This window comes from Populus alba, chromosome 19, assembly GCF_005239225.2.
Source record: "Populus alba chromosome 19, ASM523922v2, whole genome shotgun sequence".
Taxonomy (NCBI): Eukaryota; Viridiplantae; Streptophyta; class Magnoliopsida; order Malpighiales; family Salicaceae; genus Populus; species Populus alba.
Window position 1 is genome coordinate 14,859,357 of NC_133302.1, and position 72,089 is coordinate 14,931,445.

Here is a 72,089-nt window from a genome sequence, read left to right on the forward strand (position 1 = left end):
ACAACAGTGATGCTAAACAGCAGCTTTCAAGTACATTTTAGCAAGTGTGGAAGACGAGATATAACATGGATAGTTTCGATGAAACTTGCTTCCAAAAGTTTCTATATTTTCTCCCCTGGCTGTGGATTGTCTCTCTTCCCCTTCAAAAGAACTTTGTTTGTCCATTTCGCCATGAATAAAATGTCTATGAAGAGATGTGGTATGGGGATTTTAGACTGACCATTTTGTTTTGCTGAAAGCATACCAAGGATGAGTTGATGAAAAAAAAAGGCGAGAAAGAAAAGAGAAATTGGCGCAATTTCTTGGGAATGGAGAAAGATGAAAACTATGATGAGGGGTTATTTAATTAATAAGCTAATATTAGGCAAGGAAAAATAATTAAAGCCACGCTGTCATAGTGTTTTTCTTTTTTAATTGTGGATGTCCACCCGCTAGACTAATTTTTCGAGGTACTGAAGTTAACTGACTTTACTGTCATAGTGTTGTTGCTATTTTCAACCCATGATAAGACTAACAGTATTTAAAAAAAAACATTCTTCTGAATTATTTAGATTATATTGTTTTTTAAAATATTTTTTAAAATAATTTTAGACATGATATGAGTCCGTTACTGCCTTAATGTAAAAATAAATTGGCTTTAAAGTCACGCTGTCATGGTGTTGTTTTTCTTTTTATATAAAAAAAAAATTATGAATATCTGTTTCAGTTTATGCTTATTTTAATTAAATTTTTAAGGTTTTAAAATTAACAATTAGGTAAACCTTCAACAACCGATCTTACCAGTATTTTAAAACTTGGACCGGCCTGGCGGGTCGACTCGGGCCTGGGACCGGTTCAGGTGGAGGCAAAAACCTGCTTGGGAATTGGCCCGGGGAAACCAGGTCAAACCCGAGTGAGACCTGGTCAATTTTTTTTTTTTTTTTTATATTGCTAGTCATTAAACGACGTCGATTTGGTTCGAAGGAGTTTTCTTGTATTCTGTATTAGCTCCTTCCACGAATGAATAAGGTAAGGCTTTGATCTTTCGCTTTTGAGTTCGTCCGATTCTCTCACTTGCCCAGATAGCCATTGATCGGAGAGAGGGACAAATAGATTTTGCTTCTGGCCTCTAGGCACGTCTACACCGGAGGGGGAAGGCGACGACTTCCCTCTACCTTCCATCGGCTTAGAAGTGAAAAGGTGCTTGTGTAAAGACATTAGCTGTTTCAGATATCTTCTGGTTGTAGGGATATTCATACCTTTATCAAGTCTCCTTTGAAGTAGACGCCGAAACAAAGGCTCCAAAATCGCTTGAGCCTCTGAACAACCTGATGAACCGCGTTAAATGTGCTTTTCTGGCGTCTTTGAGTTTATGTTATGAGCTGATCCTAGTTCATAGTAAGTAGAAGCTGTTACGAATAAGAAGCACTTTTTTCTCCGTATTAGGAGCTAAAACGGGTTAGGGATTCTTATAGGTACGGGCTCTTTTGGTAGAATTCATGGATAAGCCCTAATTTCACTCAGTTTAGCCGATGAATCTGATGTCTTTCCCTTTGTTGAGATCAGTAAAGAGCGAAATAAAAAAATAGAGAGAGAGCGCGGATATGAAGTTCTCTTAATCTTTCCTAAATAAACTCCATTTAGAAAAATTTATGCCAGTTAATCCAATAGTATGTATAAGAAGAGTGTCAGACCAGAAGAGGTTTCACATTCATCTCGGGTTTTAAAAGGCCAAAACACTAAAATCTAAAGACTGAAGAAGAACGAAGCAATATCAGTTACAATTTGCAAACCTAATTGAAAGCCAGCTGATCGCAGAGGACGTCTTGACAGAGGAGCAGAGGACTTCCCACCACTTCTTGCCGCTGCCTCTTCTCTTCCTTCGACCTCTGCGTCCTGGCCTATTGCACCTGCTGCCTCTTCCGGTTTGTATTGCAAATACTCTTTCTTTCATTCTTTTTATCTCATATCACTGTTAGACTTGGAAATTTTGAAGCATAAAAGAGTGTGTGTGAGTGCAAGGACTGTGAACTAACCCATATCTAGTCAAAGGCATGTGCTGTATTTCGTGGACATAAGGATCATTAAATGGAAAACACAATCAAGGTTTTGCTCGTTTGATCAAAAGCAATTATTTGCGTGGTTAAAGCTTGAATCTTGATCTTTATAGATTAGTTTTTGTCCATGGTTTTTAGCTCACATGATTTAGTATATTACTAGCTATTTTTAGCCATTTTCATATAAAAGAAAACCCCTAAAAAATTAAATACATGTTATGTGGAGTTTTTTTTTTTTTTTGGTCAACCCATCTAACCCGTGACCCGATCACTTGACCGGGTCAATGACCGGATCGGGTTTCAAAACTATGGACCTTACTGTTATAGTGTTTTCTATTATCAAATGAAGAGTATTTTAAAAAAACATTCTTTGTGAATTATTAAGATTATATTATTTTTTAAAATATTTTTATTTTTAAAAATGTATTGAATTAATATTTGTTTTATTTTTAATATTATTATATCAAATCAAACATTATAAAAATATTTTTTTAAAAAATTGCTTTACATTACATTCTTGATTCAAAATCAAAATAACTTGGTCAATGATTACATGCAATTTGCAAGAAGTACACACTTCCATTAAACCCAAATGGCTTTGGATTTAAGAATTAGGTTTACTAGGTGATTAGTACTTAAAAGTGTATATTTATCAAGGTTTTATATCATCATTTTGCACTTAAAGTATCAATAACTCATTAACTAAAGCATGCTTTATAATAACAAGTCTAATATTATAAAATGCCCTAATATATGACAAATGTTCATCTTAAATGTAGGCCTATCACATAAATCAAAGGATTGATTGATGAATTCAACTACTGAAATTTGTGAAGATAAAGAGAGGGTGAAACATAGAAAATAGATGTTGATGTAGTCCAAACTGGAACACTGTTCGTTAATTGGGTCATATCTCGAGTTCTAGATGTCTAAATGACCTCAAATGTTTACACAGATTCAGTAAGACATAGGCCTATAACTTTCATGTTTTCATCAAGATCTAAGAAGGCCATTTTCAAGTCCAAATTATAGCAATAACAGATAAGTCCAAATATGTCCTGCAGCCCAAACACTGTTCAATGTTTGACCCATATCTAGAGTTTTAGAAGTCCAAATGACCTCCATTTTTTTTTCCTGGAAAGCTGAGTCAATTGCCTACAACTTTCATCTTTTCTAGTGGATCCAGTTCAGATGGTAGCATTTTTGTTTTATTCAGACAAGAAGATAAGGATTTTCACCAAGTCAAAAGTTGGCCACCCACTCAACAATTAGTCATCAAATAAATAATTCTGAATTTTGGCCTATAAAAGGAGGCATTTGCCATGTATTTGGGAGCTTGGTTGTTCAGATCAAGTTCATGCTCTTTATTTCTCTCTTTATATTTTTTGCAATTTTAAAGTTTTGCTTTGATTAATATCTTGTTTATGCTTTTCATTTCCTTTCCTTTACTTAGTTAACTTGTATTTTCTTTATGTTCTTGTTTTGTTTATTTATGTTTCTCTTCTTCATTATGTCTAACTAAGTTTATTATGTCAAGGTGAAAAGGTTACACTAATGGTGTAAGAATAAGTATAGTGTAAACTCAACATGGACCTTAATGTTTAATATTAACATGTCTTATCTTTTTATCTTACTAATTCTTAATACCTTGCTTGTTAAATGGTTAATCTAGATTTGTGTTGTATAATACTTGGTACAACAAATGCTTGACACTCTCATAGTCCAACCGTATGGTATTATCTACACCTGCTATGAAAGGAACTTGATTTGTTGTTAACATCAGTTAACATCATGAATTCCTGACAATATTTAAAAGTTTGGTGTTATGTCAATAAGATAATTAATATGATCATGTTAATAATTTATAATGAGTTATTAATGAGAAATCATCCGATTGGAACCTCCTTTGTGTGTGGTTTCCAATTGAATAATAAGAGTTTATACTATACTTGTTTGAAATACCATTAGTGGATCCTCTAACCTTGACATTTGTTTTTATCATTGTTTAATCCTTACATTAATCTTTCATCTCAAAGTTCTCATTAATTTCTTCATCTTCTTCTTTTATTATTATTATTATTATTATTATTATTACTACTACTATTGCTATTATTATTATTATTATTATTATTATTATTATTATTATTATTATTTACATTCTATTTATATTATATAATATATCTCTTTGATCTTTTCATAAACTTAGTATATAGGCTGGAAACTTGTGACCCGATCTTTTTAAATCATTCTCAGGTATAACAACGCCACGTACTGAGTATTATTATTATTATTATTATATTATTATTATTATTATTATTACTATTACTATTATTGTTATTATTATTCTTGTTGTTATCTTGTTATTTATAATTTATACAATTAACCTCTCTGTGGTTCGACCCCGGTCTTACCGGGTTATTTATTACTTCGACACTCTTGCACTTGAGAGAAAACATCAATATTTTGGTCGTGTCACTAGGTCAAAGTCCTTTCCAATCAAATGTCTTTGATTATTATTTCTAACTATATAAAAGAAGAGATTGATATAAGGCTACGATTTAAAATCGATAATGTGTCTCCTTCCTCATTCATTTATAAGTACTTAAATTCATGTTTAGTCCCGATCCGAAAAGCATAGAGAGCTTTCTTTATTTTCTATTTTATTTTATGAAAGAGTACATAAATAAATAACCGATTACATTGAGACAAAATTGTAATTAGATTGTTCGAATATTTCAGTATGTGATTTTTAGCTTTTATTTGTAATAAAATCTTGAAAACAATGTGCTGAAATTAAGTACTTTTTTTAACAAGAACTACTCCTTTTAATTGAACCCGATTCCAAGATTTTATGGATTACGAGTTTTAGAGATTAAACTAAGTTTATGAAGTTCATGCTTGTTTTGTTTGGTTTTTTTATTTTCCTTTGTTAAGTTTTTATTTTTATTTTTTATCCTTCAACATTTATTTAATTAGAGATTGAGTTCCATTCTTTTTATTTATTTTCTTTTTGTAGAATTGTTTGTTGGTTTAGAAAATGACATCAGTTATCTTGGGTCCTTTTATTTTACGTTCTTTGTTGGGTTTTTTTTGTCTAATTCTTTAAATTTATATTTTTTTGGATTACATCCTTTACTATTTTGAATATGTTTTTTAAATTAAAAAATAATTTTTCTTTAATTTCATCCCCCTTTAATTTTTTTAAATCTTTTGAATTTAGTTCATATTTTTTTTATTGCTATTTTTTTTATTTAGGACAAATGTTTGAATTCATATTTTTTTTTATATATAATTTTATCCTCCTTAAGTTTTTTTTCCTTGACAAATTTGGTCCATGTTCTTTTTATTACTTTTTTTTTCTTTGGCATATTTTTTAAATTGATATTTTTCATGATTTTATCATTTGACATTATATTGGTTGAGAATTGAACTTTTTAACCGAGTCTAAGTCTATAATTTCATGGGCTTTGAGTTTTAGAGATTAATCCAAGTTTGGAAGGTTGTCCGGGTTGGCTCGGCTTTTTTTTCTTTAAGTTCATGTTTTTTAAGTTTTATCATTCAACATTTATTCAATTGAAGATTAGACTCTTTTATTTTTATTTATTTGCTTTCTGTAGGATTTTTAATTGATTTTGAAAATGATTTGGGTCTTTTTATTTGTTGTTCTTTGGCTAATCAACATTAAATTTTTTGAGAATTGAGTTTCTTGATTCAATTGGTGTCTAAGATTTAATGGGTTATAAGTTTAAGATTTAGCTCAGATTTAGAAGGTTCGCTTGTATTTACTTGTTTTTTGTTTTTTAAATTGATGTTTTTTTTTTTAATTTCATCGTTCAATATTTATATTATTAATATTAGACTTTTTTTAACTTATTAAGATACGGCTGTTTAATAAATGTTTTTGTTAACAATAAAAAAATTTCTGGCCATGGTGTAGCTCTTGTTTGCAGTGTGATTGCGGTTGCTTTTCAAATAATTTTTTATGTCAAAATACATGCCAATGATATTTTTTTTTATTTTAAAAAAATTATTTTTAAGATCAGAACATCAAAATAATTTGAAAACACTAAAAACATATTAATTTAAAGTAAATAAAAAAAATAAAAAAATTTTAAATTTTTTTTAAAAACACTTTTAAAATATATATATATAAAAAAATAGGTATAGAACGAAACTAAATTTAAGGGAAAGCGCACAAGTCACAAGCAACTCCAGGACTAATAGGACTAGAATGATATGGACCATAATGAAACAAAATGTAAATATGAGGACCAAATTGGGATCAATTTCTAAATACAGAGCAATCCAACGGTGTGGATATAAAGCGTGGTTACAGCGAAGAGACGCTGACAGTGAGCGAATTGACAAACAATTCCTTGTTTCCAAAACTTAATTGATTGAAGAATTAATGGCAGGAGAAAACGCAATGTTCAAGTTCTTGAGTCCCAGACTCCGCCTCCAATCCACCGATATCCAAACTGCCGCCTTTTGGGGTGTCGCCGCCGGCACCACCGCTCTATGGCTTGTCCAGGTATAGATCTATCTCAACTTCGATACGATCTCTCTCTTTTCTTTCATAAATCAACAAGGTCTGATTTTTATTTTTTATTTTTTATATTTTTGGTGGAGAAATAACAAAAAATTAATTATATTTAAGATGGATCTCTTTTATGGATTTGTAATTTGATTTTCTTTTCAAGTGGAAGATTAGAGAAATAATAATAGAAACTGGGTGTTTGGGATTATATATTATTTATAGATAGAAGAATGATTAGAATTATGATGGAGTAGTAGAGCCATGTTTTTCTTTTTGTTCATTCTGGTTGCGTTTGATTAGTTAGTGTTTGGTTATTGTCTATCTGTACTTCTCTTCTGAAAGGAAAGAGATCCATTCCAACACCTTTAGATACAATTTACTTTATGTCTTTGGAACAGTTTTGGATTGAATTTGAATCTCTGTGCTTTTAAACATGAAGTTTTTTGGAACTGTTTTGGAGTGAATTTCGGAAGCACTCTGACCCCATTGTCTGTCTCTTTACCATATGTTATGTTGTGTTCTGGCATGGCATCAGATTGCTATTAGCTGCTGTTCCTAGTGCACGCGCGTGTGTATCCATTTGATCAACATATTACACTTCGAGCAGACATTACTGCCCTTAACATCACTTAACTGACCATATTTTCTCTGTGTAGCGGTGAAAAAATATCCTTTTTTAAAGATACTATTTCACCTATGAAGTTACAGATATCTAACATATTTACACATAATAAATTTTTTCAAAGTGGTGGTGAAAGCTTGTAAAAAGTTTTCCATGTTCCAATTCAACCTGATCCATTTTTTCTTAGCTGAACTTGAGCCTGTGATAGAAGTTGCATACTCTATAAAATTGTTCTTATTCAAATAGAGAACACGCTTTAGTGTATTCTTTTCAGGCATTAGAATGACATCCTTTCTTAATCTATGCTTTTAATAATTTTGCTGTAATTTTTCATTACATGTGATTAGCTATACTATAATATACTATAGAAAGAAAAAGGATTGAGAGAAAAATGTAAAATTTACTAACAATTGGATAAACACCCCCCCCCCCAAAAAAAAAAATCTAGAAATGTTTTGTGTATGTCAATGGTGCATAGTTGTTTTTAATCTGATTGTCTGCTTGCCCATATAAAATAGAAATGCTCTTGTTTCACTTTTTTGACGATTATGGATGGAAATGTGCTTTAACTGCTGATTTAAACCTGAGAAATTGTTTATCAAACATTATTGTTGATTATGTGTGGGCTAAGTTAAATATCTCAACAGGTGATGCTTCAATTTCATAAGCAAATGTGCTTTCTCTACTCCAACAGAAAGAAAATGTTTTTGCAAACTATGTTTTGTCCATATTGTCTCTTTTCCTCAATTTATGAACATGGAACCTTAAAGTTTTAATTGTTTCTTTTCCAGCCATTTGATTGGATTAAGAAGACCTTTTTCGAGAAAGGAAACACAGAAGAGAAGTGAAGAAGAATCAACTTTCTGATTTCTTCTTTCAGGTTGCTGAGAGAAACCATGAACAAAGTCGATATGAATAATGTTGTTTAATTTTGCACTTTATTGACGAGTCCTTGTTGGCATTATTCATGACAATGATTTGAGAATTAAACGCTTTTGTTTCTTGTTATATGTACTTTGGCTTGTCCCCCCCCCCCCCCCCCCCAATGCATTGCTGTAAGTTTCTAAATTGGTGTGTGAAAGGTAAGTAGAGTTAAATCTCTCTAAATATGCCAAAAGGAAATGAGACGGCAAGTACCTCTTGAATCATGAGGTTAAGTGTGTTGGGGTGATTCACAGTGGAGAAAATTTGAGTCTCTACTTAATTATATAACCGTACAAATGGTAGATTACTTCTCCACATATTTAAATAATGCTGGTGTGAAATTTTATCACAGTATCCTTTGCCTATGTGGTAGATTAATCAATGTATTCAATTTTTGTTAAGTGGCTTCGCTTTTAGAGAAACTATAATTTGTTCTTTTTTATTAAATTTTGTTTTGTTGGTTTTAGTTCTTTAGTTGCGGAGCACAAATAATTTGTTTTGTTGGAATACCATTTTATTGATTTCAGAATACTCTTAAATAGAGATAGAATTTTACTTGGAAACAAAGACTATTCAAAATTTAAAATTTTTGACATTCTCATAAGGATCTTCTGTAAAGTCCCAGTCACAACCATTGACAGTACGTTTGCAAACCATGTAGAGAGATTCTTTTAGACCCTGATTTTTCCTTCTCTTCATGCCTCTCTCCTAGAAGTCCTAAGAAATACATAGGTATTATTGAAGCTTCAATTCTTTTTATTTTTTTATTTAAAAAATATTTTTATTTTTTATATTAATTTAATTAATTAATTTTACATTTGATTTGATTTTATATTATTTGATTTATTTTTCTACTTTTATTCAAAGTATTTTTTTTTTAAATACATTGAATGGTATTATTGAAGCTTCAATCCTGCCCATCATGGTTGAATGGTAGCCTTTATCGATAGTCTATGTCTCCTTGTATTGGGAATGAGGGCAATTTTATATAAAAGATTCCATAATGAAAGTTTCACCAACCAATAAATAACTTTATCGTGTTCTTTGGGTTTGAATTTTCTAATAAAATGATGGAAATTCATTGGATGGTAGAGTGGGTCGAGCTGCTACCTTCTTACAGTTGATTATTTTGCCTATTGAAGCTCTTGTTTTTTTTTTTTTTTTTTATTGTTTTTTTAATTGTTTGAGCGATAACTTAAAATTTCATTCGTAGCATTGATCTTCAATTTAAAATCAAAATATTCTCAAACCAAAGAAAAACAAATTCTAATGCATAAAATATTGCCAACATAATTTGAAAGAAAAAAAGTTTGAAGATGAAATTCATATTACAAAAATTTATTGTTCCAATTGATAATCGAATAGAAGTAGTTAGCTATACACTATGAGAAGAGATCTCCCACACTTATTGTGCAAAACGCCTTGGGCAGTGGAGGGCACTTAGCTGTAAGCTCGAAAGAAATTTTTTCCATTGTAGGCCGAGATTGGGGATTGGGATGCAAGCATGCAAGTGCAATTTTTATCATGTGGACAACGCCCTCTGCTGCTCCTTTTTTAGGAAGCGATATGCGGTGGTCGAACACATCCTTCAATGGTGTATGTTGAGCAATCGGTGGCATCGACGATGATGACGAAGATCCTGGTGATAAGAGTGCTGAAATGAGATCGCCTGGGTGCCTTCCTGTCATCACCTCCATTGTTACCACTCCGAAGCTATAGACATCGCATTTTTCAGTCACCTTCATTGTGTAAGCTAGCTCTGAAAAAAAAAAAAAACTGATTATGCATGGTTTTTTATCAAATAGTTGAAAGAAAATATTTTATAATAAAAGCTAAAAAAACACTTTATATTATCTTCACTATTACACATTAGTAACTTGATGTTGAAATAAAGCTACGCACCTGGAGCAGTATATCCAAAAGTACCTGCAAATGAGGTCCAATTGGATGAGTCAGGCATCAACAGTCTAGCTGTGCCAAAGTCGGAGACGTGTGCTTCATATTCCAAGTCCAGAAGGATATTATTGCTGGTAATGTCTCGATGAATGATCGGAGGAGAGCAAGAATGGTGTAGATAGGATAAAGCTCCACCCACCCCTTTCACAACATTTAACCTTCTTATCCAATTGAACTCAATTGCTTGTTCCTCATTGGTTATAATCTTTCTCAACCTTCCTCTTTCAATGAACTCATAAACCAAAAAAGAATGCTTTGCATGTGAGCAAAATCCATACATTTTCACAATATTTTGATGTCGAATATTTGCCAACACACAAACTTCCTTTTCAAAAGCTTTAAAATCGGACACCTTTTCTGTTTGTGACCCGTGAAGTTTCTTCACAGCAACTACCTGTTCTGTTGGCATCACTGCTTTATAAACAGTTCCATATCCTCCTTCGCCAATGCAGTAGTTGGAGTTGAATTCCTCTGTAGCTTCAACGATATTCTCATACAACTTCTTCCCATCATGGCCCAATATCGTGAATATGTTTCGTTCTTGTTCATTTTCTGGCTCAGCGTTTCTCTTCCTAGCTCTTTTGCAGAGAATGTATAAAGCTCCAAACACTAAAAGCAAGCTTCCTAAAAGAGGGAGTACAATCAAAATCAAAAGCTTGTTGCTCTTTCTCTTAACAGTTTTGCTGCTTTTTGGAAGATTGCATGGCTTGAGACCATTGGCGTTGCCACATATACCCATATTATCCCTTAATGCCTCAAATGAAGCGTTGTGGAAGGCTTTCATATCGGGAATGGGGCCTTGTAGCTTATTGGATGATATATCCACAGTTGTTAAGCTTAACATGTCTTTGAAAGTGCTCGGAATCCGTCCAGAAAGCATGTTGTGAGAGACATTGAGAGTTTCCAACTTTTGCAGTTGCCCAAGTTGCCTTGGTATCTCTCGAGTTAGGAAATTGAAGCTAAGATCAAGATCTTGAAGAGAAAGTAGAATGCCTATCTCACCTGGAATGCTTTCTCTAAATTTATTACTGCTGAGGTTCAGTAACAATAAATTCGAGCATTCCCCAAGTTGTTTTGGAATCAATCCACTCAGATTATTAGATGCTAAATTAAGGATTTGAAGATTGGAAAGCATCTTAATATCTAAGGGAATGGCACCTGAAAGATGGTTGTTGTTAAGGAGAAGCTCGTACAACAACTTCAAACCCCTTAAATCTTTTGGGATGGCTCCTTTTAACTGATTTGATGACAGATCAATCAAGTGTAATTGAGTAGCCTTCCCAAGCTCTGGTGGTATCTCACCAGAAACATTATTGTTTGAGATTTTAAGGCTTGTCATGTTACGACAATCTCCCCATTTTGAAGAAAGCTCACCATAAAAATTGTTGTAACTCAAATCAATAAAATCCAAATGTGGATAGACACCAAAAACCTCAGAAATATTTCCTGTTAATTGATTCCAATCAAGTCTTACTCGGTATAAACCACTACAGTTTTTCAAGCTTTTCGGGATTGAACCTGAGAAATAGTTGTGGTCAACAAGGAATCTTTCCAATACTCCTCCATGGCATAAATCTAGTGGCAAATGACCTGTGAATTCGCTGCTACTCAAAGACAAAGACTTCAAATGGGTGAGATTGTTCATCTCTAAGGGCAATGGGCCGTGAAATTTGTTCTCATGTAATCTAAAGTCCACAAGCGATTTAAGTTGTCCTATTTCTGAAGGAACAAATCCAGATAAATCATTTTGACTTAGAGAAATTTGAGTGAGCATTGTCATGTTACCAGGGATGTGACTAGAGAGTTGATTATTAAAAAGACTAAGAAAAAATAAATTTTTTAATTTTTCAATGGAATAAGGGATTCTACCGGTTAAAACATTACTTAACAAGTCAAGTACATTGAGAGAGTGTAACAATTCAATTTCTTGAGAAATGGAACCAAAGAGTTTGTTACCCCAAAGATAGAGTGTGGATAGGCTTGTCAAGTTTCCAATAGAAGAAGGGATGGGACCAGAGAGATTATTTTGTTGTAGTGATACTTCAGTGAGCATGGTCAAGTTCCCAATAGAAGAAGAAATGGAACCAGAGAGTTTGTTACCCAAAAATAGAATACAGATAGGCTTGTCAAGTTTCCAATAGAAGAAGGGATGGGACCAAAGAGTTGGTTCATAGAAAGACCAAGGAAAGATAAATTTCTTAATTTTCCAATTTCATGTGGGATAGTTCCAGAAAGAGAATTGTTCGCAAAGTCAAGCCAAAAAAGATTGGGGAAGGATGAGAAGCTTAAACCATAAAGCGTACCTCTCAAACCAAAACTTTCAAGTGTCAAATTGGTGACGCTTCCAGAATTGTCACAGGTGATTCCAATCCAGTTAATGCAAGGGCTGATGCCGACCCAAGAGGAAAGGAGAGATTGGCTTTGGTTGTGAAGACTGGCTTTCCATTGGAGAAGAGCCTCAGCTTCTGTATTATTATTACCAAATGGTGAAGTTGGGGAGGAAGTGTGTTCAGCTAAAGCAAAGAAGGAAGAAGAGGTGAATATGTGAAGGAGCAAAAACAGGATGTGGAGAAAGAAGGAGAAGAAGGGTTTGTTTAGTAAGGACGTCGTCATGGTGTGTTTTTCAAGAGACATAGGATATGGTTTGCTATGGTACTAGATTAGGCTCTTCCATGGAGAGGTATTATTTATAGGTAGGAAAACATGATTGGAATTGTTTTTTTTTTTTTTTAATCATTGATTATTACATCTCTTCTCTAATTAAGTTGAAATTAACTAGGCTAGTGATAGTGCATAAAATCTAAATAAATTAAATTTATTATTATCTTCAAACACGAATTACTTAGATACATACTCTGTAAAATTTAATCGTTTTATTTTTATACAAAATATTTTATCCTCTATAATGAAAGGTCATTTCCAATAAATAAATAAATAACAACTTTTTTTCTAGCAATTTGATCACTAATTCAATATATCAATGGAAGATATTGAAATTGACGTGAGACACATGTAATTTCCAGTTCACTAATAATTTCCATATTTTCCACTGAAAAGAAATTGAGAAGACTACAGATCAGTACCCGTAGCAACCGCGGGAATAGAAAAATGAAGTTCCTGTCAATCCATTTTTCTGAAGTTCCTATCATTACACGGAACAGATTATAATTTTATTTTTATAAAAAAAAACATTTAAACTATTTTATCATACAGTATTTTATTTTTATATAAAAAAAATTAAACTATTTTATCTTAAATAGAAATGCTAATTAATTTTTCTAATTTTTTTTTATTTTTTATAAAAAAATATTTAAATTACACTTGAACTATCCTAAATAATTTTTTTTTTAATAAATGTTTTCTATTTTTTATAAAAAAATTTAAATTATCCTTTAATAATCCTAAACATAAATTCTAATTAATTTTTTTTTATTTGTTATAAAAAACATTTCAACTGCCCTTGAAATATTCTAAACAGAAATGCTAATTAGTTTTTTTATAATTATTTTTATTTTTTATAAAAATATATATTTAAACTACTCTTAAAGTATTCTAAACCGAAATATTAATTAAAATTTTTAATATTTTTTATATAGAAAATGAAATTATCCTTAAAGTAAAATACTAATTAATTTTTTATTACGCATATTTGTTATGATACTTTACCTTGATGCGAACACATTTTCTTCCCCTTCTAATTTTTATATCTGGTTTTCTAATTTATATCACTCTAAAAGAATGACATAACTTTAACTGTATTTATGTGTTATTGGTTTGCTTTGTTATATTATTATCATGTATGGACCTAATAAATTAAACAAAATCATGATAATCGTGTTAGATCTATTTTAAAGTATAATTGATGTTATTTTTTAAAATAATTTTTATTTAAAAATATATTAAAATAATATTTTTTTAGTTTTTAAAAATTACTTTTTGATATTAACATATTAAAATAATATAAAAAATTATTAATTTAAAATAAAAAAATAAAATAAAAAAATTTACAAAAACAAACACCTTAACATATGATAAAGGATTCTGGATCCGGTGGCACCTCAAGCTCTGCCGGGGAGGATGAGGCACGGGCTTCCATGAGCTCATGTCCACAGAAACACTACGTGCAATTTGCTCTACGAGAAAGTCTTTGGCAAAATCTGTACAAGTGGTCTCCATATGATATGGACATTTCACAAATGAGAGATGGAATGAGAAAAAGGTTTCTTGAAGGCAAAAGACATTGGAATGGGAGATTGCAAAACATAGCTAGCTGTAATGAAGGTTATTGCGATGTGTTTCCATACAAAACCGAAAAAGAAGAAATATTGACGACCCAGTAATTATTGCGATGTGTTTCTACATAAAACGGAAAAAGAAAAAATAATCAACCTTTGTGTACAGGACATCATCATTCAAACCAATTGATTCAATTTTTTTTTTAAAAATATCAAACTAAACTTTCAAATGCTGTCCATTTACCTTATAAACATTATCATTTTTTGGATTCTCAATATCAAAGGTTCCATAAAGATACACATGTTTCACAATAAATGGACCACTCCATCTTGATTTTAGCTTTCCAGGAAATAAATGAAATCGAGAATTATAAAGCAAAATGATATGTTTAATTTAGAATCTGTCACGAAACAGAGAGAAGAGGAAGACAAGGAGTAGAATACTGGACAATTGATAATCCTTTATTGAATTCAACCGGCTATATAAATAGCCATTACAACTAACGGAAATAAAGCAACTTAATACAATTAATTGCTACAGAATGAAACTGCACAATTAATTGCTGCAGAATGAATCTGTTGCTGTAGAATAAGAACCGTTTCATAACTGAAACAATTCCTCAGTATTATTGAATGAAAGTAACTGAAAATGTAATTAATTTCTGCCCACGTCCAATGCCCACGTTCACTGCACCTCTGCCCTGCATGTGTTGCATGCATTGAGTGAAGCACGTAACAATCTTGCCCACTCAAACTGTCCTTGTCCTCAAGGACGAAATTGGGGGTAAGACTTAAAAAACCGCCACTCATTTTCCCAAGTAGCATCCTCATCTGATGCACCCACCCATTTTACTAACACTTCAGCCTTAGGACGATATTTTCCTTTCTGAATTTCACGTCTGGCCACTATGGAATCAGGTTGGGGAAGAATTGAAGAATCGTCTGCGAGTGGAGGAAGTTGGGATGATAGAGGCGTGATTGATCCCAAATGTTTCCGTAACAAACTGACATGGAAAACATTTTGAATTTGGCAGCCTTTGGGGAGGTCCAACCGGTATGCCACGAGACCGACCTTGCTTAGTATCTGGAATGGTCCATAGAACCGAGGGGAGAGCTTTAAGGAACTTCTGAATGCAACTGTAGTCTGACGATAAGGTTGTAACTTCAAGTATACATAATCACCGACCTCAAATGAGACCTCTCGCCTCCGCTGATTAGCATGGATCGTCATTCTCTCTTGAGCAATACGAAGATTTCTACGAAGATCACGTAAGAGGGAGTCTCGGTCTTGGAGGTATTCCTCAACAGCTTGAACCTTGGCAGTCCCTAGAACATAGGTGAGCGGTTGTGGCGGTGGTATTCCATAAACAACCTCAAATGGAGTGATCTTGGTTGACGAATGAGTAGATGTATTGTAGCTAAACTCTGCCCAAGGTATCCAGTCCATCCAGGACTTTGGTTGTAGGCCAACAAAGCAGCGAAGGTATTGCTCCAGGACGCGATTAACGACCTCGGTCTGTCCATCGGTCTAGGGATGATAGCTGGAACTCATACATAATTGTGTCCCTTGTAGCTGAAAGAGGGTCTGCCAGAAGGAACTAATGAAGACCCTATCCCTGTCACTCACAATAGAGGTGGGAATACCATGTAAACGAACCACATTTGCCACAAATGTCTTAGCAACTGAAGCCGCTGTAAAGGGATGTTTTAGGGGAGTAAAGTGAGCATACTTGGAGAGACGGTCTACCACTACCATAATGACAGAATGACCGTTTGAATTGGGAAGGCCTTCAATGAAATCCATTGAAATATCTGTCCAGATTTGCGTGGGAATAGGCAAGGGCTGAAGCAACCTTGCAGGTTTCATGCAATCTGATTTGCATTATTGGCAGACTGCACACTTTTGCAGGTATTCCTTCACTGTCTGTCGTAGTCTTGGCCAGAAGAAGCTGTGGTTGATCCGAGAAAGGGTTTTATGGAACCCGAAATGTCCCCCCACAGGAGATGAGTGACTGTCAGCTAGAATCAACAGAATCAGGGAGGAGGTGGGACTTAGAAAAACTCTATCATTGTGGAACCAAACCCCATCACGTAGAGTCATTGGTTGAGAGGTATTCTTGCTTGTATACGAAGCATAAAAGGGATCCTGTTTCACCTCTGTTTCTAGTTGGGGCCACCAATCTGCGCGGGGAACTGAAATGGAGAGGAAGTGCACCTCTCCTATACGTGATAAGGAATCTGCAGCTTGATTCTCAACCCCCTTTTTATACTCAATAGTGTAATCGTATCCCAAAAGCTTAGGAAGCCACCGTGTCTGGGCAGGAGTGGTAATGCGCTGCTCCAACAAGTACTTGAGGCTTTTATGGTCCGTACGCACAATAAATGATTTCCCAAGTAGGTAATGTCGCCACTTCCGGATTGCTTTGACAACGGCTAACATCTCCTTTTCATATGTGGAAAGAGTAAGGGATGTTCCTTTAAGGGCTGCACTAAAATAAGCCACGGGGTGGCTGTTTTGAGTAAGGACGACACCTATTCCCAACCCACTGGCATCACATTCAACTACAAAGGGCTGAGAAAAATCTGGAAGGCATAAGGTGGGTGGAGTCGTGAGGGCCTGCTTGAGTTGATTGAATGCTGCCTCCGTTTCGTTAGTCCACTGGAACTTTTCTTTAGTCAAGAGTTTGGTCATAGGAGCAGCCATGCTGCCAAAGTGACGAATGAATTTCCTGTAATATCCGGCTAAGCCTAGGAATCCTCAAACTTCCTTGGCTGTAGTGGGTGTGGGCCAAGCCACCACTGCTTGTATTTTATCGGGGTCCACAAATACACCATCTTTGTTGATAGAATGCCCCAAATACTTAACCTGTTGAACTCCAAAATGACATTTGGATTCTTTGGCAAACAACTGATTAGTAGCTAAAATCTTAAGGACAAGTTTCAAGTGAGTTAGGTGATCTTCCCATGACTTGGAATAAACTAATATGTCATCGAAGAATACCAAGATAAATTGCCGAAGGTAGGGTCGAAAAAGGTCGTTCATGAGGCTTTGGAAAGTTGCTGGGGCATTAGTTAGCCCAAAAGGCATGACAATGAACTCATAGTGTCCCTCGTGAGTTCGAAATGCTGTCTTCGGAATATCATCCTCCTTCACACGAATTTGGTGATAGCCCGACCGTAAATCCAATTTCGAAAAGAACTTAGCTCCATGGAGCTCATCTAGTAATTCATCAATAACTGGTATAGGATACTTATCTTTTATGGTGATCTTGTTGAGAGCCCGGTAGTCAATGCAAAATCGCCAAGTGCCATCGGGTTTTTTTACCAACAAAACTGGTGAGGAAAAAGGGCTATTGCTTGGTCGTATGAGTCCCGATTCTAAAAGCTCCTTCACCATGCATTCAATCTCTGTCTTCTGATAGTATGGATATCTGTAAGGGTGCACACTTACTGGACCTGTGTTAGGCTGGAGGGGAATCATATGGTCATGTTGGCGTTGAGGAGGAAGACTGGGGTTAGGGGCGAAGACCTCTGCAAACTCCTCCAAGAGACACTGGATCGCTGAAGGATACGTATTTGATGAAAGAGTGTTTTTAAGGGGTTGAATTTGGAAGAAGAACCCCATCCTCTGTAGACCAGAACACTCCTTACTGTGCAGAATCCCAATGCTAGATGCTTCAGCCTTCCATCCAAGACCCTGCAAAGTATGCCTGACTCCGCCGATTATGAAGGTCATGGTGAGCTGTTTGTAGTCGGTCTCCACTGGTCCAAGGGTCTCCAACCATTGCACCCCTAAAACCACCTGACAGGCTGCCACAGGTAGAACATAATAATCAGCCGTGATGATTATTCCCTGGATGGATAACCTGACTCCTTGGCAACGGCCTACGCATTCCACACGTTCCCGATTAGCAACCACCACCTGAAGTTTCCTATCTTTGACGATCGGTAGGCCAAACCGAGTTGCAATGGCTTGGTCAATGAAATTATGAGTGCTGCCCCCATCTATCAACACTATCAAGCTTTTGTTCTGTAGTTTTCCCGAGACCCAAATCATTTGGGGATGCTCAGCACCAGCAATAGCATGGAAGGAAATTTCTGGTGTCACCTCTGTAAGTTCTGCCTCCAGTTGGTCTTCCTCAGAGGTCTCATCGCAAGGAGAGTCTTCTATCATGAACAACTGTGGCTGTTCACAACGATGGCCGATAGAGTATTTCTCATCACAGTAATAGCAAAGTCCCTTCCCTCGTCGTTCCCTAGCTTCCTGATTTGTAATTCTTCAGAATGGAGTTGTTGAAGGTGAGGATTCAATATTTGCTCGTTGATTAGGAGATGAGCCTATAATCCCAGGAGAAGGATTGGAGTGCCCCCTCTGAATTGTCATGACTGGCGATAAACGATTATTTGAAAAAGGCTTGCGTTGCAGTTGGTTGCGCTCTTCCACCAGTCGTGCCACTCCAATTGTGTCTGCCAAGGTTTTGGGCTGTTTAATCTTGACATCTAATCGAATTTCATCCCTTAATCCTGCAATAAAACAACCAACTAGGAATGTTTCGGGCAGGCCATCAACTTTATGGGAGAGCCTTTCAAAGGCTTCCTGGTAAACAACAACAGTTGAGGTTTGTTTCAATCGGGTCAAAGCTTCAGAGGGATCTTCATATTCGGTTGGACCGAATCTCAGTGAAATGGCCTGTGTAAGTTCATCCCAAGTGAGTGGCCCACGAAACTTTGTTAGCCAACGAAACCATTGTAGCGCAATGCCTTCCAGGTGGAATGCAGCTAACTGTACGCGTTGTGCAGCTCTAATGTTCTGAAACTCAAAGTATTGTTCAGCTCTATAAAGCCAACCAATTGGATCTTCTCCGTTGAACTTTGGAAAATTCAGCTTGAGTTGTGATGGATGTGGGTGATCAAAACTAGCAACAGAAGGAGGGCCGGTGGGTCGATGGGAAGAAGATTCCTGTGCAAATGGGTTGATGTCAGGAGGAATGGCTTGCGTACGTTGGGTGGTACGAATGGCCTGTAATTCAGTGAGAATAGTTTGTAAAGCTGCATTGAGTTGATCAAAGCTGGCCTCGTGCCTTCCCAAAGTCTCATTGACCTCATTGCGGAATTCAACATTAGTTTTTCCACGGGTGTCCATGGACTGAACCTGCTCTGATACCAAATGATATGTTTAATTTAGAATCTATCATGAAACAGAGAGAAGAGGAAGACAAGGAGTAGAATACTGGACAATTGATAATCCTTTATTGAATTCAACCGGCTATATAAATAGCCATTACAACTAACGGAAATAAAGCAACTTAATACAATTAATTGCTGCAGAATGAAACTGCACAATTAATTGCTGCAGAATGAATCTGCTGCTGTAGAATAAGAACCGTTTCATAACTGAAACAATTCCTCAGTATTATTGAATGAAAGTAACTGAAAATGTAATTAATTTCTGCCCATGTTCACTACACCTCTGCCCTGCATGTGTTGCATGCATTGAGTGAAGCACGTAACACAAAACTTTTTGATCAATATCAAATGTTTTTCTCAAGATTCTCTTATCATGAAACTCTTTGATTCTTACTTTATGAATTTTTGAATTCTCATATGCATCATTTCTTATTTCCTCAAGCTTATTTATTTGTAACTTACGCATCTAGCTAGCATAATCCAGGTTTGAATTAAAAGATTTAATAGTCCAATAAGCTTTGTGTTCAAGTTTCACAGGCAAATAACAAGGTTTTTCATAAACCAACTTATAAGGTAACATATCTAATAATGTTTTAAAAGCAGTTCGATAAACCTAAAGTGCATCATTTTAAATAAATAAATTTATTATTATTTTCAATCCCTCTGTAAAATGAATTAAATACTCACCCTGGCTTTAAGAAGATATCCTCTGTTTTCTCATTAAATTTTCCCTTTTACTATTTCATATAAAGAAATTAAATAAATTGAAAAAGATCGTGAAATGGAGAAAAGGATCAAATTTTCCCTTTCTCATTGTAGAGACACATTAGAGAATTTTAGTCTTAAATAAATATATATAACGATTCAAAAGAATATTCTGATTTAAAAATTTAAAAAATATCGCTCGTAAGGAATAAGTAATAAAGCTACTGAATAAGTGAATTGAATTGTTCAATAAAACTATGATTGCTCTCGTGCTTGACACGGCTTACTAATTTCTGATAAAATTCCATCTCAACTTTCTTTCCCCTTTCCATATCATAGTTTGCGACATTAACTGGAAAGTCCTACGTTCACATGCACACTGCCTCTAATATGTATACTATGAATGGATAAAGGTCTCTACAATGTCAAGTCTTCTCACTTTTGACAAGCTGGCAGAAAAGTGAATAACACTATGTTTTTCATTTGTTGATTCTACATTTCGTCCAAAAAAAAGGTCACAGACAGGAAAATTGGAGCATATGGGCCCTCTCAATTTCGACCAATTAGTTTGATTCATGGGTTATATAAAATAGTGGCAAAGCTCTTGTCCACTAGGCTCCGAAGCATTCTACCAGATGTGATAAGTGTAAACCAGTCTGTTTTCATTGCCGGGCGTCAGATTCTAGATGGTTTCATGATAGCAAACGAGGTTGTCCATAGTATTCGTAGCAAAAAGGACCATGGGTTTTTGCTAAAGGTAGATTTTCATAAAGCCTTCGACTCAATTTTATGGGAGCATATCGATTCTACCATGGGTTATATGGGTTTTGGATCTCACTGGAGGAAACTGATCTTTGAATGCATGTCCACCTCTAAATTGGCCATCCTGATTAATGGCTCACCAAGCAGAGAATTCAGTATGGAGAGGGGTCTCAGGCAAGGGAACCCCCTCTCTCCTTTCCTTTTTGACATAGCAGTTCAGGGGTTAACAGTTCTATTCAACAAGGCATCGAATTCAGGTTACTTTAAAGGTTTACAGACTTCACAAGGACATCACATAACCCATTTGCAATATGCAGATGACACTCTGATTTTCCTGCCGAATGATTATACCTCTCTATTACATGTCAAGAGGATCCTCCGCTGGTTTGAGATCATTTCAGGACTGAAAGTTAATTTCTATAAAAGCTCACTTATAGGAATTAATTTGGATAACAAATACACTTCAGGTCTGGCTAACACAATTTTCTGTCGCAGTGACTCCTTCCTAGTCAGATACCTTGGGTTGCCTCTTGGTGCTAACCCAAATAGGCTCTCCACTTGGAAACCGATATTGTCCACAATCAGAGCAAAGTTAAGCAAATGGAAAGGGAAGTTTTTGAGCATGGCCGGAAGGATATGTCTTATTAAATCTGTCTTAAACTCGCTACCTCTATACTATATGTCGGTCTTTATTATGCCAAAGGGCATTGCAAAAGCAATATCCTCAATCAACCGTTGTTTTCTCTGAAAGGGCTCCTCAAATTCACATGGTATTTGCAAGGTTGCTTGGCATAAGATAATTAAGAGTAAGCCACTGGGAGGTCTCGGGCTTGGTTCTATTCACAGTAAAAATCTGGCTATGATGTTTAAATGGCTTTGGAACCTTGACAAAGGAGTGGTAGGAGGTTGGCAAGAGCTCATCTTACGAAAGTACCGGCCACATTTTTCAAATGGCCTTTCTGTGTTTGCAGGTTCTTTATCTCCAACTTGGCGTGGCATGGTATCTGCAATTTCCTTAAATCACAGCATAGCCGCTCCCATCCAATCCAATGTTGGGTTTAAGGTGGGTGATGGGAGAAACATTAGGTTTTGGTCTGATTCTTGGCTAGGCTATGCAGCCCCTTTCCAGTTCATGTTCCCTAGGCTCTACAACCTCTCCCTACAGCAATCTTTAAGCGTTGCAGAAGTTCATAACCCAACAAATAACTCAATCAATCTTTCTTGAAGAAGACCACTTCGATCCCGAGAACTCTGCATGTGTGAAAGCTTGATAGCAGAAGCGGAATGTGGCCTAGTCTTCTCTGATGGTGAAGACAACAAGATTTGGAAACACCATAGCTCCAACAATTACACAGTCTCCTCTGGGTGCCATCTCTTTGACGGTTTAAATGTTTCAGGACATCTGCACTCCCCTGCTTTGCTTTGGAAAGGGTTTGCGCCTCCAAAAATAGATGTGTTCATATGGCTTCTTTTCAATGGTAGTGTCTGCACAAAGGGTTTCTTAGCTGAGAGGAGAATCATCAATTACGAGAAAGCTCTTTGTCATTTCTGCTGCAAGGAGATTGAGACTACACATCATCTTTTCCATCTTTTTCCAAAATCATGGTCTCTTTGGGGCAGACTATTTAGTTGGTTTGGGTGTGTAGGTTGTCTGCCAAAAAAACCATATCATAACCTTTAGGAATGGTCCAACATGGTAAAAGGAAAATTCCAGCGTCAGGCAATTACCCTTCTCTGTAAAGGATTATAATGGTCAATTTGGATAGCGCGCATCCACATGATCTTTGACAACAAAACTCCAGACTGGGATGTGATTTTTGACCTCACCTTTCATCGGTTGGCCTTTTGGTTGAAGTCCTTTGTTAAAAATTTCAGCTATACGGGCTCTGATCTTTATAGGAATCCTGAATGTATTATGAACTGGACTAACTAGTCAGGTCTTTAGATTCCTTGTTTTCTTAATGTATTTTTATTTTCTCATGTAATCTTCCTTATCAGCCCTCATCTCCTTAATGGGGGCATATTATTTATAATATTCTCGATTACTATAAAAAATAAATAAATATGGGCCCTCTCTATATATACTTTCTTTACTCCAAATTTAGTATTAATGGATATATTGTTATCGTGTTCTTTGGGTTTGAATTTTCTAATGGAAATTCATTTCATTACAAAATTCAACAACGAGTTGGAAATTCATTGGTCGGTAGAATGGGTCTTGCTGCTATCGTGGTCTACATATGATATGGACATTTCACGAATGAGAGATGGCATGAGAATGAGATTTCAATGGAAGATATTGTAATTGATTGTGAGACACTTGTGGGTGTTTTTTTTTTCTAGCAATTTGATCACTAATTCAATATATTCAATGGAAGATATTGTAATTGACGGGAGACACTTGTGGGTGTATCGCTTTGTAATTTCCAGTTCATCAATAATTCCTTCTCCCTTTCCATATTTTCCACTGAAAAGACAACGGAAAAGTGTTTGTGAGAGACTCACCAAATTTCCATATTGATGGAGGGCCAACTTTAACGAAGAGACTGAGAAGACTATGGATCAGTACCCGTAACAACCACGGAACAAGTCAAACAAGTATGGTTTGTAATACAATAAATTTTAATTGGTTGGATTTTAAATTTATTTTTTAAAAAATATAAGTTTGAATTTTATAAATTTTAAAGTAATTAAAAACTTATATAATTATTAATTTTAAAATTCATGAGATTAGTCGAGATACATATTAATTATAAAAATACTAATTAATTTAAAAAATATTTAAATTACACTCCAGTATTCTAAATATTTTTTTTATAAATATATTCTATTTTTTATATAAAAAATTAAACTATCCTTAATAATTCTAAACATAAATTTTAATTAATTTTTTTTATAAGGACGTCGTCATGGTGTGTTTTTCAAGAGACAATGGAGATGGTTTGCTATGGTGCTAGATTAGGCTCTTCCATGGAGAGGTATTTATATATAGGTAGGAAAACATGATTGGAATTGTTTTTTTTTTTAATCATTGATTATTACATTATTTCCATGGTTTGCTATGGTAGATTAGGCTAGTGATAGTGCATAAAATCTAAATAAATAAATTTATTATTATTTTCAAACACGAACTACTTAGATACATACTTGTAAAATTTAATTGTATTTTTTTATACAAAATATTTTATCCTCTATAATTTCTTCTCCCTTTCCATCTCGAAAGAGAATAAGATAGCTTCTTTATGACCAATTGACAATGAAAGTAAATAAAGGGTGATAAAAAGCAAGGAATTCTATGAAATAATTCTAATCATTATAAAATGCAACATCAAGTTGGAAATTCATTGGTTGGTAGAGTGGGTCTTGTTCGAATGAGAGATGGCATGAGAATGAGGTTTCTTGAAGGCATAAGACTTTGACAATTCTGTTTAAAGAAGAAATCTTTGTTCAGCACAGACATTGGAATGGGAGATTGCAAAACAGAGCTAGTTGTAATGATTGCGATGTGTTTCTATACAAAACGGAAAAAGAAGAAATATTGACGATCCAGTTCTTTGAACAGAAGTAGACAAAGAAAGATGGTGCAAACACAAAGTCTACGTTGCGAGACAATAGGTCATTTATTGAGGTTCTCACAAACAAAAAACCCCATCCGATCAGTATGGAAAGAAGAATGATGCAGTATGTCTCCACAGATGAAGATAAGGAATGGCTTTATAGGAGTTTGGTAGGGAATATATTGCCCAATGTCGATGTCGCAACCATGGAGGCAAATATATTACAAAGCGTTGATAAAACAATGAGCTTTAGATTTTTAGGTGCCAGCCAGGGGATCATCACTTTTGTGGACCGGTTGAGTGTACAACAAGAACAAGCAAAGGAGGGGTCTGTATTGCAATCACTTTTTACTAACCTCAGACAATGGGAAGGAAGAACTAGAGCTCATGATCGATTCGCTTAGATAGCAATTTTTGGCCTACCAATGGAAGGCTGGAACAAAAATTGCATTGACATTCTCCTGCAGAGTAGGCGAAACATTGTTGGCTATGATACAACATGTGTTAGTCAAGGATCCATCTCCGGTATCAGAGTTCTCATTAATACTAGAAAGTTGGAACCTTTGCACGATCAAGTGATTCTCGAGCTTGATGGAACACAAGTCGATGTTAGCTTGCAAGAAATTAAGGGTGATCTCATCCCCTCACTCACAACAGTCAAGCACTCCATGGATGTCTCTCTCTACACGGAATCTGTGCTATCTGATGATGAATCAGGGGAAGTGGAAGTGGAAATTATTCCGGCAGCATCAATTCCCAGGGCTACAACACCAAATGCTGAATTTGAATTCTTATGTGTATGGGATAACCAGAACCAGGTTGACAGCACATCTCTCACATCTGCTATATCATCCGAGTACCTGCATCCAGAAATCACGGAGGTCTGCAGACATGCAGCTCTATCAGACGATTGTATGTACGATGATAGTAACCGTTTGGCTTTGGTTCCTTATGACTACGTTGGGGTGGCTACAACTGAGTGCATAGAGACAGCTGTGCATCAAACATGATGTTTTTTCAAGAAAGATGGGCTGGACCAGCAAACCGGTTGCATTAGCGAAGATTTGACAATGACGGGCCAAGACGAAATCCAAAAGCCATCCAATATGGGCCAGATATCAAGTGTTATCCCAAGCAGTGGGCCATCTTTTGTCAATTTTATTAGTTCCATTGCAGATCCAATCGAACTATGTGATTTGAAATTACAGAACAGGAGATCCCAACGCAATAAGGCAAATATAGTTGACAATGGGGTTAAGACAACAAATTTTAAAGTTTAGGGATAAAATTATCAGATTTGAGAATAAATTGGTCAGAAATTGAAGAATTAATAAGTTTGTGGAATTAATTAAAACTTTGATTTAATTAATTAAATAAATTCAGGGACTTAATTGAAATTTATACAAAAAGGGCAAAATTGAAAGAAATTTTTATTTGCTTAGGGGTCCAATTGCGAAATTTCCAAAGTTCAGGGGTCAAATTGAAAATGTCCACGGGTTGCTTGAAAACGTCGCCGTTGCTGGGAACAGCTGTGTTCGTCGTCTCCATCCCGGTTCAAAAGGCTGAAGATCTGCAACAAATTTGATCCGATCGTGGACCACGTCTCTTGCCCATGATCCCTCTCGTGATTTGAATAACAGTCCTGCAAAGATGGGATTGATTTAGGGGGGAAGCTCTCGAGCTCTATAAAAAGGCACGAACAAGCCAGCACCAGGGGGGAAAACCCAGCAACAATGGAAAAAAAACAAAGTAATTTACCCAGAAAAAACAGAAGCAGGAGGACCCAGAAAAAACTAGAAAAACGCAAGCAAAAAACCCAGAAAAACAGAGCCGGGATAAACAGAAAAAAACCAGAAACAGGGGGGAAAACAGAGGACGCGCAGAAATAAAGATAGAGACGAGTATTGGCGCTCATTGCCTTCGTCCCTGCAAACAACGAAAACCAGGAATCAAAAACAAGTTCCCCTCAGGCCGGTCTCTTCATCATCCTCTCGACTGGAAAACCCAGGAGACACACAGAAAAAAACACAAGCAGAGGAAAATCACGAGATCGCTACCACTGCCTTCAGCGTTTCCAGAACCTGAAGAGAAAGTAAAGGAAAGCAGAAGAACGAGCAGAAGAGAGGAGGCAGTGCCCGCCAGCCAGAGCTTCGTCATCGTGTCCATCGATTCCAGCAGACCAGGTAAGTGGTTTCTTCTTCTGCATTTATTTCAAATGCCTTATGCACTGTGCAAGTGAATTTTAATTCACTTGCACAGAGCAGCAGCACGCGTGCGTTAACGCACGCATGCTGCTGAGCCCAGCCGGGCTGGCTGGGCTTAGCCCAGCCCATATGGGCTGAGCTGGGCCCAGCCAAAAAATACTATGTTGGGCCGGGCCGGGCCCAGCCCAAAAAAACAAAAAAAAAACAGAAAAATAAAAAAAGAGGTAGAGAAAAATAAAAAATAAAAAATGTGTATGCATAAATAAAAATAATATGAATTTATTGGTTTATTCACTAATGCCAGAGTTAGGAATAAAAATACCGGTTTAAATTTATATTATTTTTACGCGTTGTATTTTATTTTATTTGGATGAATAAAAATAATGTAAATTTATTGGTTTATTCACTGACGCCAGAGTCAGGAATAAAAATACCGGTTTAAATTTATATTATTTTTATTCGTTGTATTTTATTTTATTTTAGCTAGAAAAATAACAAATATGTGCATGCGTAAAAATGAATGTAGTATTATTTATTTATTCACTGGCGTCAGAGTCGGGAATAAAAAAAACATTTGATTTAAATTTATTTTTTTAGCTACGTAATATTTATCAACGCCAGAGTTGGAAATATTCGTAGTTAATATTCACTGGCGCCAGAGTCAGGAATATTGTAAGTAAATTTTCATAACATAAAAAAAAAAAAATAAACATTTAGCAATTTAAGACGAAACTAGCAATGCAGCCTGCCTCAGGCAGGACGTTTAAGGGGTGATAATATCTTCCCTTTTACGTAATCAGTCCCGAACCATAGAATCTCTGTTGACTAGTTAGAGTTCCTAGTGACCATAATACTAGGTGGCGACTCTTTAAATAAAGAATATTCCCATCAAAGAACAGGATGCCAGAAATCCATTCTTTCCAAAGATTTAATTAAATTTTTAAGGCCGTCGCAATGTCGGGTGCGACAATCATCATCCTTCAAAAGAAGAAAATCGCGCAAAATGGAAAATCGAAGCTCTAAACAAGCTGAGATGGGAATCACTGAGTATTCAATATCCGATAATGGAATCATGAATAGAAATGCTATTATTCGATCTGGAAGGGACCTAGCTAGAGAGGATGATGCAAGCAGTGTGCAAGTTCTTTTTTCCTGATCATCTGATAAACAAACACCTGAGACTATACATCCTGACCCCAGGGATGAAGCGAACTCTTGCTGGGTGGTGGGAAAAGCAATATTGCAAAGTCATGAGGACAACCATCTCATGACACAGACACTACACCAGAATTAAACATCTGGTAGATGAAAGATGGTTTAGTTTGACCTATTGAGGTAAGGAAACTTACCATCACTGTTTCTCCAGTCTTTCTTTTCTTCGATTCTTCATTCAAATCACTAGATGGCAGTAAATTTTTCTTTAGCGGTCTAAATCCCCTCTCCCCCTTCTTTAACGTACTAAATGTTAGTGGGAGAAACCACTAATGGTTGCTTTGAAACACTCAGAGGGGATAAAACACACGGTTTTATTACAAAAAAAAGAAACTTACAATTAATTAACACAAAAGCTTAACACAATACACGCCCTCTCTCTCTATTCTCTTTCTAGTTTTTCTCTCAATTCTCTCCACCTTGATCAGATCTCACGGTTCTGATCATGTAGCCACTTTGCTTCTCCACAATTGCTTTAAAATCTTTAAAACAATTGAATACTTCTGACTTCCTCTTCAGAAAGTATATCCACGTCTTTCTACTAAAATCATCAGTAAAAGTGAGGAAGTACCTATTTTGTCCAGTCGACATAGGCGTTATTGGGCCACACACATCTGTGTGCACTAACTCTAGTGGCCTCTTTGCTCTCCAGTTGACTTCTTTGGCAAAACTAGATCTGTGATGTTTGCTGAGGACACAACTCTCACAGACTTCATCTGGATGATCAATGTGAGGCAAACCTTTGACCATCTTCTTGCTTGCTAGCATCTTCAGACTTGTGAAATTCAAATGTCTAAGCCTCAGGTGCCAAAGCCATTCTTCACTGTTGGTGATGACACTCAAACACCTTGCTGCATCATACTGGATGTTCAAAGGGAACATCATATTCTTGGACATTTTCACGTAGGCCATTAATCTCTCATTATTGTCTCTAATTGTCAGATGACAATTCTTCGAGCAAAAAGTATACCCTCTCTCCAAAAGTTGACCTAAGCTGATCAGGTTTTGCTTTATGGCTGGGACATAATACACATCGGCGATGTAGCTGGAATCGCCATTCTTCAACTTGACTGGGATGCTGCCTTTACCTGTGAATGGAACATCGGTGGAATGGTCAAAACTTGTTTTGGACAACTTTGAAAATTCGGATATACCCCAAAACACTTCTGTTTTCTGACGAACGGGGCTCTGATACCAATTGTTGGTGGGAGAAACCACTAATGGTGGCTTTGAAATACTCAGAGGGGATAAAACACACGGTTTTATTACAAAAAATAGAAGCTTACAATTAATTAACACAATAAACACCCTCTCTCTCTATTCTCTTTCTAGTGTTTCTCTCACTAAATAGTCAAACATCGAAGTAAACAAGCAGTTGACTAACATACCTGAAATGATTCCCTCCAATTCACAATGAACACATGTGGGACCATCGTCAATAGCTTGGCATATTCGACAATGTCTCACACGTTCAATATCCTCTTCCTTTGGGTTCGCCATTGTTTGATCAATTTCCAAAATTCGATCAAGTAACGTTTGTCTAGAAGCTTCCAATTGATCTAAATGAGTCTGGATGTGGTACTTCAGACCAGTAATGCTTCATAAACTGAAGTGAGATCAGTATTGGTAAACTACCATAATTAGAATTGATATCCGGACCAAGACTGCATACCAGTCAAAGGTTTTCTAACTTAGCTTTGAAGTTCAATGGGGAGTATAAGTTGGCAAAAATACAAAGCGATTACATATTATGATCAAAGAAGTTGAAATAGAATGATATAATTATTCATTGCGCATATTCTAGACAATCACTAACCGTGATGCAATTCTTGATGATCTCGAATTGTTTAGAGTCCCTGGGACAGCCTCTTCAATCTTTCTTATCAGCTCACCTGTGGAATCCTTGTTCTGTTCTGCATGATTGAGAGCATCCAACCACCAAACTGTATGAAGATTTTCTCTCTCACCAAATGCATTACAAACCTTCAAAAGAATTACAATCTTGCTTAAGACCGAAAGACTGAAAACAAATAAGAAATGCAGAAAAAATAGAAAATTTCTAGTTATGCCACCCCTTAGAATATGATAATCAATTCCTATGAAATAAAGGTGCCATCTTTGTTTTAGATTTTTTAAATGAAAACAGTAATGAAGTTGTGGTGATCAACCGTAACAATGTTATACTCACCTTTGACATAGCACACTAGAACATACTGAAAAGCAGCCATTCTGCTTGCAGACCAATGAAAAGTCTGGTTCAAATGACTAAGTAATACCTCACTCACTCAAATAGATGACAGAGGGTTCAACTACCAGAAAATAACAGATTAGGGCCTATTTTTGTGTGAGAAAATACTAGCATGCAAGAAAACCTGGTAGACAATGGCAAACAGAATGGGTTTGAGTTAGAATCCTAAACACTGAATCATGAAATACCATCATGAAAGGGAATTCCTATTATTCTCTTTGAAGGGGAATGGGTTTGAGGTGGGATTCTTTCAGGAATCATAAAAGCAGGCTGTTAAAGATTTGCTTCTCCTATATCAGTGTCTAATTTGTGTAGGAACCAGCTCGAATCAGAGCAGTGTTTGTGGGCAGAGAATGTGAGAACTGGTAGAAAACAATTCCTCCTGACCAAAAACGCAGAGAACACATCTACATCTTGATGAAGTCCAATGAGCATAGGTTTCTGCTAATGAAATTTGTGAGTGGGGTGAGGTTCCTGAAGTTGTATATATCTATACTGAAACAAATACAGTTCCCTTCACTTTGGCTAATTATACAGATTTGGATTGGCTGCAATATAATCCAGCATGAGGCCAATCATGGAGGTTTAGTGTTGCATGACCTAATTTTTATACACATCTATATAGTTTATCTGATTATTCAATAAAAAAAAAAGGATTTCTAGATCAAATATATGTAGTCGTGAGATATAAAGGTGCCATGTTGTCAACTCTACATTCAATGAAATAACCACATCCAGATATACTGATAATTTATGTAAACACGGCTCTATTTATGACATAACATTGCATTATGAGAAAGTTTATATCATGTTCCAACATGGAGGAAACATACCTGTGTGTATGACTTATTAAAGTCTAGCTGAGCTGCAGAAAGTTTTGAACTAAACACAGACAAGTATTTCTGTTTGAAGTTCTCACACGCTGTTCTCAAATATTGAGTACTGAAGGATGTGGATGACATGTCATGATTATTGTTGCCTTTTTTATTACCAACTGAGCAATTTTCTGCTAGGTCCAGTGAATTCCCTGAATCAATGGTGAAATCTGAATCTTCACCACTGACTTTTTGTTTCTTTGCATCATTTACATCACATGTTTCAGTGAATTCCCAGCAAGAATATGTGGAGAGGGGCAGGAGTTTGAACCATCAACAAAGCCGAAAACTCCTTGGCCTAGAAGATACAATTTCATCTGCATTCGCCAACATAAATAATTGGTGTTTGTTAGTTTTAGAGAGATGACCTGATGAATGTGGAAGAGGGACACAATTGCCACAGCAGAAGCTGCAATGGCTTCAGCAGAAGAGAATGGCAGCAAAGGAGCATTATTGGGGTTGAAGAGAGCATGGCCAACATCTGTAGGTTATGGCCACTGTAGAACTGAAGCTGAAGAAGAAGGTGGTGCTGCGGTAGGAGAGGAGCATGGCACCATCGGTGCTGCTGCAGAGGGAGAGATGGCTACCGGCTGGGAGGGATCCATTGCAGAGAGGAGAAGAGGTGTTTTAATTTATTTAAGGCTTTAATACCAAGTTGAGAATAACAGAATAGTTTAGGTTGGCCTTAGCCAACCTTTTCTATTTATATATGTAGAGCAGAACACGGTAGTAACCGTAGAGATTACAACATTAGAATAATTCTACATTAATTTTCTATTCAGAGATATACATGTTATACATTATATGCTCTTGTTTCACTTTTTTTGACGATTATGGATGGAAATGTGCTTTAATTGCTGATTTAAACCTGAGAAATTGTTTATCAAACATTATTGTTGATTATGTGTAGGCTAAGTTAAATATCTCAACTCAATTTCTACAAATGCGCTTTCTGTACTCCAACAAAAAGAAAATGTTTTTGTAAACTATGTTTTGTCCATAGTGTCTCTTTTCCTCAATTTATGAACATGAAAGCTTAAAGTTTTAATTGTTTCTTTCCCAGCCATTTGATTGGATTGAAAAGACCTTTTTCGAGAAAGCAAACACTGAAGAGAAGTGAAGAAGAATCAACTTTCTGGTAACAGCTTTCTGATTTCTTCTTTCAGGTTGCTGAGAAAAACCATGAACAAAGTCGATATGAATAATGTTGTTTAATTTTGCACATTATTGATGAGTCCTTGTTGGCATTATTCATGACAATGATTTGAGAATTAAACGCTTTTGTTTCTTGTTATATGTACTTTGGCTTGTCTCTCCCCCCCATATGCATTAATTTCAGTTTCTAAATTGCTGTGTGAAAGGTGTAGAGAAATCTCTCTAAAACATGCCAAAAGGAAATGAGACGGCAAGTACCTCTTGAATCATGAGGTTAAGTGTGTTGGGGTGATTCACAGTGGAGAAAATTTGAGTTTCTACTATAGAACCGTACATGGTAGATTACTTCTCGAAAAGCAGATTTAAATAATGAAATTTTTCGCAGTACTTTGCCTGTGTGGTATATTAATCAATGTATTCAATTCTTTTATTAAATTTTGTTTTCATACTTAATAAAAAGTCTTTATTATATTTCTTTTCTAGATTGAAAAATTATTTTCTCACATTTTCTTTTTCAATATAATTATATACTCTTCTTGTCTTCCATGTTGGAGTATAGTATATATATTTTTTTTTGGTACAATTAGCTATCAGAGTTTTCTCAAAAAGGACTTCAAAAGCTACACTAGTCAATATACGAACATACCGTTTATTTCAACTTGAATTATCATATTTAATTACGTGATGTGTTCTCAGACATTTAGGCTCTAGGAAATTGAATCAAGTAAAAATTTTGGATGCAATTTCATTTTCAATTTCATTTGCAACATAGTATATTTTTTTTTCAATTTCATTTTCATTCAACTTTTTAATTTGTAAGATTTGTTCCTTACTATTTTAATAAACTTGAAAAAAATAAAATATTAATAAGTTATTTTCCAATTTATTTTCCATGACATATCCAAATACTTTAGAAAAATTAAAGGCTGAAAAGACAAAAGAGAGAGATCTAAACCCTGTTTGAATAGGACTTAAAATTCTTGTAATTGCCAGCTCGTATAGTAATTTAACTCTGAAGCAGCAGCAGCATAGCTGCAAACCATTCCATGGCAGGTCACATATCAGCAACCATTGACAGTACGTTTGCAAACCATGTAGAGAGATTCTTTTAGACCCTGATTTTTCCTTCTCCTCATGCCTCTCTCCTAGAGGTCTTAAGAAATACATTGGAGGAGTTGGAAAAACATTATTAAGAAATACCTAATAATAAAATCGTACAAAAACAGCTCTTCGAAGTGGCCTATCAAATCTTCTCTAAAATAATTGGCATTGCTTGTACTGAAACATCGGAGTATTAAGAATATAAAAAATATTATAAGCCATTTAAATTTGATAGTTATGCTAGACTTAAACAACTTGTATCTGGTAGCAATGCAAGACTATATTTTTTATAATTTTTTTAATCCTAGAAGTCCTGAGAAATACATAGGAGGACTTGGAGAAACATTTCATCCAGTATAAGCATTTAATAATCTGGAAGGCGACGTGGTATGCCTACAAGTCTTAAGAAATACGTAGGAGGTGGTCGTCAGATTTAGCCCCAAAAATGTGATCCAGCATGGATTTTTTCTAACATTTCAGGGCATGTCCGAACGAAAGATCTGTAATGAAATCATACAAAAACAACTCGCATGGAAAGTATCTAATGGGGAATGTGTGGTACCATGTAGAGCAGTTACTTATTCGAGCAAGGGGAGGGGAGAGGGTGCAGCTCTTCTTAGTGGCCTATCACATCTTCTTTAAAAGAATTGGCATTGCGTATTATAGTGTTCTGCGTTCCATAGCGGGTTAGAAATGTTTTCTATTTAATTAAAGAAGTATCTTAAATAAATAAAAAATTATAAATTTTTTTAATAAAAAAATTTAAACTATCCTTGAATAAATATAAACAGAAATACTAACTAATTTTTTTAATAAATATTTTTATTTGTTATAAAAAAAATATTTAAACGATTTTTAAAGTATCCTACATCGAAATGCTAATTAATATAATTTTTTATAGAAAAAAATCCTTAAAGTATTTTAAACAGAAATGCTAATTAATTTTTTTATAAATAGTTTTTATTTTTATAGGGTTTTAAAAAAAAATAAACCATAATTTTTAAGATATTATATCCTTCTGAATATTTTTAATTTTTGAAGTTATACCAAAAATCACTTAACTTTTGAGTACAGGAACAGTCTTAGACATTGATTAACAACTCTAAATAGTTAATTCGATCCAAAACCCAAAATCATATTAATAATAAATAAATACATGAGATTTAGATAAAATCCTTTTGATAGGCAGTGAAAACGTTCCATAGTTTTCATATCTATGTAATAACTTCCATCTAATCTAATTGTGAACAAAGAGTATCCTTTTTTCTTTTAGGATAAAAAAACAGAAGCAAATACAATCCTTTCATAAGTAATAAATTCATATTTTTTTAAAAAAATAAGGTTATTGGACATTTTTTTAAGAGGGCGTAGATGTTTCGTGTATGTCGAGTTTGCTTTGTCAAACTTTTGAGTATAGTTGTTGAATTGATATGAAAAAGATGTTTCGTGGATGTCGAGTTAGCTTTGTCATTTGTTTGTTTGTCACAATTTTTTGTTTCATTTTTAGTAGCTTCGTCGAGTTTGCTTTATCATATCATTTTTTGTCGAATTGATATGAAAAACTTTCGAAGTTTTTTGGCAAATGGTGCATAGTTGTTTTTAATCTGATTGTCTGCTTGCCCATATAAAATAGAAATGCTCTTCGAAGTGGCCTATCAAATCTTCTCTAAAAGAATTGGCATTGCGTATGTCCTTGAGTTGAGCTAGTATAGGGTTATGTGTTCTGCAACAGGTTAATGTTAATTTTTTTAAAAAAATATTAAAAGTATAAAGAATATTTTAAATTTTTTGGATTTGACAGCTATATTAAACTTAAGTGACTTGGGTCTAGTGGTAATGCAAGACTATTTTTTTATATATAATTTTTTTATCCTAAACAAAAATGCTAATTAATTTTTTTAATTTTATAAAAAATATTTAAATTATCCTTGCAGAATTCTAAACAAAAATATTAATTAATTTTTTTATATATTTAAACTACCCTTAAAGTATCATAAATGAAAATGCTAATTAATTTTTTATATTTGTTTTTATTTTTTATTAAAAAACATTTAAACTACTCTTCAAGTATCCTAAACATAAATACTAATTACTATTTTTGTATATTGTTTTATAAAAAAAAAACATTTAAACTACACTTGAAGTGTCCTAAATAATTTTTTTATAGTGGTATCAGAGCTCCTCTGGTTTGTGGGTGACCATGAACTCCTCCTCGCCATCTTCCCCTCATCCTTCTTCTCTTTTAACTTCTTCTTCCTCTTTTCATCTTCCCCCTTCTCCTTCCATTCGTCAGTCTACCTCCACTAAACTTGACTATCTTTATGAGGTCAGTCTTTTAGATGATTCCCAAAAAATCTTTGAAACAAATCTTCCTCTTGTCAATCCTTATCATGCTTTTGTCAAAAAATCTCCCTCTGTTATCCGCAGTATTAAAACTCTCATCAAACAACCTTCTCGTGTGGCCAAAGAATATGTTCAAGCCTCCTCTTTTGACCACCATAAAATTCCTGCTACTTCTCGGGAACAATTTGTTACTCTTGAAATACCAAAAAAATTTCCAGGTCAATGGATTTCTCAAGGATACACGCATATTCATTTCGGTGCTATTCAACTAGCCTTGTCTTACCATGGCCGTAAAGGTTTACCTGTTGCAGCCCGGTTAGCTCTCCTAGATACCAGATATCTAGAGTATCAACATGCATGCATTGGTTCTCTTGAAACAACACTCAATTGTGGCACAGTGGTTGTTACTTTCTACCCAAAATTTAATATGGCATTGGACGATCCTCAACTTCATAATTTTTTAAAGGTCCAATTACAGATCGCTGGTGCTGATCAAGTTCAAGACACCTATCAAGCTACTCTTCATTATCAAATGGCCTACAGGGTCCAAAATCATGCTTTTGACTTAGTACTCCCTGTTACCAATGATGCGTTGCTTATCACTGTTGATACCAATCAACGAGCTACCTGTACTCATGTCCCGAGACAAATCCCGAAAGAGGACTTACAAAAGTTACTCCCTTCTTCTTGGATTACAAATTATGAAAAGTTGCATCAAAGCTCTGTCCCCATACAATCCACAGAACCTGAGTTCACCAAAAAAGCTGATGGTACTGTTGAAATCATCTTCAAGAAAGGAGAATCTTCTACTTCTCCACCAGGAATCTTTTCCTCCTCCATTTCGATGGTGCAACCCGCTCCAGCTCCTCTTCCAGTACCTATAGAGTCCTTCTCTAAGGATGGCTGCCCGATCTATGCTTTTTCTCAGGACAACCATGTTTTTTGGGACATCTGTAGCTGTGAGAGTTGTTCTAATGAGGACTTGGAAGCTGACTTCCCCAAGCATAAAAGGAAATCCTCCGGTCAAAAGCTGAAAGTCAGATACAATCACGGAGATCGAACAATTGACACTTTGGGGCAACCTTCTGGCAAATTTGACTACCTTGTCAAATATACTCCTCCCTCTTGGGAACCTCCTGAACAAGTTCCCACATTCTCCATGTATCAACCTACAAACTCTTATGATGATGATTTTCCTGCCCTACAAGAATAGGTCAAAGACATGGTTCGAACTCTTCCCCAAGTTCACAACCCTCAAGGTGTCGATGCTGATGGCCGCTCTAAACAAGTCACACAAGCCGAAGCAGTGCTAAATTGGCAAAGTCAAAATGCCATCGCTCAAAATTCTGTTCTTCATAGAATTGAATCTAAGGTTGACCTGGTACAGACTAATCTCAAAAAGATGACAGTCTCTGTTGATTCTCGAATTCTACATCTCGAGCAACTATGTGCTGAAATTCAACAAAGGATCTCAACCATCCATGAGTACCTAATCCTTCAAGCTTCTACTGGCAGACATGTAGACCCTCAGAAGGAACACGAGATTCAGTCTCTCAAAATACAACTCAAGTCTCTTCAAGCTGAATTGGCCAAATCCAGATCTAAGCCTTTACCATTCCCTGAACCTCCACAGAATAAGATGACTTCATATTATCCAGACCCTTATTGGGCCAAACATTCCTCTTCTTACAACCCACAACCTCCACCTACTACACCTCAACTATTTGGAAACCCAAACACCGAAAAACTTTTCAAACCTCTTCCCAAAAGAGATAAAGGGAAAATCTCAATACCAACCACTTCTAAAAAACCCAGATCACCAGCCCCTATCATCTCTTCATCCTCTGACTCATTTGACTCAAAAAAGCATGAACCAGATGACCCCTTCCAAGACTCTCAGGACCCTTATCAACTTATGATCCAGTCAAATCAACCTTCCAATCCTATTCAATCTCTTCTCACCAAATACTCCCAACAGACAATTCCTAAGATCCTTACTCATGAACCTCTTGCTCATACATCTGAAGAAGAGACTCCTGATGATGAAACTCTTGTTACTTCTGAAGAATCTTTTACTGAAGATGATTCTTCTACTTGCTCCATGCCACCATTACTAATGGCTGATCCTTCTACAGCACATTCATCTGATCCTCAATCCTCACGAACTCGGCAAGAACCTCCTCCAACTTCTACCACAAGAGTTAGTGTGGATTAACCAATTAGCAGTGATGATGAAATAAATCTCAATCCACGCCATTTTCAAACCCATATCCATTCTCCAAGCACTGGTGGCTACTTTACTCTGGATGATATACCACGAGTCAAATGGCGAGACAGAATGCTTGAATTTCATTCCTGGCTTACTAGCTATATGCTCAAGGATGGCGTAACCCTCAGAGATGCATTACAACAGTTCTCTGCCAAGTTCTCTGGCACCTTATGGGATTGGTTCCATGCCCTAGGAGGTTATTGGCAAATGCAATTTGTGAATAGTGCATCTCTTTCTGAAGCTTTGGGCTGGCTCCATTATGAATTTCTTGGAGAAGCTTTAAATGACAAGGAAATAGCACGGTATGAGTACTTTAAAATGAAGTGTTGTTCCTATTTGAGATCTGATCTTGAAAAACATTTTAAAGACATGTGCCGCAGATACCATATTCTTTCTGGTCCTGATGATCCAAGCCTTAAGCATGCCTTTTTGGCATCCATACCTAGAGATCTGGTTGAAGAAACCTTCAGATTATTCAAAACCAGAAAAGAAGTTATTGACAACCAATCTCTCGGCACTATATTTCATCAGGTGTTAGAAGCACTTAACAAAATGTGTGATCAACACAAATATTTTACCAAGCTCTTACAGCCTGATAAAACCATGCTCCGTGCTTGCAAAAGACCAGACTTGCTAATCAAATGCTCAAATGATGCTGATTGCAATTGTCCCTTGAAGAAGAAAAAGCATTTCAAGAAAATTCACTGATCCTCTTTTAATGGCCGCCAGAAAAAATGGAAGTTCTTACGACGTCGCCATACTAGACGCCCCAAGCACTTCACTTCCAGCTCCAATCGATGCTTCATCTGTAAGCGTAAAGGCCATTTTGCCAAAGCTTGTCCATAAAAGAAGGCCCAGTCCTTGAAGTTAATTGATTTTTTGGCCCAAAATACCAAGTTCAATCCTGATAATGATGAGGTGGAATCTTTATTCTCACTCACGGATGAGATTACTCCTGATACCATAGCAGCTGTGGCAGATGAAAGTTCTGATGATGAGATATATGAACTTTACCAAGCCCAACCTACCATTCCCCCTTCACATCCAACACCCTTAGCCCCTGTTACTATTCTTACATCCACCTATGCTAAACCCATAAAAGCCATAGCTTTGTTCGACATAGGAGCCCACATAACCATTCTAAACCCTAAAGTCCTTCCACCATATTGTTGGGTTACTCATAAAGAATACTTTCGAGCTGCTGACAACCAAGTCTTTTGCACCCAATACAAAACAAAAAAGCCCATTACCATACAAATCTTGCCCCATTGCTCAGTCAAGACTCATGTCCTTGGATCTCCTTTACCTGGCAAAGATTTGGTTATTGGGTTTGACGTTTACTTCAAATCCAAGTTCAAGATCCTTCCTCGAGGTATTCAGTATAAAGCCCATTTCCTTCCCTATACTCTCACCCCTTCATTATATGAAATGCAACCCTCTTCCACAGACTATATTGCCCTCATCAAAGCTCAAATCATCCACAACTCATGTTCAAATTCTCATCAGGAATTTCTTGCCAAATGTTCTCATCCATTATGGAAAAATCCACAGTTTTTCATTAAGCTTCCTTTCAAGCTTAATGAGGACATCAATCCCACAAAAGCCAGTCACTCCGGGATGAATCCTGAGCATAAAATGTTGGCTCAAGAGGAATGTGCCCAATTACAGGCCCAAGGATTGATTGAACCTACAGATTCTCCATGGTCCTGTGAAGCCTTTTATGTTAATAAAAGGTCCGAACAAAAACGTGGCAAGCTTAGGTTGGTAATTAATTATCAACCTTTGAATCATTTCCTCCAAGATGATAAGTTTCCCTTGCCAAATACAATGACATTATTTTCCTGTCTTCACAATGCCAAGGTATTTTCTAAGTTTGATCTCAAGGCTGGTTTTTGGCAACTTGGCATTCATCCTGAAGATCGTCACAAAACAGGTTTCTGCATACCAGACCATCATTATCAATGGCGAGTCATGCCTTTTGGTCTCAAAATGGCACCTTCGTTATTTCAAAAGGCCATGATCCAAGTATTTAAACCCATGCTCCCCTCAGCTTTAGTCTACATCGATGATGTGTTACTTTTCTCAAAAGACGAGGAGTCGCATGCTACTCTGTTAAAACAATTCACAGAGCTTGTCCACCAACATGGCATTATGCTTTCTGAAAGTAAGATGCTCATCTGTCAGAAGGAAATTGAATTTCTTGGCATGGTCTTTGCAGATGGTGCTTATACACCTGGCACCCATATAGCTGAAGAACTTCAAAAGTTTTCAGATGGCCCCCTCACGAGAAAGCAAGTTCAACAGTTTTTGGGCATTGTTCAATATCTTAGAAATTTTATTCCTCGAGTTGCACAAATGACAAGGCCACTTCAGCTCATGCTCAAAAAAGATGCGGACCCTTGGACAGAAAAGCAGACACAAGCTGTCAAGAAATTAAAGACAGCCATACAAAATCTGCCCGCCTTAGTCATTCCATCAACAGGAAACCGCATACTCCAAACTGATGCTAGTGACCAGTACTGGAGTGCTGTCCTTCTTGAAGATAAGGATGGCCACCGACACATATGCGGTTACAAAAGTGGGTCTTTCAAGGAGTCAGAAACTCACTATCACTCCACTTTCAAGGAAATATTAGCTGTAAAGTATGGCATCCAAAAATTTGAATTTCACCTGGTAGCTTATCACTTTACAGTAATTATGGACTGTTCCTCTTTTCCAAAAATGCTACAGTTCAGACGCAAGATGCTTCCTCATCCACAACTTCTGAGATTAGCAGAGTGGTTTTCCAAGTACACCTTCACCGTCGAGCATATAAAGGGAACCAAGAACTTGATTCCAGACATGCTTACCAGACCACCTAAATCACAAACCTTACTCCTTCCACTGATCCTTATGGCCTCCTCTTCCAATCCACCTCCGCCTGAACAAGACTTCCCTACAGATGATTTACCCCCTCTTGCTCAAGACATGGTCCTTAACCACACCCTTAACCTGCAGGCCAAAGACAAATTATTTAGCCTCTAAGACCACCTCCTCCTTCATTATGATATGACTTCCCTTTGTTTCCAAAGCCTAGGCATCCATCAAAAGTACCCTTTCATCCACCTTTTCACTTTCAAACCCTCTGGCTTGTTTCCCAAAGAACTCTACTTTTTCTTGTGGTATCTCTGCCACCTCTATCATATTGCTGTAGAGTTTCCTACTGACTATTTTCTCTCTCGGTTCCTCAAGACTTCATGGCCAGCGGACTCTTGGTACTACACCCTTAAATTCCTCACTTGGTTCCACAACCCAACCCAATGGACCTCCCTTCTTGAACAGGAGAAATCCAAGTTCTCACAACCACAAACCTGTTGGATTGAAGTACATCGCAGTCTGCGTTGCAACAAGTCTGTTAAGCAAGCTTTTGCTCATTTATTTTCTATTTTCACATTCCACAGGCCCTTCAAAGCTTCTGCAGATAATCTGGTCATGAGTTTTCCACAAGCTGAACTCTACAAAACCCATACATATTCCTTGTATGAAAACCCCTTGGATAACCTCCCAGAACTCAGAACCTTGCAAAAAACTGTGTGCCTCAAAAAACAACATTATTCCGGATGAAGTGTGGCCCAAAGGAACAGACCCTGATGAAGAAATTGATTATGACTTCTATGACCCTAAATACACTGCTCATCTCCATGACTTGCAAATGCAATACAAAAACAAAAAACTCAAGCAGATAATTCTGGGCATACCAAAGTTGTTGGAACCACATGAGATGGAAATGCTTGCTGATGATGAGTATGTGTTAGCCCTACAAGTCCAAGCTATTCGTGATCAGGATACCCTATCAGATCAGAATCTCTCTCCAGATCATGAACCTATTGTCGGTTGATATTAGTACTAGTTTGTCGTTTGTATGGTTTGTCGTTTGTATTATAGGGGTGTATTATTAAGTGTGCTTCAGTACTTTCTTATGTAATGCATGATGTAAGCAAGAAGCCTCAACATAGTATAAATAGAGGCTGTGTGTAATATTAAAAGAGCAGAACCTTAGGAGGATAGACCTCGAAGGATAAGCCTCTTAAATAAAAGACTTGTTTTCTCTAATCTCTCTGTTCTTCAACTTGTTCTCTGTTCTTCTCTTTTACATCCAAAAACTAGAAGATCTTGCTACCATAAGACATAACTCCAGTGAGTAGCTGTTTAGTGCCTCTAATAATGGCTTTGTTAAGCAACTCTGTCAGAGTTTTTGTCATACTATAGTGGTAAATAGAAATCCTAATTAATGTTTTTATAAATATTTTTATTTCTTATAAAAAAAACATTTAAACTACCATTAAAGTATCCTAAGCCAAAATGCTAGTTAAATTTTTTTAATTTTTTAATTTATTTTTTATAGAAAAAAATTTAAAATATTTTTAAAGTATCTTAAATAGAAATGCTAATTAATTTTTTTATAAATATTTTTTATTTTTATAAAAAATATTTAAATTATCCTTTAAGTATCCGAAACAGAAATCCTAATTAATTGTTTTTATAATTATTTTTATTTGTTATAAAAAAATATTTAAACTACCATTCAAGTATCTTAAATTGAAATGCTAATTAATTTTTTTATAAATGTTTTTTTTTTACAGAAATTCTAATTAATTTTTTTATTTAAAAAATATTAAAACTATCCTTGAAATATTATAAATAACTTTTTTTATAAATGTTTTCTACTTTTTATTAAAAAAATAATTTAACTACCCTTCAAATATCCTAAACAGAAATGCTAATTATTTTTAAAAATATATTTAAACTAGACTTGAAGTATCCTAAACAAGTTTTTCTATAAATGTTTTTTAATTTTTTATAATAAAAAATTAAACTATCCTTGAAGTATCCTGAATAGAAATTCTAAATATATTTTTTTTATAAATGGTTTTTATTTTTTATAAAAAAACATTTAGACTATCCTTCAAATATTCTAAACAAAAATTCTAATTATTTTTTTCTTGGGTCCCGTCGACAACTAGCCTCCTTTTACTTTTTCAATGCTGCCTCTATTTTAGATTTAATGTATTTGAATTTATTTTTTATATTAATTTAATTTATTTATTTTATATTTGATTTGATTTTATATTATTTGATTTATTTTTCTACTTTTATTCAATGTTTTTTTTTTTAAAAAAAATACATTGAATGGTATTATTGAAGCTTCGATATCCTGCTCATCATGGTTGAATGGTAGCCTTTATCGATAGTCTATGTCTCCTTGTATTGGGAATGAGAGCAAATATACATCACAATTAGCTCTGAATATTAATGGGCACGGAGCAGTCAGCTGTCTATGTTTTTCATTTGTTTTTTTTTAGATTAATTAGGGTAATTGGATCAACTTGTATATCTTGACTAATCTTATAAATTTTAAAATTAATAACAATTCAAGCATTTAATTACTCTAAAATTTATATAACTCAAACTAATATCATTTAAAAATATATATATATATAATATGATGAGTTGGTTTATGTTTTTCATTTGTTGATTCTACATTCCGTCCAAAATAGGTCACAGACAGGCAAATTTGGACACATGGGCCCTCTCTATATATACTTTCTTTACTCCAAATTTAGTACATGGATGTACAAGATTCCACAGTGAAAGTTTCACCAACCAATAGACTGTTATCATGTTCTATGGGTTTGAATTTTGTAATGAAATGATGGAAATTCATTGGATGGTAGAGTGGGTCTTGCTGCTACCTTCTTACGGTTGATTATTTTGCATTATATAATCGGTTAGTATTAATTTTTTTAAAAAAATTTAAGAATATAAAAGATATTTTAAGCCCTCTGAATTTAATAGCAATGAGGGTCCGGTGGCAATACAAGACTATTTTTTTTTATAATATTTTTATTCCAAACAAAAATGCTAATTATTATTTTTATTTTTTATATAAAAAAATTTAAATTTTCTTTGCAGTATTCTAAATAGAAATTCTAATTAATTTTTTTATACGTTTAAACTACCCTTGAAGTATTCTAAATGGAAATGCTAATTAGTTTTTTATAATTTTTTTATTTTTTATTAAAAAATATTTTTATTTTTTTATATTAATTTAATTAATTTATTTTATATTTTATTTGATTTTATATTATTTTATTTATTTTTCAACTTTTATTCAATGTATTTTTTTTTATATAAAAAAATACATTGAATGGTATTATTGAAGCTTCAATCCTGCCCATCATGGTTGAATGGTAGCCCTTATCGATAGTCTATGTCTCCTTGTATTGGGAATGAGGGCAAATATATATCAAAATTAGCTCTGTGTAGCTTCAGTCGGCAAAAAACTAATCATTAGAAAATGCAACATCAAGTTGGAAATTCATTGGTTGGTAGAGTGGGTCTTGCTGCTATCATGTTCTTTGGGAATGAGGGCAATTTTATCTACAAGATTCCACAATGAAAGTTTCACCAACCAATTCTATGGGTTTGAATTTTCTAATGAAATGATGGAAATTCAACTGCTGCTACCTTCTTACAGTTGATTATTTTCTTTGTTCTTTTAATTGTTTCAGCGATAACTTAAAATTTCATTCCGTAGTGTATTGATCTTCAATTTAAAATCAAAATATTCTCAAACCCTTCATGCAAAGAAAAACAAATTCTAACGCATAATTTGAAAGAAAAAAGTTTGATGATGAAATTCATATTACAAAAATTTATTGTTCCAATTGATAATTGAAAAGAAGTAGCTAAGCACTATGAGATTAAGAGATCTCCCAAACTTATTGTGCAAAATGCCATAGGCAGTGGAGGCCACTTGGTTGTAAGCTCGAAAGAAATTTTTTCCATTGTAGGCCGGGATTGGGGATTGGGATGCAAGCATGCAAGTGCAATTTTCATCATGTGTACAACGCCCTCTGCTGCTCCTTTTTTTAGGAAGCGAGATGCGTTGGTCTAACACATCCTTCAATAGTGCATGTTGAGCAATCGGTGGCATCGATGATGACGACGAAGATCCTGGTGATAAGAGTGCTGAAATGAGATCGCCTGGGTGCCTTCCTGTCATCACCTCCATTGTTACCACTCCGAAGCTATAGACATCGCATTTTTCAGTCACTTTCATTGTGTAAGCTAGCTCTGCCAAAAAATAAAATTGATTATACATGGTTTTTTTATCAAATAGTTGAAAGAAAAGACTTTATAATAAAAGCTAAAAAAACACTATATATTATCTTCACTACTACACATTAGTAACTTAATGTTGAAATAAAGCTACGCACCTGGAGCAGTATATCCAAAAGTACCTGCAAATGAGGTCCAATTGGATGAGTCAGGCATCAACAGTCTAGCTGTGCCAAAGTCGGAGACGTGTGCTTCATATTCCAAGTCCAGAAGGATATTATTGCTGGTAATGTCTCGATGAATGATCGGAGGAGAGCAAGAATGGTGTAGATAGGATAAAGCTCCACCCACCCCTTTCACAACGTTCAACCTTTTCATCCAATCGAACTCAATTGCTTGTTCCTCACTGGTTATAATCTTTCTCAAGCTTCCTCTTTCAATGAACTCGTAAACCAAAAAAGAATGCTTTGCATGTGAGCAAAATCCATACATTTTCACAATATTTCGATGTCGAATATTTGCCAACACGCAAACTTCCCTTTCAAAAGCTTTAAAATCGGACAACTTTTCTGTTTGTGACCGGTGAAGTTTCTTCACAGCAACCACCTGTTCTGTTGGCATCGCTGCTTTATAAACAGTTCCATATCCTCCTTCGCCAATGCAGTAGTTGGAGTTGAATTCCTCTGTAGCTTCAACGATATTCTCATACAACTTCTTCCCATCATGGCCCAATATCGTGAATATGTTTCGATCTTGTTCATTTTCTGGCTCAGCGTTTCTCTTCCTAGCTCTATTGCAGAGAATGGATAAAGCTCCAATCACAACAAACACTAAAAGCAAGCTTCCTAAAAGAGGGAGTACAATCAAAAGCACAAGCTTGTTGCTCTTTCTCTTAACAATTTTGCTGCTTGTTGGAAGATTGCACGGCTTTAGACCACTGGCATTGCCACATATACCCATATTATCCCTTAATGCCTCAAATGAAGCGTTGTGGAAGGCTTTGATATCGGGAATGGGGCCTTGTAGCTTATTGGATGAGATATCCACAGTTGTTAAGCTTAACATGTCTTTGAAAGTGCTCGGAATCCGTCCACAAAGCATGTTGTGAGAGACATTCAGAGTTTCCAACATTTGCAGTTGCCCAAGTTGCCTCGGTATCTCTCGAGTCAGGAAATTGCAGCTAAGATCAAGATCTCGAAGAGAAAGTAGAAAGCCTATCCCACTTGGAATGCTTTCTCTAAATTTATTACCGCTGAGGTTCAGCAACAATAAATTCGAGCATTCCCCAAGTTGTTTTGGAATCAATCCACTCAGATTATTAGATGCTAAATTAAGGATTTGAAGATTGGAAAGCATCTTAATATCTAAGGGAATGACACCTGAAAGATGGTTGTTGTTAAGGAGAAGCTCGTACAACAACTTCAAACCCCCTAAATCTTTTGGGATGGCTCCTTTTAAGTGATTTGATGACAGATCTATCAAGTGCAATTGAGTAGCCTTCCCAAGCTCTGGTGGTATCTCACCAGAAACATTATTGTTTGAGATTTTTAGGCTTGTCATGTTACGACAATCTCCCCATTTGGAAGAAAGCTCACCATAAAAATTATTGTAACTCAAATCAATATAATCCAGATGTGGATAGACACCGAAAACCTCAGAAATATTTCCTGTTAATTGATTCCAATCAAGTCTTACTCGGTATAAACGAGTACAGTTTTTCAAGCTTTTCGAGATTGAACCTGAGAAGTAGTTGTAGGCAGCGATAAAGTGTTCCAATACTCCTCCATGGCATAAATCTAGTGGCAAATGACCCGTGAATTCGTTGATACCCAAAGTCAAAAAATTCAAATGGGTGAGATTGTTCATCTCTGAGGGCAAAGGGCCGTGAAATTTGTTGTCAAGTAATTGCAAGATCTCAAGCGATTTAAGTTGTCCTATTTCTGAAGGAACACATCCAGATAAATTATTATGATATAGATTAAGTGCAGTGAGCATTGTCAAGTTTCCAATAAAAGAAGGGATGATCCCAGTGAGATTATTTTGAGATAGGTCTAAAACAATAAGCATGGTCATGTTTCTAATAGAAAAAGGGATGGAACCAGAGAGTTGGTTTTTCAAAAGGTAAAGGGAAGATAAATTTCTTAATTTTCCAATGGAATAAGGGATTCTACTAGTTAAAGTATTATTTGACAAGTCAAGTTTATTGAGAGACTCTAGCAACCCAATTTCTTGAGGAATGGAACCAGAGAGTTTGTTACTCCAAAGATAGAGTTCGGATAGGCTTGTTAAGTTTCCAATAGAAGAAGGGATGGAACCAGTGAGATTATTTTGATATAGTGCTAAAACAGTGAGCATGGTCATGTTTCCAATAGAAAAAGGGATGGAACCAGAGAGTTTGTTAATCCAAAGATAGAGTTTGGATAGGCCTGTCAAGTTTCCAATAGAAGAAGGGATGGGACCAGAGAGTTTGTTAATAGAAAGAGCTAGGAAAGATAAGTTTCTTAATTTTCCAATTTCATGTGGAATGGTTCCAGAAAGAGAATTATCACCAAGGTCAAGCCAAAAAAGATTGGGGAAGGATGAGAAGTTTAAATCATAAAGCGTACCTCTCAAACCAAAACTTTCAAGTGTCAAGTTGGTGACGCTTCCAGAATTGTCACAGGTGATTCCAATCCAGTTAATGCATGGGCTGATGCCGACCCAAGAAGAAAGGAGAGATTGGCTCTGGTTGTCAAGACTGGCTTTCCACTTGAGAAGAGCCTCAGCTTCTGTGTTATTATTACCAAATGGTGAAATTGTGGAGGGAGTGTGTGTAGCTAAAGCAAAGAAGGAAGAAAAGCTGAATATGTGAAGGAGCAAAAACAGGATGTGGAGAAAGAAGGAGAAGAATGGTTTGTTTAGTAAGGACGCCGTCATGGTGTGTTTTTCAAGAGACATAGGATATGGTTTGCTATGATAGATTCGGCTCTTCCATGGAGAGGTATTATTTATAGGTAGGAAAACATGATTGGAATTGTTTTTGTTTAAAAAATAATTGATTATTACATCTCTTCTCTAATTAAGTTGAAATTAACTAGGCTAGTGATAGTGCATAAATATAAATAAATAAATTTATTATTATTTTCAATCCCTCTGTAAAATGAATTAAATACTCACCCTGGCTTTAAGAGGATATCCTCTGTTTTCTCATTAAATTTTCCCTTTTACTATTTCATATAAAGAAAATAAAAAAATTGAAAAAGACCATGAAATGGAGAAAAGGATCAAATTTTCCCTTTCTCATTGTAGCGACACATTAGAGAATTTTAGTCTTAAATAAATATATATAACGATTCAAAAGAATATTCTGATTTAAAAATTTAAAAACATATCGCTCGTAAGGAATAAGTAATAAAGCTACTGAATAAGTGAATTGAATTGTTCAATAAAACTATGATTGCTCTCGTGCTTGACACGGCTTACTAATTTCTGATAAAATTCCATCTCAACTTTCTTTCCCCTTTCCATATCATAGTTTGCGACATTAACTGGAAAGTCCTACCTTCACATGCACACTGCCTCGTGTATGCTATGAATGGATAAAGGTCTCTACAATGTCAAGTCTTCTCACTTTTGTTTTTTCTCTACTATTCTGGAAAATAATTTTTTTGTTTTAAGTGAATTCTGGAAAAGTAAATTTCTGAAAAAATAAATTATTTTTTGATATTTGGTAGTGTAATGAAAAATAAGTTGGAAAACACTTTTCAGTATCTGATTATGTCATGGAAAATGAGCTAGAAAATAACTTATTAATGTTTATTTTTTAAAAGTTTATTAAACTAATAAAAAACAAATTTTACAAATTAAAAAATTGAATGATAATTAAATTAAAAAAAAATTCATAAATTATCTCAAATAAAATAAATAATAATCATGATTGGAATTGTTTTTATTTAAAAAATAATTGATTATTACATCTCTTCTCCAATTAAGTTGAAATTAACTAGGCTACTGATAGTGTATAAAATTTAAAGAAATAAATTTATTATTATTTTCAATCCCTCTGGAAAGTCCTACGTTCACATGCACACTGCCTCGTGTATACTACGAATTTGTATCATGAAACACGAGCAGCTGCAAGCATATACGCATCTCTGGTCTTCGTTGAGTTTGCTTTCACACTTGTGAAAGCTTTAGATGGTCAGGATCAAGAATTATCTCAACTTTCTTTCCCCTTTCCATATCATAGTATGTGACATTAACTGGAAAGTCCTACGTTCACATGCACACTGCCTCTAATGTGTATACTATGAATGGATAAAGGTCTCTACAATGTCAAGTCTTCTCACTTTTGACAAGCAGGCAGAAAAGTGAATAAAGGGTGATAAAAAGCAAAGAATTCTATGAAAGAAACTTTAATCTCGAAAGTTTTTTTCTAGCAATTTGATCACTTCAATGTATTCAATGGAAGATATTGTAATTGACGCGAGACACACTCGTGGGTGTATCGCTTTGTAATTTCCAGTTCATCAATAATTTCTCCTCCCTTCCCGGAAAAGTGTATGTGAGAGTGAGAGACTCACCAAATTTCCATAATGGAGGGCCAGCTTCGACGAGGAGACTGAGAAGACTATGGATCAGTACCCCTAACAACCACGGAACAAGTCAAACAAAGTATTGCCAGTAATTTTAGGGGTATAGCTAAATTAATTCTAGATTTGTTTTTTAGAAATTATTATTTTGAGTCTTACAAATCTTAGGATTACTGAATACTTACATGGTTGTTAATTTCAGGACCCGTAAGATTTGTTGAGATATACACAATCTAGTCTGAACACTTACATTAACAATAATAAAAAATATATATATGGTCCTTCAATGAGGCTGGTCTAGTTCTTATCAATCCATTTTTCAGAAGTTCTGTCGGATCTTGTACAGACTTAGATTGTTGTTAAGAGTAATTGGACGAGGGAAAGCTGGAGTTGATGCGAATATCTACTATTAACCATACTTCAACAACGACTCCAATAGGACCTTCCCTTAACAAGGGAGACATTTTACGTTGGTAGGTATTGCTTGAAGTGCATGTTTTTGTTTTTTAAAAGTATTTTTTATTTAAAAAATATATTAAAATAAATGTTTTTTTTAATATTTTTTATTATTAACCATACTAAAACAATATTAATTTAATATTTTTTATATTAAATATATTTTAAAACATATTTAAACACAATTTTGATCAAAAAACAAACAAACTAAAAATGACAACCCTTTATTAACAAAGATTCTTTCCAATAAAGAAAAAGTAATAGGCGGGGGAGAAAGCGGTTTGTGTTTTTAATTTATTTTTATTTTTTATAGGCTTTTAAGTCTGGCAGTTAAGCCAGACCAAAGAGATTTGGGTCTGGCGGCCAAGCAAAACCCAAGAGCATTGGATTTGACGACCATACCTAATTAATTTTGTTATAATTTTTTTATATAAAAAACAATCACATCCTAAATAATTTTCTTTTTATAAAGTTTTTTCTATTTTTTATATAAAAAAATATATTTAAACTACCCTTCAAATATCTAAAACAGAAATGCTAATTAATTTTTTTTTATAATTTTTTTATTTCTTATAAAAAATATTTAAATTACACTTAAAGTATCCTTAATATTTTTTTTATATATTTTTTATTTTTTTATAAAAAAATTTAAATTATCCTTAAACTATCCTAATAATAAAAAAATATGATCCTTCAATGAGCCTAGTTAAGTTCCTATTAATCCATTTTTCTGAAGTACAGACTTATATTAATGCTGTTTAGAGTAATTTGATGAGGGAAAGCTGGAGTTGATGCAAATATCCTATGACTTCAACAATGGCTAGTTTCCAAGCCATTGGTATGAGGGCTATGACTCCAATAGGACCTTCCCTTAACAAGGGAGAAATTTTACCAAGCTACTTCTTACTTTAAGTTCTTGTTTTTTTTTTAAAATATAAAATAATATTTTTTGAATATTGTTTATTTTTAATAAAACTAAAAAAATATTAATTTAATTATTTTTTTTATATTAAATATATTTTTAAAACATACCTAAACATAGTTTTGACCACAAAATCAAAAAAACTAAAATATAACAACATTTTGTTAACAAAGATTCTCTCCAATAACAGTTTGTTTTTATTTTTATTATTTTTTTATTTTTTATAAGCTATTAGGTTTGGCAGACAATGCAGACTCAAGACACTTGGGTCAGGCGGCCAAGCATAACCCAAAAGCATTGGGTTTGGTGGCCATGTCTAATTAATTTTTTTTATAATTTTATTTTTATAAAAAAAACATTTAAACTATCCTAACCAAAATAATTTCTTTTATAAAGTTTTTCTATTTTTTATATAAAATAAAAAATAAAATTAAACTACCCTTCAAGTATCTTAAATAGAAACACTAATTAATTTTTATATATATTTTTTTATTTATTATAAAAAAATATTTAAATTACACTTGAAGTATCCTAAATAATTTTTTTATATAAATGTTTTCTATTTTTTATAAAAAGAAATTTGAAAATTTATCAAAATATGGGTCAAATGTTTTATTTAAATTGCATATTTTATTTAGTTTTTTTTTATCAAAACATTGTAATTTTTTATTTAATTTTCTATAAATGTTTTCTATATTTAAATTACACTTGATGTTCAGATTATCACCACATGTAAATCTTTAATTTTTTATTTTTTATTTTTTAAAAATTTATCAAAATATGGATTAAAAATTTGATAGCAACAAACTTAATTAATTCAGTTAAGAGTCACCTCACAGCTAGATGGTTGTTAGGTCAAGGATGGTCTCGTGAATAATATCCATCCAATATTTCTTCAAAAGTTAGAAAGAGAGCATCTGCCACACTGAAATTACGAGTAAGAATCCACGAAGTTCCTACTGCACTTCCTCGAGGTTTAATTTTTATCATGAAACACGAGCAGCAGCAAGCGTATACGCATCTCTGGTCTTACGTTGAGTTTGCTTTCACACTTGTGAAAGCTTTAGATGGTCAGGCTGAAAAGTGAATAAAGGGTGACAAAAAGCAAAGAATTCCATGAAAGAAACTTTAATCTCGAAAGTTTTTTCTAGCAATTCAATGTATTCAATGGAAGATATTTTAATTGAGCGTGAGACACACTTGTGGGTGTATCTTGTACAGACTTAGATTGTTGTTAAGAGTAATTTGACGAGGGAAAGCTGGAGTTAATACGAATATCGGGATTGTCTGCTACAATGATAAAAATTACAATGATAAAAAGCAGTGGATTCAGCTGCTCAAGCAGCGGAAGGGATGGCTCCAGCCGCTGATAATCAAATGCATGGCTAGACTTCTACTTTCTGTTAAGGACTTGCACAAAATAGAAAGATCTGCTGTGACGTTTTGCAAAACAGAGTATCAGTTTCCAAGAAACTCCAGCAACACAGTAGCAGCAGCGGATCCAGATCCACCTCCACCAGCAGCGGATCCAGCACTTCTGACTTCTCCTTCCTACTCTTAGCGGCATAGTGTCTCCAGCAACGGATCCAGCTGCTCAAGCAGCGGAAGGGATGGCTCCAGCCGCTTGTGTGGCGGCTCCAGCAGTTGATCCGGCAGCGTTACCATTGGATCCGGGAGCACGAGCCCTTGGGTTAGCTTGAAGATCTTCATTAGTTTTCCATTCATGGATCTAATCTTTTATTAGCTCTTGATTTTTCTTGTTAATTACTATCAAAGTTCATTAATTTGAGAGAACTCAGCATCCTTGCTTGGGCAGTTCATTAATTGAACCGTTAAAAGAAGAAGGAAAAGGAAAGCAGACAAATAATTGCAGCCTTATCACCTGGTTTGGGCAAGAAAGACTTATTAGCCTAAAAAACCTCTCCCAAAAACCATGGCCATCCAACATCAACATGAACATCCCTCAAACAACCAAAACACCCAAATCCATCCACCTCCACCTCCACGCCCCCTGTCCCACACACACCACCCTCAACCACATAAGTTTTACTTGGAGAGATATCCAAGTTACCTTTCCTATCATGATCTACGAGCTCGTCTGCTTCAAATTGGATATGTTCAAAGCCTTTTTATGGCAAGAAAACCAAACAAAGCTGGAAGGCGATTTGGGTTTTGTACCCTTTTCTCTAAAGACTCAACTGATGATATACTATGCAGCTTAAATAATATTTGGTTTGACTCTTATAAGTTGCGGGTTAACTTAGCAAGATTTGAAACAAGACACACACAAGGCAAAATCCCACAAAATCCCCTTAAACCTGTAGCTAGACTGAAAAGCCCACCTTTTAGAACAAGAGATCACCGAACCTATGCAACAGTTCTGCAAACTATGGATACCCCGCACCATCTAATGTCTGCGCAAGAAACTTGTCTTCCTCAAAAGCCACCTGAACTTGATTCGAGGAAAGAAACTGTCATTTACTCTCCAAAACCACAAGACATATCATGGTTGAACAATTGTTTGCTTGCATCTATATCTGCAGGTGTAGACTATGGAAAGATCCAAGATGAACTTATTAGTTGTGACATTCAATCAACCGGAATGAGGTTTCTTGGTGCTTCACAGGTTCTGATCCTATTTGAAGATCATCCCTCCATGATGCAAGCTTTTGAGGCTGACTTGCCTTATTGGGACAAATATTTTGATGATATAAGGCCATGGCTTTCTACGGATTGTGCCATTGATAGGTTAGCATGGATCTCCATACAAGGATTGCCAATAGTTGGATGGAACAGAAACTGTCTAGCAACTCTTCTCAGATCTACAGGAGATATTATTGGCTTTGACCGTTTAGGCCTCAGACGCTCAGCCCTTGTATCTTTACGCTTACTGCTTAGTACAAGAAGTGATGAAGATATAAGGAAGACAATCATCTTGCACATTGATGGGGAAGAACATACCATTCGTATTGATGAAATCGACAGTCTTCACTATCCCATGGCTGAGTCAATTTGCTACTCCATGGACACCTTCCATAGTAACTTAGTTTTGGAAGATGGGTCCACAACTGGTGGCTATGAATCTAGTTCGGATGGAACTATAGCAAATTTTTCAGTTGAAACTACTCATGACGTGGGGCTTGATACGGGGGACAAAATGAAATCTTTTTCAAATTGTGAAGAGGCGGCAACTGATAAACCACATCTAGCTGATGATACAGCTTATAGGGAGGCTTCATATTCGGCTCCAACTAGGCTCCAAGACCACAGCTCTCTTGTCATCATAAATGCACTGCAACAACTAGGGGGGCAAGTCCACTTCCCAACAATGTCTACAGATCTTTTCCCCGAAATTTTGGGATATACTCAAAACTTAAATCATCATGTCAGCACAACTAGCAACTATGCTGCCGATGTTAGCAAGGTGCAAGACTCCAATGTTCAAGCTCATCATTCGGTGGACCTTGGTCATGTTACTTCGGGCCACCACCTTATGGTAGAAGCCCAGCTTAGTTTGGGTACTTACTGTTCTGACTCCCTTGATAGTACCTCCTCATTTTCTTGCTCCAATTATGACTTGGCCCATGAGCCAATTCAAGATACATGGCCCCAAACGGATGAACAAAGCCAACCCCTAAAGTTGGGTTATACTATGTATACCAACTCTAGAGATCTTACTCAACAGGACAGCAGTCAAGTGAAATTTCGCTCAAGACGAAGAAAGACAAAACTTTTAACAATTCATGGGACTTTACAGAGACACGCGGATAAAATAGAAGAATCTACAGATGACTCAGATGTTCACATGGGGAATAGACGCCATTTTCAAAATGTTGGGGATTCTCATAAACATCTTTGTATAACAGGATCTATGCAATCAGGAGATGAAGAAGCTATTATGAGTTCAGAAGATCGAGAAGTTCAGGGTATGGTCCAGATTGGGGAAGCTTTGCTTATTGGGGACAATTCCAACCTTTATGCTTTTGAAGGAGATATTCGGAAACAGCTTCAACAAGAGGAGGCTGACTGGAGGGCTGTCCAGTAAGTCCTTTGTTTCCTCTGCTTTGGTTAGGATTTTTTCTATTTTCTTTATGAAGGTTCTCTCTTGGAACTTATGTGGTCTGGGTAGGGCTGGAAAATTGCGGGCTGTGGGTAGGCTTATTGATATTCATAATATTGAAGTGTGCTTCCTTCTAGAAACTAAAATTAAGACTTGCACAGACTCTCTCATTTTTCGTGTTTGGAATAATAGCAATGTTAATTGGGCTTGTAACGAGGCTGAAGGTAGTAGAGGGGGTATGATTGCTCTTTGGGATGATACTAAATTTCAGGTTTCATCTGTTGAATATGGTTACGGGTGGATTGGTCTATACGGTCAGCATATGCAAAGTGGTTTTATCTGTGCTATTGTTGGTGTTTATGCCCCTTGTTCTATGTCAGAAAAAAGGGATCTTTGGAAGAACTTGTGTATCCTTAGACATGCCTTCCCTATTCCGTGGTTGATGGTGGGAGATTTTAATGAGACTTTGAATCAGATTGATAGAAGCAGTGGCTATCTTCATATCAAGGGCTCTTCAGCTTTTAGGAATTTTCTGGATTCTTGTCACCTTATTGAGTATCAACTGGCTGGAGGTTACTTCACTTGGTTCAGGAATTGCTTGATGAGCAAACTAGACCGTGCTTTCTCAGATGAATCCTTTCTTCTACAATTCTCAAATGTAATGCTCCATCGATTACCTAGAGAAATGTCAGACCATTGCCCCTTGCTTGTTTCTGATTCCCTCCTAGAGAGCAGTTATCGGCCTTTTAAATTTTTGGACTGTTGGCTTCAATTTCCTAACTTCAAAAATATTATTAGAGGCTTTTTGGTTTGACGGGTGTACATCATTCCCAGGTCGTTTCAGATTTATTAAGAAGCTTAGCTTTGTAGCAGCTCAACTTCGGCGATGGAACAAAGATGATTTTGGTGATCAGGAGTACAAGCTTCAGGTTGTGATTTCCCAAATTGATGAACTAGAGAGAAAACAGGAGGTTGATCCTCTATGTCCCTCAGATCACCTCAAGCTTGAATCTCTTATAAAGGATAAATGGACCTACAGTAATAGAGTTGAATGCAAGTGGAGGCAGAGATCTAGACAGTTGTGGTGCAAGCTAGGGGATCGTAATACCAGGTTTTTCCATTTGATAGCTAACTTCAGAAGAGCTAAATCTCATATTATGATGATCAATCATAAGGGGGCTGAACTCCGGTCATTACCAGAAATCAAATCTGCTGCTGTTGATTATTTTTCTAATCTGTATAGAGCTCCAATTGGGAAGAAAGCAGAGATGGGTCCTGTAGGTTTTAAAAGGTTAAATTCAAAGTTGTCTCTTTGGCTAGAGCGAGATGTGACATTGGATGAAATTAAAAGATGTGTGTGGGATTGTGATGGTTCTAAGAGTCCTGGTCCAGACGGTTTCAATTTTAAATTCTATAAGCTCGCTTGGGATTTTATTGCAGAAGACTTATTGGACCTGATCACTGAATTTTTTAGAACAGGGTCTATGCCGAAAGGGGTTAACCTCTCCTATATCACTTTGGTGCCGAAAAGAAAGGTTACTATGGAATTCAAAGAGTATCGCCCCATTAGTTTGATCCATGGTATTTACAAGATTATTGCGAAGATTTTGTCCAGCAGATTAAAGGAAGTAATAGGCAGCTTGATTAGTGACAATCAGACTGCTTTTATAGCAGACAGACAAATTGTTGATGGTTTTATGGTAGCTAATGAAGTGGTTTATGATCTAAAAAGAAGTCGAAGATCGGGTCTCATCTTCAAGGTTGATTTCCAAAAAGCTTTTGATTCAGTTCTATGGGATTACATTGATGAGGTGATGACTTACATGGGTTTTGGTGCTAAATGGAGAGGGTGGATTTCCTCCTGCTTGTCTACTAGTCAGGTTTCAGTCTTAGTCAATGGCTCTCCTTCCCCAGAGTTCAAAGTGGGGCGAGGTATTAGGCAAGGTGATCCCCTATCTCCCTTTCTTTTTAATATTGCTGCTGAAGGTCTATCTGTTCTCTTCCAACGTGCGGCATCCTCAGACATCTTTCAGGGTATTGATTTTGGCTCCAATAACTTCTTAAGTCACCTTCAATATGCAGATGACACTCTTGTCTTTATGCCAGCTAGTTTGCATGCCCTCCAGTCAGTTAAAAGAGTCTTAAGGTGGTTTGCTCTATGCTCAGGCTTGCACATTAATTTTTTTAAGAGTTCTCTTATAGGAATCAATGTTGATGACTCCTGCTTGGATGAGTTTGCAAAATCAGTTTACTGCAGGCATGATTCTCTTCCATGTAATTACCTGGGAATGCCTTTGGGGTCTAACCCTAGAAGGATTTCAACATGGAAACCCGTCATTGATAAGTTTCGAAAGAAACTCACTTCGTGGAAAGGGAGAATGTTAAGCATGGCCGGTCGCATTTGCCTTATCAAAAGTGTGTTGAACTCCCTTCCTTTGTACTTCATGTCCATCTTCCTTATGCCAAAAGGTGTGTGTCGCTTACTTACTTCCATCCAACGCAAATTCTTATGGTCGGGGAACTGTCAAAATGAGAAAAATTTGCAAAGTCCAATGGAGCGTGGTTGTTAGAGATAAGGATAGGGGTGGCCTTGGGATTGGGTCATTGATAGCCAAGAATAAAGCAATGCTTTTCAAGTGGATTTGGAGGCTCTCTCTTCCTGGTAATGAGCTGTGGAAGAAGATGATATTCAACAAATTCAAGCCGGTGTTTGAAAATGGTTTCCCTATTTTTAGTAGAAGATTGTCTTGTATCTGGAGGGATATAACATCCCTTATGACCACAACAGACTCTGTCTCTTCAGCTTTAGCCAATAATTGCAGATTTGTAGTGGGAAATGGCTCTCTGACTCGATTCTGGTCTGATGTTTGGTTTGATAGCTCTCCATTGAAAGTCATCTACCCTCGACTCTACATTCTTACCACTAAACCGAATGCCACAATTGCTGACATGGGAATTTGGGAGCAAGGAGAATGGAAGTGGGAGTTAGCTTGGAGGAGACAATTGTTCCTCTTTGAAACTGAGCAGGTCGTCTACCTTCTCTCATCTCTAGAAAGCTTTCGAATAAAGGCAACAACTTTAGATAAAAAAGTCTGGTCCTCTTCAACAGATGGAGGGTATACAGTTAAAACTTGTTCTCTACTTATTGACAGGATTGTGAATCCAGGGCTTAGAACTTTCAAGGCTTCGATATGGCAAAAAGGGGTACCTCCTAAGGTTCAATCTTTTCTTTGGCTAGCTGTTCAGAATAGACTGTGCACTAAGGATTTCTTACTTTGCCGTAATATAATCCCAATTGATCAAGCCTTTTGTATCTTTTGTGAAAATGAGATTGAGACTTCAAATCATCTTCTCCTCCATTGTAGACCAGTGTGGAAATTATGGATGAAATTCTTGGATTGGTGGGGTATTAGTGGTTGCCTTCCCTGCTGTGTGGATGATCTTTTTCATCAATGGCCCAACCTAGTGTTCGGAAAATTCCAGCGTAAGGCTTGGTCTATGCTTTCTTGTTGTGTTAGCTGGAGTATATGGCTTATGAGGAACAAGGTAATCTTCAATGATGGAACTGCGACCTTCGAAGATATTTTCTCCTTAATTCTTTATCGCCTCTCAAATTGGCTCAAGTCTGCAGATAAGTTCTTCATGGCTACTGGCACTACTTTAATTATGGGTCCTGAAGGTATTATAGATTGGTCTAACACCAAATAAAGGCTTTTAGCATGGCGTATCAACTTCTTCATTCCTAATGTCCTTTTTCGGTTATGTATCTGTTGACTTTCTTTTCCTTTCTTTTTGTGTTTGTTTTTTGTTATTGTGATTCTTTTCTTTTCATGTATCTTGTTTTTGGCTACCTTCTGGTTAGCCCTTTCAATATATCGACTTATTCCAAAAAAAACAATGATAAAAATAAATTATTCTTAAAGTATTCTAAAATAATTAATTTGTTATCATACATATTTTCTTCCCTTTTTCATTGTTATATCTGATTTTCTAATTTAGAGCACTCTAAAAGAATGACATAACTTGAACTATATTTATGTGTTATTGGTTTGCTTAGTTATATTATTATCATGTATGGACCCAATAAATTAATCACATTGTAACTTAGTCTCTTGCTGTATGTTTGTTCTTTTTATTCATCGAGTTGTGAAAAAAAAAATCATTTTTATCATTTCAATATTTAGTGTTATTGGTTTTTGTCTGCAATCTAAGCTGATATACCCAACACTCTTTCATGCGGACTATGACATGTATATATAGAGGGATAGTAGATCTTGATGTAGGGCCAAACTTCGAAGAAGAAATTGAGAAGACTATATAGATCAGTACTGGAACAGAAAAATGAAGTTCCTATCAATCCATTTTTCTGAAGTTCCTATCAATCTACGGAACAGATTATAATTTTATTTTTATAAAAAAACATTTAAACTATTCTATCATACCCTTCAAGTATCTTAAATAAAAATGATGTAGTAATATAGAGTGATAGTAGATATCCAGGTCAGTGTTTTGTTTTTTAGTTCTTGTTGTTACCTATTTTTTTGGTTCCCACAAAACAAAAAAAATGAAAATGAGAAAATACAAATTTTTTTTTGAAAGAAATCCAAAACAATAATAGAAGCAAGAAAAGGATGCTGGAATGCCGAAGAAAGGTCAAAATTGGTTTAGGAGGTTAAAAAATGCAAAAGGTTAAAATTTGACAGTATATTTTTTTGCTGATGAGAGCTCTAGGGACAAGGAAAATTCAATTTAAGAAAGAAAAGTTTAAAATAAGATGTTTATGGACTCAATTAAATTTCATCCAAGGTTTAATTGGATTTATAGAGGGTTTGATTGCAAGAAAATTGATCTTTTAAGTCAATTTAGGCTTTTATTGGAAGAAATTAAAGTTCTAGGTTCCAATAATAATTTTGAAGAGTTGAATCAGGGGCTTAATTACATAATTATTGAAGTTTGATGGCCAATTAGGGATTTAATTGAAACAATCCACATGGTTTGGGCTGGCCCAACCCCAAAATAATAATAATAATAAATAAATAAAAATAATAAAAAATAAAAATCTATTCCTTGCTTGGTAATGGTGGGCATACGTGCCTTAACTATTCCTTGCAACGCCCCCATACTGTCTTTACGAAGATCATCACTAGGCAGATATGAGACCCTTTTGAGACTAGATAGTCAACCTACCCTTTGTCTCACTTAATGAATAGAACATGTCCTTAGATTGTGTGTTTTACCTTTTGTTTTGCATCAAAGTAAACCCTCCTGAAGCGTCTTGAACTCAAGACTTGTGGTTGACACATTGGTCGTTACCCAGGAAATTTCCGTTATGGAGCAAAAATCAAAATGCAAGGGTTACGACCATGTGTCGACAATGGAAAGGCGAGCTCATCATATAGGAACATACTCATACATTATCATACATGTTGTCAGGTTGAAACATAGGTCCCCCACCCAAGATTTGATACACCTGAAAGATGGAAAATGAAGAAAGCGCTCAATTGGAGGCCCATTATCAAAATGAAATTGAGAGCATAAAAGGTGAAGTAGCTAGACTTACGGATCTACTTGAACAAATGCTGAGCTCCAAAAATGAAAAAGAGATTTTTACACAACCTCTTGTGAAAACACCATCAACGTTTCAAAACTTGGCGGCATATTCAACGGCAGAACAACATTTTGTGCCTATCACCCCTATCCCGTTAAGTCAAGCTCCCATTACCATAGATTTAACAACAGATGGACCCCCTGGCAATAGATCCAATGATTTTATGAACTACGACAAGTTGTCTGCTTTGGAAGAAAGATTAAGAGTAGTTGAGGGTAATGACTAGTTTGATCCCATGCAAGCAGCTGAAGTGTGTTTCATACCAAACATTATAGTACTAAAGAACTTTAGGATACTAGAGTTCATCAAATACACTGGATTGGAATGTCCAAACACTCACCTTCGATCTTACTACAATAAAATGGCCGACGTGATTTATGATGATAGGATGCTGATATACTTTTTCCAAGAGAGTCTCACTGGATCTGCTCTGAGTTGGGACATAAGACTAGACAATATTAAGATTAAGACATGGAAAAACCTGGTAGACGCCTTCTTGAAGTAGTATAAATTTAATCTGGAAATTGCTCCTGACAGAACCATCCTAATGGTTGTCGATACACGACGTCGGGCGACGGCTTGTCTTTTTTGTTTATATTTAACAAAAAAAAAATTTTATTGAGGGAAATGAAGATTTTATTGGAGTCGCCATCTAGTAATATGAGGAACTAGAAATTCCAAATTAGACACTGGTCCAGAGATTCGAGTACTGGGTTAGTTATGATTAAGGGAAGGTAGACACCACCCTTAAAACATCCTTTCAAGATAAAGGTTACCCTTACTTGTGTGTTTTTTTATTTGTTTCAAATGATATTATATTTCGAGCTTATTTGCAATTTTGTTTTTTTTAAATGGTTAACGTCGGTCCCTAAAAATAGGAGACACGTTAAAAATGACATCAGTCCCTAAAAATAGGAGACTTGTCTAAAATCTCGACGTTTATCCCTAAAAAGGAGATTTACGTCTGAATTACCAAAGTAAATAATGGACATAATTTATTTTTGGTATAAATACCCTTGACATCGATCCTTTTCTGTAAAAAGAGACGTGTCGACAAACAACGTTCATAAGAGACGCGTAAAAAAAAATATTAATGACATCAGTTCCTAAAACTAGGAAACTTGTCTAAAATATTGACGTTTAACCCTAAAAAGGAGAATTACGTCTGAGTTACCAAAAAGAAATTGTGGACATAATCCATATTTTATAAAAAGAAATTGTGGACATAATCCATATTTGGTATTTAAATTTTTTGACATCGGTCCTTTTCTGTAAAAAGAGACGTGTCAAAAAAAAACAATATTCGTTTATAAAATTAAAAAATTATTGTGATATATCGTTGGAAATGGTTATAATCATATTTGATAATTGAGCTTTGGACCCACGAACGATAACATGATAGGATGGGTGTTGGACCCGCGTCGTTTTTCCTTTTATATTTATTTTTGTTTTATTTTTTGTTTTACAACATGCAATAAAATTTACAAATATTTACATGCAATTAAATTACCTGAGTACCCCTGTATAGGTAAAAGACTGAAATACCCTCGGATTTCTCAGGAATTTACGAAAATGCCACTGGCTGCGCGTGTGGCTCACGCGCAGCTACTGTTGACACTGGTTAAATTTCCCGGCGAGCTTTCTGGGAAACGAACGGTCGATTCTGGTAGATCTGAGGTCGAGGATTCTGATGGTGGTGGTCTCGACGGTCGTTGATGGCTGATGAGAGAGAATCGACAACTTGAAGCTTCGATGGCCGGAGACGTTCGCGGTCTTTTTCCGGTCAGATAAGGCGGCGAAAACGCTAAACAAGGCCGGGTTTGTGCTTTGTAGGAGGTTGGAGACCTTTCTGTGGTGGTTCGGAGGCCTGAGACAACCGGATATGGGAGATCAGAGGAGAGAGAGAGAGTCGCCGGCGAGAGGAGAGAGATGCTCTCAGGTTTTGCTACGGTGTGAACGGTAGCACGGTAGCACGGTACGTCGATGCAGCTAAAGGCTGTGAGCAGTTGGATCTCTGATGAGACGATCGTGCGATTGTGATTGGCTCGATCTGCAGGTTGAACGACGGTCCGGATGAGCAGAGTTTTTGATCTGCTGTGATGCGGAGCATCGAAAGATCGGTACACTAGGTGACGTGGTGCAATGGGATCAAAGGTAAGATTATTGAAACGACTGAGATGGATTTGGGTTTTAATCCAGTGTGGTAAGCTCTATTGTAACTTATTAAATCAAAGGTCCAGAACTAACACTATTAGATCTAATGGTTATGATATTTTTGATATTTTTTCAATTGTTTAAAAAAAAAACAATATCTTAAAACTGAAAAAAACTTAATAGTAATAAAACTTAATCGCGCCTCTCGTTTTTTTTCTCTTTTTTTCCTCCCTGGTTTTGGCGATTGTCACTGGCTATTTATAGCCAGTGAGCAGGGAGATAAGATTTGATTTCTGCCTAAATTGTTGCCTAATTGTAAGAAAAAATCGTCCCTGCCTCACATTGCCTAATATGCCTAATATGACAAAAATGTTTTTGTTTTATTATATATAATAATAAATATTTATATAGGTAAAATTAAAAAAACTCAAATCAGTTTTAGAAAAAAGCCCAACACAACCGCTAAAAATCAATTTTAATTATCGAAAATTATGTTGAAACATAAAAAAACTTTCAATGGGTATCAACCCGGTGGATCGGATTTTAACTTAAAATAACAGTTTTGACCCAAAATAGTCTGAAACTCATTTTTCATACCGGTCGACATGGTTGAACCCATATTGACCCGATGGACTCGGTTTTGGTCAAAAATGACGGTTTTGACCCGAAACAGCCCGAAAACTCATTTTTTACCCTGGTCGACATGGTTTGACCTGTATTGACCCGGTGAAATCAGGTTTTTACGGAAAGACGTGGTTGAGTCGAGAAAAAAATATTTTTTGAATTTTAAACTTTTTTCATAATTTTTTTGGATTTTTATGAATAATAATAGAAATAAAATAACATTCAAGAAAATCTTTGTGAATCAAAAATTGGGTTACAACAGTTGCCCCCTCTTTACAATGCTTACGGTGCAAAGACATTGGAAAATTCATTTTCTTTTGACTTTGCATAGTAAGTTTTGTAAAGAAAAGCAATGGAAGTGTTGAAAAATACACAGGTTTTTCAGTTGGTCTATTCTTCTGGGCGACCTGCCCAAGTGAAAAACATGACAGTGTTTTTAGCAATGATTTTGTGAAATACATGAAAGTGATTTCAACATTAGTCTTGTGAAATGTAGGAAAATGATTTCAGCAACGGTTTTATGAAATACATGAAAGTGATTTCATATTAATGTGGTGAAATACATGAAGGTGATTTCAGCAATGGTTTTGTGAACCGACCCGTCTGCGAAATACATGAAAGTGATTTCAACATTGGGTTTTTTTTTGTGAAATACATGAAAGTAATGATAAAATGTGAGGAAACTCGCAAGTGGTCTAATTGTTCTAGGCGACCTGCCCGATAGTGAAGAAGAAAGCAAAGAATTGTGCGAGTGGTCTAATTGTTCCAGGCGACCTGCCCGATGAAAAAAATGCGAGGAAGCTCTCGTGTGGTCTAATTGTTCCAGGCGACCTGCCTGATGATTAAAATGCGAGGAAGCTCTCGTGTGGTCTAATTGTTCCAGGCGACCTGCCCGATGAATAAAATGTGAGGAAACTCGCAAGTGGTCTAATTGTTCCAAACGACCTGCCCGATGAATAAAATGCGAGGAAGCTCGCAAGTGGTCTAATTGTTCCAGGCGACCTCCCCGACGGTGAAATACTTGAAAGTGATTTCAATATAGGTTTTGTGAAATACATGAAAGTGATTTCAACAATGAGCTTCAGGGTTGATGAAAACTTCTAAAGGAAGTCATACCTGTATGGTTGAGATCTGATTTGTAAATCAATCTCAAAGATGATGTAAGCTTCTTAAGCTCAATGTGCGTGTTGACTTTTGGAGGGACTATGTTAACACACGACACCTCGAGTTCGAGGAAGAGATGGAGCGTATGCATAAGCAATTTGAGGAATTTCGAGTAATGATTGATCATCAAGATGAAAATATCCCTAATCGTCCTCGCAGTGTTTAACGTTTGTACTTGTAAACCCTTTTTCCCATGAATAAGAATCCATCTTTCTCGTCTCCATTCATGAATTTTGCTTTTGTGGAATTGCCATATTTGATGTGATTTAGAAGAACTTCATTTCATCTGAATCTCGTTGGATCCCGTTAGGAATTTTGTTTCGTGAAATATTTGCAAAACAAATATGCGATGCTTGTGAAGTGAGATGATATGCAATGCATCTTACCTGTTTTTGAAATATAGATCCCCATTCATCATGCTTGAGGATCTTGACTTTTATTGAGCTCTTTTTGATTCACACGTCCTTCAAATCTACTCAAGCCGACCCATGTTGTCCATTTTCTAAGATAAGCTTTGTTTGAGTTTCCCAACAGTCACTGCACTTTTCTCTATTGGTAACTTCACTAATAGAATTAGCTTCTCCCTGGCCCAACATTGTTCTATAGGCAACATTCCCATTATTGAAGATTCTTTAATCAATTCATATGGTCAATATATGAGGATTATCCCGCTTCACCTGGGATTTCATCTGCATTTCTCTTACTGAAGATGTATCAGTTATCTTGTTGTCTAATTGATCATATTGTGAGAGTCAACAATCTCCTTTCATAGATACTGCACATCATACTATTTTAGTCCTCATTCTAGAAGAAGCCCACAGTTTTATCATTGTATTTTCCACTAGGGAAGCAAATTTCTTTGTGCCATTAAAGATCTGGTAACTGCTTCTTTGCCCTTTGGGAGAATTAACAGCCTCATTTCATTTCCTCCTTTGCTCTTGTTGTCATTAGATTCTCTGATTTTCTAACAATGCCTCGTAGTGTGTCATATGCTCATTTTTCTTACAAAGAAAACCTTTTTTTTTTCAAAAATGATTTTTTAAAAGATCTGTTTTGTTCTCGAAAACTGAAACTCTCAATGTCTGTTTATAACAATGTTCAGACAACTCTAGGGCTTTATGTCAAGTCTCTTGGTAAAAGTAATCTCAGATGAAGGTAAGTGATGAGATGACCTTCTGCTTTGGTTTTCAAAGTGTTCAAGTGATTGCTTGAAGGTATTTTGAGAGAAAAGAAGCAATTTGCCTTTTAGTTTTAGAAACACCTTTTTTAACAGCATGAATAATAATGAGTAATTATTTGCTATGCCATGACTCTTTATGGAAAAGTCTCTTACATTTTGAGAACACCGTTTATTGATCCAGGTTGCTTACTTGATTAGAAAGGACTTCAAAGGCACGTAATGTATTTTATGGCTCAAGGCTATAAAAGAAAGAGTATTCCATAAGCTCAAAAAAGTGTTTAAGGGCTTATAACCTATATATCACTATTATCTTGTCTTGGCATTTTCTTTTGCTACCTTGACAACAAAAATGATTCTAAATATTCCAAATAAAGAACTTTTGTTTTCTTTTGGTACTCCCATATTTGTTAGGAATTCTTTCAATTGTTTGGAATTTTATTAAATTCTTTGTTGTCAGACTTTGTTTATAAGCTCATATGCCTTCAAGACAATTTCCTTAATCATATTTCTCTTTTTGCCCCCCAGTGTAGGGTGTGATCTTAGTTAAGGTTCTTGCAAAAGAAAAAGCTTTAAGTAGACTCAGCTCAAATTAGGACTGCAAATGATAATTTTTAAAGAAAATGAAAGGAATATCAAAGATGGTCTTTCCTCATTTCAAGTAAAATCAATTAAAACCAATAAAATTTGTCCACATCCAGCGTAATGCTTTGGATTTATAAGATACCACGTTTTGCGAGTCCATGACAAACTAATGTACTACCAACCATTATTCATGCTGATAAAATGTGGATCCAAGACATAATTTGGGTGATAGTTGTTCCAATTGCATGTTTTTGACTTGTTTGGTCATCTCTTTCAAGGGAATTGCTCTAAACATTATTCCAAACAAATCATTGATTTATTTCATTGAAATCACAAACAAAATCAGTTCTTTTGAAACCTCATTTAAGAAGAATGGATTCTCCTGTAAAAAAATTTGAAAGATCAAATTGTTGAGCCATTGAGATCATGCATGGGCTTTTTGGTGAGGTATATGCAAAGAGAATTTCCTGGCCAAAACTTCATTGATTTGATTGAATGAAACACATCATACATAGTAATTTTTCACAGAATCAGAGTTCACAGGCCTAGGTAAATCATCTCCATCCATCCTGGTTAACAATAGAGCCCCTTCGGAGAATGCTTTCTTCCCTACATACGGGCCTTCATAGTTTGGTGCCCACTTGCTTCGGTCTTCACTTGGTAAGGGTTAGATTTTTCTTATTACAAGATCCCCTTCTTTGAATTCTCTTGGTCGGACTTTCCGGTCATATGCTTTGGCCATCCTTCATTGGTACAGCTGGTGATGACAAATTGCAGCCAACCTCTTCTCACTTATCATGTTTAGCTGCTCATATCTCACCTTAGCCCATTCAGCTTCTTCTAGTTCAGATTCTATTAGTCCTCTCAGAGATGGAATTTCTACTTCCAGAGGCATCACCGCCTCCATCCCAAATATTAATGAGTAAGGCGTAGCTCTAGTAAATGTCCTTACCGTTGTACGATATGCATGCAGAGCAAAGGGAAGCATCTCGTGCCAATCCTTATAAGTGACTACCATCTTCTGGATAATCTTCTTGATATTCTTGTTTGCAGCTTCGACAACACCATTCATCTTTGGTCTATAAGGAGACGAGTTTGAATGTTTAATTTTCCACTTCGCACACAATTCTGTGATTATTTTTCCATTAAAATTTTGGACGTTGTCGGTCACTATCTTCTCAGGTGAACCATACCGACATATCAAATCTTTCTCAATGAAGCACTTGACCACTTTTTGAGTTACATGAGCATAAGAGCTGGCCTCCACCCACTTTGTGAAGTAATCAATGGCTACTAAGATAAATTGATGCCTATTGTTGGTCTTTGGGTTGATTGGCCCAATCACATCTATTCCCCACATTGCAAATGGACATGATGATGTCATATTAAACAGAGAAGTTGGAGGTACATTTATCTTATCACTATACACTTGACATTTATGGCATTTTCTGACATAGTCGATACAATCTTTCTCCATGGTCATCCAGAAGTACCCAGATCGTTGCATTTGTTTAGCCATCACGTGCCCACTTGCATGAGTTGCACAAATTCCTTCATGAATTTCTTGCAATGCTACCTTAGCTTCGATCTCATCTAGACATCTTAGTAAAGCTCCATTGAATGACCTTTTATACAGAATTTCTCCATCCAGATAAAATTCCATGGCTAACCTTCTCAAGGTCTTCATATCTACTTTAGATGCCCCCAAGGGATATTCTTGATATTGGATAAACCACTTGACATTCTCCCCATTCTTATCGCTTGTTCTATTCTCTCAGCGATAGTTACAGCATCATAGAAATGCTGAGCTGAACTACCCACAAGGTGTTCAAAGTATGGAGATTTAAAAGTGTTAGAAAACAGAGTGACCATTTCTTTTTCTAACAAAGAGGGTTGCACATGAGATGCTTTTTCACACCGTCTCAAAGCGTATTCTCTTACAGTCTCTTTGTTGCCCTTCTCCATGATTAACAAGCTTGACCTGTCCGGGGCTACTTCCATGTTGAATTTATACTGCTCTACAAAGGCTTTTACCAAATCTTTCCACTTTCTGATCTTAGTATTATCCAGCCTTGTATACCAGCTTAATGCTGATCCAGAAAGACTATCTTGAAAGAAATGGATGAGAAGTTTCTCATCATTCACTAGTTCTGTCATCTTATTGCAATAAGATTTAAGATGAGTGACTGGGGATTCAGTTCCAGTATACTTGATGAATTCTGGTACCCTAAATTCTTTGGGTACAACTACATTTGGAACTAAACACATTTCTGCAGCATGAACAGGATCATATAAGTCTGCCCCTTCGACCGCCTTCAATCTTTCTTCCAGAGCGGTCAATTTATCATAATTGACGTATTCAGATAATTTCATCCTATGTGGTTCATCGATTGCCAGGTTTACAGTAACTGGCACTTGTGCTGATGGAACATTGGCAGTGAACTGTTGTTCAAATAAAGAGGGATTTGCCCCGAAATTTTAAGATGTGAATACAAAAGGAGTTGTTGGCATAGATACAGATGGAGTTGCAACTGCCGGCTGAGTAGATGTATCTTCTCCAGACTTGGATACTAGGGCCTGCTCGAGTAGACTTGTAAGTCGCGCTAAATTGTTTTTCATATTCTCCAATTCTCTTTGATAATGAGCCTCTAGATGGGCTATTTCTTTGTTCTCTATTATCTTCCTTCGTAGTCGAGTGTAATGAATTTTATGGTCTTTTGGGGGACCTATATTTCAACCTGAGTGAATGCAAGTAAACTAAATGAAATGCATAAATGGATGCAAAATGTCATATGGTGTATGCATGCATGTTATTTGTTTCAAGTTTTCCTTTAACTTATGACGAGGAACAAACCAGATCAGATTCTCTTAAGAAAGTTCTCACTGAGGACTCCAAACCTACAGGGACTTGAACCGATTTAGGTGAGAAATTTGATGCCATGTTCTGATGGCAAACAATCTCGTTCATCATGTTGGTTTAATTCTGATATAGTCAAAAATTCCTCAATAGCAATGGGTTTTTCCATCTCACACTTCCTATAAGGATCGGTGGAGATTTAATGAGAATATGAAATGTATATGAACATTCTTGCACCCTAAAAAATTTCGGCGCGTCATCAACTGATGATTTTTTTTTTGTTCTACTGATTTGATTCTTTGGAGTCGCCACCTAGTATTTAGGTCACTAGGAACCCTAACTGATCTTTCAGAAATTCTAAAGCATGGGACTGGTTGCGTAAAGGGAAGGTATTAGCACCCCTAGTACGCCCTACCTAAGGTAAGCTGCTTGGTGTTCGGTTTGCTCTATAATCTATGGTGTTGGTGTTTTCTAAGAAAAATTAGAAAATTCGTAGTGCTTTCACGGCTCGTAAACCATGGAGTCAAAAAATTCTGAAATTTTGAAATGTCCTCGATTATAATCAAGGCTTCTTTCAAAGACGCGCGCAGATTTATTACTCCCGATAATATTTTGGATATTCATCCTTTAAGGATTTCTTTATCCAAACATTAGCGGTGAATAATAGATGAAAACCCTCCCAAAATAAGATTTTTCTAGTTTTTGGAATATTGGCCAATACGCTTTGGAGTTTTACAAACATGTTGTAAAATCCAAAAATGCAAGAAAATAATTTGTGTTTAAGAAAATCTATGCAAAAACACACTTTCAAAGCTTCCAATATTTTTTTTTAAAAGAACCTCCAAAACATGATAGAGTATTGGCCGTATGCAACACGCAAGAAAACATTTTTTTTTATGAAAACGGGTATTTTAAACACTGAATCTGTATCCCCACAATATAAAAATACAAACCAATACATAAAAAAAAAAAAACAGAAAACAACAACATTTTTTTTTTAGACTTTAAGGATTTAAAAAAAAATACATGCATAATATAACATAATAATATAGTATAATAATATAATATAATAATATAATATAATTTATAAATATATTAATATATGAAGTGGGCTGGGCCGACCCAACTAAATTGGGTCGGACCCAGCCCCAAAAGTTGTTAGGCCGAACTTGGCCCAAGAAAAAATGCTACCTGGGTCTGGGCCGGCCCCGGCCCAAACCGCTGGTTTGGGAAAGAATCCCTCTGGCCCGTCCCACATACTTCTGGGCCAGAAACCATCTGGCCTAGAGAAGAGAAAAAAACACAGCGCGGGGGGGGGAATTATGTCCCCCCCCCCGCCTCCTGCATGTAGAACGATTCTGCATGCAGGAGGCCAACTTATGCCAGCTTCAAATGAAAACAAATACGCGGGGGGGAAGGACAGTGTACCTGGCGCAGCGGAGACGCCAGCTTGCTGGCGGTGCTGCGGTGGAGGCGGTGGCAGCGGCTTAACTCACGGTGGTTTCCAAAAAATCCGGGGATGTCCTCCCGCTTTTTTTTTTTCTTGTTTTTCATTTTCTAAATTCCCCCGGCTTCAAACATTCACTCTTCTCTTGGTTTTTTGGGTTTTCGTTGGCTCTCTCTCCTCGGTTGGGTGTTTCTCTCTCTTCCTCTCTTTCTTTGTTTTTTTGTTTTCTTCGGGTTCCCTCTTTTTTCCTCTTTCTTCCTCTGTTTCTTCCCTCTTTATAGGGATGCCATGGCATGGCCTCGTCTTGGCCGCATGGGGCAGTCGGTCGGTCGGTCGGCAGGCGCCGCTGTCAAGGCATGCCCCCCCTCGGTTTCGGTGGCGCGGCGGGTGGTCGGCCATTGGCTTCGTTTCGGTGGTCCCAAGGCGTGGAGCGTCAGGTCATGGCACGTGAGGAGAGAGGCGGGGACAAAAACCCCGGTTTTCCCCTTCCTTGCTGCGCCTGCGGGGGGAAGAAGAAAGGGAAACAGTGCCGTTCAAAACGGCACCGTTTGGTCTCTTTGTTTTTTTTTTTTCTTAAAATGTATAAAACGACGTCGTTTTGGATAAAACGCGCCGTTTCATTCAAATGTGGCGCCAGAAACGCGCCAAAGTTCAAATCAACCCTCCAATTATTTTTGTTCATTTCAATTGCATTCCTGCCAATTTCGGTCCCCGCCCCCATAGTTGGTCGCGTTTTCCACTTTGGTCCTTGGCCTCTTATTTATGCAATTTAACCCTTAATTGATCAAACACTTCCAATTTCTTCAATTAGGCCCCTGAATCAATTCAATTTCAGCCCCTCTATTTGCGCGCCTCTTCCAATTTGGTCCCTGGTTTCAGATTTTCTCAATTAAGTCCCTAATTGGCCATTAAACCTTAATATTTATGCAATTAAGCCCCTGATTTGACCTAATAAATTCCTAAAAAATATATTTTGGCCCCAGAACTTAAATTTCTTCTAATTAAAGCCCAAATTGACTTAAAAAATAATTTTTCTTGCAATCAAATGCCCTATAAATCCAATTAAAAATCCAATTAAGTCCATAAACATCCAAATTTGGACTTTTCCTCAAAATTTAAATTTTCCTTCTAAACAAGGCCCTCATCCTTCAAGCACATACTGTCAAAAAATCCGATCTTTGTATTTTTATACTCCTTGACCAATTTTTTGAACATTTGCTGATCGCTTCTGCCCCCTGTTATTTTTTCTAAACTCCTTTGGTTATTTATGTTATTTTATTTATTTGGGGACCCGAAAATGGGTTACAACAAACATGTATGTTGATACATTGACATTTATTTGTGTCCTAAAAGGTATATCCTAATTGGTAGGATCTAGCTCATAAGATTTGGCTTAGTTTATTCTATCCCTAAAGATATTTTTCGGTTCCTAGAT

The 72,089-nt window shown here is 35.8% G+C and overlaps 4 protein-coding genes and 2 long non-coding RNA genes across 7 annotated transcripts in view; 2 read left to right on the forward strand and 4 right to left on the reverse strand.

Moving 5' to 3' along the window:
- LOC118035966 (rhodanese-like domain-containing protein 7) overlaps positions 1-217 on the forward strand; it is a 3,686-nt gene extending 3,469 nt beyond the window's left edge. The window contains exon 5 of the mRNA XM_035041637.2: positions 1-217. This exon is cut by the window's left edge and continues 340 nt beyond it. Coding sequence (XP_034897528.1) covers positions 1-41 — 41 coding nt within the window. The 3' untranslated portion in view covers positions 42-217.
- Positions 218-6,233: 6,016 nt separating this feature from the next.
- LOC140955095 (uncharacterized) lies at positions 6,234-32,354 on the forward strand. The gene is made up of 2 exons (XR_012168817.1): positions 6,234-6,567; positions 32,124-32,354. It is a non-coding gene; the product is annotated as an uncharacterized lncRNA (long non-coding RNA).
- Positions 9,399-12,723, reverse strand: LOC118035964 (uncharacterized). Of its 2 annotated transcripts, none has more exons than XM_073406714.1 (2): positions 10,046-12,723; positions 9,399-9,878 (listed from the first exon to the last, which is right to left on the reverse strand). In XM_073406714.1, exons 1-2 carry the CDS (start codon positions 12,126-12,128, stop codon positions 9,502-9,504), a joined length of 2,460 nt encoding a protein of 819 aa, XP_073262815.1. In that variant the 5' UTR covers positions 12,129-12,723; the 3' UTR covers positions 9,399-9,501. The 2 variants fall into 2 exon arrangements, with proteins under 2 accessions (XP_073262815.1, XP_073262814.1); XM_073406713.1 differs by having other exon boundaries at positions 10,022-12,723.
- On the reverse strand, positions 25,937-26,717 carry LOC140955008 (uncharacterized). The gene is made up of 2 exons (XR_012168728.1): positions 26,373-26,717; positions 25,937-26,163 (listed from the first exon to the last, which is right to left on the reverse strand). It is a non-coding gene; the product is annotated as an uncharacterized lncRNA (long non-coding RNA).
- Positions 32,355-44,584: 12,230 nt separating the features above from the next.
- On the reverse strand, positions 44,585-47,970 carry LOC118035965 (uncharacterized). Its single transcript, XM_073406837.1, has 2 exons — positions 45,188-47,970; positions 44,585-45,044 (listed from the first exon to the last, which is right to left on the reverse strand). Exons 1-2 carry the CDS (start codon positions 47,964-47,966, stop codon positions 44,614-44,616), a joined length of 3,210 nt encoding a protein of 1,069 aa, XP_073262938.1. The 5' UTR covers positions 47,967-47,970; the 3' UTR covers positions 44,585-44,613.
- Positions 47,971-67,095: 19,125 nt separating this feature from the next.
- The window catches only part of LOC140955059 (uncharacterized), a 15,083-nt gene continuing 10,089 nt past the window's right edge, over positions 67,096-72,089 (reverse strand). The window contains exons 8-9 of the mRNA XM_073406589.1: positions 68,269-68,792; positions 67,096-68,116 (exon numbers count right to left, since the gene is read on the reverse strand). Coding sequence (XP_073262690.1) covers positions 67,096-68,116; positions 68,269-68,792 — 1,545 coding nt within the window. The remainder of the gene's footprint in view (positions 68,117-68,268; positions 68,793-72,089) is intronic.

Excerpts from the sequence above, each read along its gene's own strand:
- LOC118035964 (XM_073406713.1), bottom strand. The coding sequence starts at position 12,128 with ATGCTCACTGAAGTATCACTACAACAAAATAATCTCTCTGGTCCCATC. Across the intron at positions 9,879-10,021 it reads TTTTGGATATACTGCTCCAG|AGCTAGCTTACACAATGAAG; the intron begins GTGCGTAGCTTT and ends TTTTTTTTTCAG.
- LOC118035965 (XM_073406837.1), bottom strand. The coding sequence starts at position 47,966 with ATGTCTCTTGAAAAACACACCATGACGGCGTCCTTACTAAACAAACCA. Across the intron at positions 45,045-45,187 it reads TTTTGGATATACTGCTCCAG|AGCTAGCTTACACAATGAAA; the intron begins GTGCGTAGCTTT and ends ATTTTTTGGCAG.